The sequence below is a fragment of the Notolepis coatsorum genome, assembly GCF_963971535.1.
Source record: "Notolepis coatsorum genome assembly, chromosome: 8".
NCBI classification, from domain to species: Eukaryota; Metazoa; Chordata; class Actinopteri; order Aulopiformes; family Paralepididae; genus Notolepis; species Notolepis coatsorum.
In genome coordinates this window covers 24,588,921-24,661,009 of record NC_140172.1, presented here as the reverse complement: position 1 = coordinate 24,661,009, position 72,089 = coordinate 24,588,921, and positions in this window count along the sequence as shown.

The window sequence follows — 72,089 nt, the reverse complement described above, 5'->3', positions numbered from 1 at the left end:
CCTGTACATGTTAACTCCCACAGAGTACACACCTGTACATGTTACCTCCTACAGAGTACACACCTGTACATGTTAACTCCTACAGAGTACACACCTGTACATGTTAACTCCCACAGAGTACACACCTGTACATGTTAACTCCTACAGAGTACACACCTGTACATGTTACCTCCTACAGAGTACACACCTGTACATGTTAACTCCTACAGAGTACACACCTGTACATGTTAACTCCTACAGAGTACACACCTGTACATGTTACCTCCTACAGAGTACACCCCTGTACATGTTACCTCCTACAGAGTACACACCTGTACATGTTAACTCCTACAGAGTACACACCTGTACATGTTACCTGCTACAGAGTACACCCCTGTACATGTTACCTCCCACAGAGTACACACCTGTACATGTTAACTCCTACAGAGTACTCACCTGTACATGTTACCTCCCACAGAGTACACACCTGTACATGTTACCTCCTACAGAGTACTCACCTGTACATGTTACCTCCTACAGAGTACACACCTGTACATGTTACCTCCCACAGAGTACACACCTGTACATGTTACCTGCTACAGAGTACACACCTGTACATGTTACCTCCTACAGAGTACTCACCTGTACATGTTACCTCCCACAGAGTACACACCTGTACATGTTACCTCCCACAGAGTACACACCTGTACATGTTACCTCCTACAGAGTACTCACCTGTACATGTTACCTCCCACAGAGTACACACCTGTACATGTTACCTCCTACAGAGTACACACCTGTACATGTTAACTCCTACAGAGTACACACCTGTACATGTTACCTCCTACAGAGTACACACCTGTACATGTCTGTTTGAAGTGTAGTGGAGTAAAAGTGAAAATACTAAAGTAAAGTACAAGTACCTCGAAATCTTACTTAGATAGAGTACTTTAGTAGAAATACTTAAATTACTTTCCAAAACGAATAACACTTACTGTAAGTACATTGTGAGATATCATTAGAATAAGCACACAGACGACATCCTTACAATACAATCTCACTGGAAAATTGCATGCATTCCATTGGTGTTGTCTGCATAATTGTAAGAAATATTATGAATGTGGTGTGACTATGTGATCATAACAGTGGCAGGATTGGCCGCGAGGTAGAGGTTGGATCCTCAGGGCAGGAGGGTGAGCTGGTAGAACGGCTATGGTGACTGCAACCTCAGACAGTGTGCCCTTGAGCAAGACACTGAACCCCCAAACTGCTGCACAATGAGTTGCAAAGAAAATGTTCCAATTGTATTAATGGACAGTAATGTGATATTAATAGACAGTAATGTTGTGATATTATTGAACAGTAATATTGTGATATTAATGAACAGTAAGTTATATGAACTAACAGTAATGTTGTGATATCAATTAACCGTAATGTTGTAATATTAACAGGAATGTTATATGAATTAAAGGTAATGTTGTAATATTATCAGTAATGTATGATATCAGCTCTGCAATCACCCTAGAACTAACAGTGTTGTATTACAACGCGTCACTTATTCCAATTAGGATACTAATTAGAATATGCCTACATTCTAATTAGAGATCGTAGGGTTTCATCTTAATGGTTGACATTGACAATAAAGGTGCTACTGTTTAGCCCCGTTAGCCACCACAGGGCCAACTCCAGCTGTTCTGGTATCGCTTATGGTGACAGGAACACAAACCAGATTTGTACTTTTATTTTAAATCTATGCTTTAATACAACAGCTGCATATAAATATTAAAATATACACTAATTACAGGTATACAGTACACTCACAAAACGAAAATATTCGTCTTCTATTTGTACAGCACAGCATTTTTTTTCCTTTTCTTGTTGCTTTTCATGTGACTATTTTCTCTTCTTAAAAGGTTACTTATTGACAAAAGGAGTTGTACATAAAGACGTTATTAATGGCCAGGTCCAAAGCGGTTACTGTAGTATTGTGTTTAGCCTACTGGGTTTACTGAAAGAGGCAGACAGGGAAGGGGGGGAGAGAGGGAGAGAGAGAGGGAGAGAGAGAGAGAGAGAGAGAGAGAGAGACAGACAGAGAGATATATAGGGAGAGGGAGAGAGAGACAGACAGAGATAGAGAGACAGAGAGAGATATATATATATAGAGAGAGACAGAGATATATATAGAGAGGGAGAGAGACAGACAGAGATATATATATATATAGAGAGAGACAGAGCTATATATAGAGACAGAGAGATATATATAGAGACAGAGATAGATATATATATATAGAGAGACAGATATATATATATATATATATATATATATATATATATATATATATATATATATATATATAGAGAGAGAGAGAGAGACAGAGATATATATATAGAGAACGACAGATATATATATATATATATATATATATATATATATATATATAGAGAGAGAGACTAGAGAGACAGATATATATAGAGAGACAGATATATATATATATAATATATAGAGAGAGAGACTAGAGAGACAGATATATATATAATATATATAGAGACAGAGATAGATAGATATATATATATAGAGAGACAGATATATATATATATATAGAGAGAGAGAGAGACAGAGATATATATATAGAGAACGACAGATATATATATATATATATATATATATATATATATATATATAGAGAGAGAGACTAGAGAGACAGATATATATAGAGAGACAGATATATATATAATATATAGAGAGAGAGACTAGAGAGACAGATATATATATAATATGGAGAGAGAGAGAGACTAGAGAGACAAATATATATATAGAGAGACAGCGAGATATATAGAGAGAGACAGAGATATATATATAGAGAGAGAGAGACAGATATACTATATACGTTATAGATACAGATATATATATAGAGTGAGACAGATATACGGTATACGATATGCAAATATACAGTACTGTTACCCATAGATCCTAACAGAGATTATACATATGATGGGGAGGAGACTGTACATTAGGAGGAGGGGGTGGGAGAAAAAAGATACATACGGTGGGGAGAGAATATACGGTGGGGAGGAGACTGTTTACACAGATACACCCGTGTGATGTTGCTACGGAGTTAAGCTAATAAAGGCTACAGTCACAACCACAACAGGGGACTCACGTATTTGTACTGTGAAGTAACTGTTAACACGACAAATGTGTTGTTTCTGTTTTTCTTTTTGACATAGTTGCGGAACACGAAACAAGTTAACTCACCACTACAGCCCGCAGTAGCCTAGCCAGTCTCTTGAAACGCCGCTATCTTCAAACTTCCATTCCTCTCGAAACTTTCTTTTGTTGGGTGGTGCCGCTCATCCTTTTCGTCTGAGAACACCGCAGTGGGTTTTCTTTTTAGTGGCCGGCTTACTCCTTCCATTTAACCGACGCTATTAAGCTAACGTTAGCTAATTGGTATAGCAGCGTTACAGTGGAAGCAGGTGGTGGCTGTGACGTCGGTAAACAAGGAGAGTTGACGCGCGAGGCTGCAAAAAAGGCGACTCGTAAAACCAAAACACACCGCAGTTTTAAATTATTTTACATTACTATTTTGTTACCCTGCCATGTGGCGGACAGACCTCTCAGACCTCGCAAATGTCACTCGCCCAATAGCCTCCAGCTGCAACCGCGGAGCGAGCAGCGTATCCTGTCTCTCAAGTGGCTGAGTGATGACTGCTTGGCGCGGCCGCGATAGAAAAAAAATATTTCATGATATTTGGCGCCTCTGATTGGCTCAATTTTGTTTCAATGTATGCATCTACAAATCATATTATACCAGGTAGCCAATTCCGTCAGACTGCGAATCAAATTGACGGATCTCCCCAATCAAATTGACGGAAATCCGTCTGGAGACGGAACGCTTTAATGCCTGTGCTCTACATCCTGCTGCTGCCCATCCTGCTCTACATCCTGCTGCTGCCCATCCTGCTCTACATCCTGCTGCTGCCCATCCTGCTGCTGCCCATCCTGCTCTACATCCTGCTCTACATCCTGCTGCTGCCCATCCTGCTCTACATCCTGCTCTACATCCTGCTGCTGCCCATCCTGCTCTACATCCTGCTGCTGCCCATCCTGCTCTACATCCTGCTCTACATCCTGCTGCTGCCCATCCTGCTCTACATCCTGCTCTACATCCTGCTGCTGCCCATCCTGCTCCTGCTCTACATCCTGCTCTACATCCTGCTCTACATCCTGCTCTACATCCTTCTCTACATCCTGCTCTACATCCTGCTCTATATCCTGCTCTACATCCTGCTCTATATCCTGCTCTACATCCTGCTCTACATCCTGCTCTACATCCTGCTCCTGCTCTACATCCTTCTCTACATCCTGCTCTACATCCTGCTCTACATCCTGCTCTACATCCTGCTCCTGCCCATCCTGCTCTACATCCTGCTCTACATCCTGCTCTACATCCTGCTCCTGCCCATCCTGCTCTACATCCTGCTCCTGCTCTACATCCTGCTCTACATCCTGCTCTACATCCTGCTCCTGCCCATCCTGCTCTACATCCTGCTCTACATCCTGCTCTACATCCTGCTCCTGCTCTACATCCTGCTCTACATCCTGCTCCTGCCCATCCTGCTCTACATCCTGCTCCTGCTCTACATCTTGCTGCTGGCCATCCTGCTCTACGTCCTGCGCCTGAGACGCATCCAGCAGAGGCAGACTGAGGCCCTGGACCTGCTCTTGGTGGAGGAGGGGGAGGTGTAAGCCCTGTCTCCACCTCTCCGCGCCCCTGGACCTCCTCTGTGTGGAGGAAGGGGAGGTGTAGGCCCCGTCTCCGCGCCCCTGGACCTCCTCTGGGTGGAGGAAGGGGAGGTGTAGGCCCCCTCTCCGCGCCCCTGGACCTCCTCTGTGTGGAGGAAGGGGAGGTGTAGGCCCCGTCTCCGCGCCCCTGGACCTCCTCTGTGTGGAGGAAGGGGAGGTGTAGGCCCCCTCTCCGCGCCCCTGGACCTCCTCTGGGTGGAGGAAGGGGAGGTGTAGGCCCCGTCTCACCCCCTCACTGCCTCTTGGACCCTTCCACAAGTCTCTGATATATGCCACATGTACCCCAAATTAGTCTTCCATGCCTCTTTAAAACAAGCGATTTATGCATAACTTCTAATAACTCTGGTCTTACACACAACATATAAACACACTATTATAGTGACAGATTATTACAGTGAGCATCCTGTTGAATGAAACTCTGGGAACACCGTTGTTGACATGATAACAGGATCAGTATCCGACTCTCCGGGTATCCAGGTCCTGCTGACTTGGTCTTGTTCTCAGGAACCGTTTGAAAGACGTCCACCAGGAGGGAACACTATTTTCAGGAACACTCTGTTCTATTTTGAAATCTATTCGTTTTTTCAAAATGCCACAGTCGTATGGACCGTTTCACCTTCACAACATAAACGTTCATAAATTTCCTGTTGCAATGGAACTGACAGGAAATACACTCTGGTCCAAACTCTTCCCTAGCAACAGGATTCCAGTGAAACAGTCTATAAAAAGCCATGGGGGGGGGGGGTAGTGATCATGTCCTGGAGCCTACCTCTCCTGTCCTGGATTTACACCATCTGTCACCAGAACGACAGGCTCAGGTACAAGCTGTATGTGGTCCAGGAGAACCCTGGCCGTACACAGGTAGTAGAACATGAGATTGTGCTAAAGGACAATGCTGCGGTTAAACGTATGAGTTATCGCATTCCTGAACGCTTGCTAGAGTCCCTCAAGAAGGAGATTGACCTCATGCTGTCCCTTGGCATCATCGAGCAGTCCCGAAGTGAGTGGTGCAATCCCATTGTTCTTGTTCCAAAAAATGATGCATCGATCAGGTTCTGTATTGACTTTCGTTATTTAAATTCAGTGTCAAAGTTTGATTCCTACCCAACACCCCGTATCGATGACCTGATTGACCGTCTGGGTCAAGCCAAATATTTGACCACCATTGATCTATGTAAAGGATATTGGCAGGTTCCCCTTTCCCACAAGTCACGTGAGCTTACTGCTTTCCGGACACTGTGGGGCCTGTTCCACTTTACAGTGATGCCCTTTGGATTGCATGGTGCGCCGGCCACCTTCCAGCGGCTCATGGATGGGGTCATCAGTGGATTGTCAGAGTTTGCCTCAGCCTATCTGGATGACATTGTTGTTTATAGCAACACCTGGACAGATCACCTGGGACACCTGAAGAGAGTCTTTCAGTGTCTCAAGGAGGCTGGCCTCACCATCAACCCCTCCAAATGTGCATTCGCCAGAGTCGAGACGGAGTACCTGGGATATGTCATCGGGAACGGAGTCTGCCGGCCTCAGGTCCACAAGGTCCAAGCCATTCAGCAGTGTCCCCTGCCACAAACCAGGAAGCAGTTGAGGTTGTTTTTGGGCATGTCAGGTTGGTACCATAGATTTGTGCCCAACTACTCTGCCAGGGCTGCCCTCCTCACTGACATGCTCAGCCAGAACTGTCCCAACCCGTTGAGGTGGACAGAAGAGGCTGTTTTGGCCTTTAAAGACCTTCAGCAAGCTCTAAAGAGTGACCCTGTATTGTGTTGCCCAGATTTCACTAAGACTTTCTTTCTACAGACTGATGCCTCAGATCGGGGTGTAGGGGCCGTCCTTCTGCAGGGCCCACCTGATGACCGACACCCCGTGGTTTTCATCAGCAAGAAGCTGTTTCCCAGAGAGACAAGGTACTCTACCATCGAGAAGGAGTGTCTGGCAGTCAAATGGGCCATTTCCTCTCTGAAGTACTATCTTCTGGGACGCGAGTTCATTCTGGAGATGGACCACAAAGCGCTGACATGGATGGAGAGGATGAGAGATTCCAACGGCCGGATCACTGGCTGGTATCTCGACCTGCAGCCCTACAGATTCCGCGTCCTCCACATCCCGGGCAAGGACAATGTGACTGCTGACTACCTGTCCCGCTGTGCCAGCGAGCTTCCAGAGGAGGGGGAGTATGTGACGGATACGTCTGTGCACCGCACCTGCACATGTTAACTTGTTCCCTCACCGTATTGTTTGTTTATTTAGTTAATGTTTGTATACATTTACATTCATGATGCATATAACACAATTTATATTTCACATAATTATACACGACACATAGACTTGCGTACTGATATCATATACATTCTTTATTATCTGACTTACATGGTTTAAGTTTGAGTGCATGCATCTCGTTCATTTGTTTGTTTCTTCAACTCTGCAGCCAGCCGTCCTCACTCTGGGCAACCAGAGCAGCTGCGACTGGTCCACCCTAAATAGCCGGATGGGGGTGGTGGACCAAACCATGTCACAGGAGATGTCGGGGGGGGGGTTTATTGTATTGTGGTTTAGTTTCCTTATATGTATTTCCTTATTAGTTGTTCAGTTTGGTAGTTGTGTTGTGTGTTTATTAGAATTGTAGGATATTGTTTAGTAAAATATTAATGATCAATTAGCCCACTTAGATTAATGTATCTGGCCAGGGCCTATATATAGTTTTGAGTTCTCAGTTGTCTTTGTCTTCTGTTCAGGTCTGTTTTTACTCCTGCCTTTTATTATTTGGACCACTTATGTTATGTTTGTAAATTATGTATTTTGTATGGGTAAATAAGACCCTTATTGTTTTGGCTGTATTTTCATGGGTAAATAAAACCCTTATTTTTGCCTACACCACTGTGTCCTCCTCGTCTGGCTGCTTGGTCCCTTACAAATCTTTTTAATTTGTTTGTTTATTTAGAGGCAAAGAAAATGTGTGAATAATAACTCGTCACACATGGATCCAGAAATCAAGCTGCTTCAGCTCAATGGAAGTGAATGTGATGCCAGTTGTACTAAATGTGTGCCACACACATCTGTCAGTCTCTCTCTCTCTGTCTGTATTAATCATTTCTGACAGGCCTATATGTCAAACTGCCAGAGTGCTACTAAAGTACTTTCACTTTACGTTCAGTTGGACCACTAGCAAACCACTGTCCTGATTTGTATTATTATCATTATTTTAGTCCTGGCATTTGTCACTCTGTGAAGATTAACTGAATGTGTGTGGTACCTCTTTAACCCTTTCACTACCACACTACAGAAGGATAACCCTTTACTATCACACTACAGACGGTTAACCTTCTGTCGTGTGGTAGTAAAGGGTTAACCTTCTGTAGTGTGGTAGTGAAAGGGTTAACCTGCTGTCATGTGGCAGTGAAAGGGTTAACCTTCCGTATTGTCGCAGTGAAAGGGTTAACCGGTTGGTAGTGAAAGGGTTAATTTCTTATCGCTGGGCAGTTTCTGCTGCATCATTTGATGGATGGATGAGTGATTTAGCTTCTTCTTACAAAAAGGGACCAATCATTTGTGGCGTAGAGCTGGGGTTTGTGCAATGTTGCAATTCAATGACCAATAGGATACATGACTATGATTATACTGAGTAATAAGATGTATGTAGAGTTGTCTGTTGTACAGAGACTGTGGTAGTAAGTCATCCCTGACAATAAGATAAGATATTCCTTTATTGATCCCCTTGGGGAAATGCAGGCATCATAGCAGCATGGGAGGGGGAGGGGAAGTACAGGTAGTAAAAACAAGCAGTGTAAACAATATAGCAAGTCAATATAATTAACTATCTTCTAACTCACTGAAATATACAGTATCAGATAAGGTGCAGTATTGCTCAAGGACACTTCAACACGCTGCCCCATATTATTAGCATATCATACATTCTAATGAGAATGTTTCAAAGTGTGGATAAATTCACTTTTTAATTCAAGATGTAGATTTTATTTAAAATATTGTAAGTTCCATCATGAAAAGGTTTTACTATCCAACCTAATGACAAGTAAATGTGAATGGATGTTCTATCATCAAAGTAAACAACTTGTTTTGATTTTTAATTAATTGAATTTAAAGTGAATTGATTCCAACCCTATAATTGATTGATTAAAAAAATTATTTTAGCATTTTTACAGGTTTATAGGCCATACAAGACCGACAAAGGAGAGGGCGAATGGGAGAAGATGTGGGGAGGACATGCGACAAATATCGCCGGGAGCGGGAGGCAAACCCGGGACATGCGCGTAGGTGTGCAAGGCACTATGCCAGGGCTATTCAACTAAATTGTTCAGGGGGCCACATTGTCAGAAACCCAAGGGGCCAGGGGCCGGACTACCACGGCGCCTCCCCGTGCTATGAATATATGTACACTTGACACAACACGCAACCACATTTTCACAACTTTTATTTAACTACATTGCAAAAGTAGTATACTTTTCAAAAAAAGTGCTTCATTTACAGTATGTGCCACATCTGCAACATCTCCTGCAAAAAGTGCTTCATTTATGACTGTGCAACAACTGCAACATCTCCTCTTCAACATTTCAATATAAAAATTAAATAAAAAACAAACAAGTGCATGATGTGCATCTGAACATTCTAACATCAACACTTGAACAAAAAAACACATTTATAGTGCAGCTGAGCTTATGAAAAAGTGCTTCATGTCTGTGCAACAACAGCAAATCACAGCATCTTATTAGCACTTATTGTCCACTCTTAACTCTCAAACATCAGGGGGGTGGGGGGCAGACAGGCCTAGCCTACATACACACGATTGAGCGATTGCACTTCTTTGACTGGGCAATGGCAGAGAAAGAGGGTTCATAGGAAGTGAGGGCTACCCGCAAACAGTGATGCAAATGCTCATTTGTCAAGGAGGCACGGTTGCTTGTTTTAATGGCATTCATGTGAGAGACACTGGATTCACAGGTGTATGTTGAGCCAAACATTGTTAGCACAGATATTGCCAGCGTTTTTATTTTGGGGAATGTCTTGACATGAATACACTTTATCCAAAATGTTGTGGTGGATTCATTCTCAAGTGCCTGCTTCAGAGCAGATGATGCTTGCATGTCAATTATTTCAAGTTGCAGGAGACCTTCATCAATGTGAAGTGATACAAGGAACTCTTGTCCTTTTGTGGAAATAGCAGCTACATTGGCAAATGGGTTGCTCACAAAATGCATCAATTCTCTGGACATGTCAAATTCATCAAATCGACTTGCAAAGTTTTCCCTCAATTTTTCAATGAAATCTGTCATTAATTGAGTGACTTTTGGCTCAATTGTGCGTGTTAACGTTGACATGAAAAGAAAAAAGTAAAAAAATAAATAAAAAAAAAATATTAAAAAAAGTGTGTTTTTTTTTAATTATTATTATTATTATCATGTAATCTTTGGCGGGCCGGTCAGAATCATCCCGCGGGCCGGATCTGGCCCGCGGGCCGCCAGTTGAATAGCCCTGCACTATGCAGTGCGCCACGAGGGCGCCCTTGAAAACGTTATTAACAGATTGCAGAATGGGTACAATACAGTACGGCTCAATACAAACGATTGTTAAGGGGATGCAGACCAGAAAAAGACTTTCGTCTCGTTTACATCAGGGTCCCCCATTTTCAATTCATCAAGACATTTATGACACAGTACTGTTTCATAGAGACATTTATGACAAATATACAGTACTGTTTAAGACAGGGATTAAAGCAAAAAAAATTCTCCTGACTGAACTTTTTTTCAGGCCAAGTCATATTCTTATTTTAACCTCCACTGTATTTTGTTTTTTAATAGGGTTAGCGTTTTAAGGGAGCCTACTGTCCTGACTGACTATATAATAATTTAATAATATAATTTAGGACCTGCTCCGAGGTCACCATTTGGCACACATGCGAACCATGCATACAATGCGTATCTGCGATTAACCCATCCCGTCGTCCTTCCCCCCCAAGGGCAGCCGGGAGCAGACAGGCGCCACGTGAGCCGCGCCAGGGGACCAATCCAAGTGCTCCTGTCCGTCTTCGTCAAGGACGCCACAGCGTTAGCGATCTTGTTGTTGTGCATGTTTTTCCATTGGGTTTATCTTATCGGGGGGGGAAACCCTTGCGAGCACGGGGAGAACATGCAAACTCCACACAGAAAGGCCTGGGAGAAACCCCACCTGGGTAACTGGCATCATGGAAACCTGGTCCCCAAGCGGGATTCGAACCCTGGACCTTCTTGCTGTGAGGCGACAGTGTTAACCACTACACCACCGTGCTGTTGTGGTTGTTGTGCCAGGCAGGGAGACTGTGTGCTGGAGAGCGTGAATGCAAGTCTTGTGGCTAGCTTCTGATTGATGGCGAGCTAGCACCCTTTTCCCATTACTTTGAACCATGAACTAAACGGCTTGTTATCATACAATATTAGAATGTATGATATGCTAATAATATGGGGCAGCGTGTTGAAGTGTCCTTGAGCAATACTGCACCTTATCTGATACTGTATATTTCAGTGAGTTAGAAGATAGTTAATTATATTGACTTGCTATATTGTTTACACTGCTTGTTTTTACTACCTGTACTTCCCCTCCCCCTCCCATGCTTGACTTAAGCCAGATCTTTCGGTTCCCCGACGCGTGATTGTCTAAATCACTATGGCAACAGATCGAAACATTTTAACCTGCTCCAGAGCAGGTTTAGTTGAGTTAGCTGGATATAAGCTGGCCACTCCCTCGGAACAAAATGGCAGCTCCCTTCCTCAGAGATTGATTGATTGGAAACTTTATTAACAGATTGCAGAATGGGGTACAATACAGTACGGCTCAATACACACAATTGTTAAGGGGATGCAGACCCAGAGAAAGACTTTCGTCTTGTTTACATCAGGGTCCCCCATTTTCAATTCATAATGACATTTATGACATACACAACATACAGATATATATCATGACATTTATGACATACATGATGACATACAGATATACAGTACTGTTACATTTGTGACATACAAGATATGCAAATATACAGTACTGTTAAACAGAGATCCTAACAGAAAATATATGAGGGGGAGGAAACTGTACATTGGGAGGGGTGGGAGGGGGTGTTTGGACATTTACGGGGGCCAGTTTCAAATTGCAGCCTCCCGTAGGTGCTCTTTGATCCCATTATACCATTCTGACTAATGTTTTCGCGAGATGATTTCCAGAATGTATTGATTTCATAAAATGTGTGAAATAGGCCTATAATTAAAAACAATTAAAATACACTAAACTGGTAAAAGAAATGCCTTTGAAATGTAAAATAATAGACCTAAAATGCTGATAATAAATCATATTCAGCCTATGGATTTCCTACATACTGCACGACACCTGTTTGAGCTGCGGGATGAGGCGCGCTTGTTTCTGATGGAGAATGCGTCCCAGCTCTCTGCCCACCTCCGATGCAGACTATAGATACCAATTAAGGGGGAATACGCACAGCTATACCTACCTATTCGAAAAAACATTATCTGCACTGACTTATATAAAAAATAAGTACAGATCACGTCTGAATGAATGTGGAGGATGATCTCCGAGTCGCTGTCTCCAAAATTAAACCCAGACTGGACATATGCCCATCCATCTCATTAGGTGAGTTGAACATTATAGCCTTCTAAATGAAACACGCTATATGTATTCATTTTATGTTTGATTATTGTGTTATTTTGTGTAGTTATTGTGCATGTTAAAAGCCTCCAATGCATATGTGTGCGTGTGAACGTTTGCATGTTTCAACCACCTCTATAATAGTGGGGGTCGCGGCTCTCTGACACCGTTATTTCGGGGGGTCGCGGCCTGAAAACTTTAGGAACGATGTATTTATTATATTACATGATACCCTTTTTTTTATCCACTTTTTCTCCCATTTTCTATTTTTCTCCCATCCCAATTTTCATATCGTCCAATTCAACCCTACCCTCTCTTCGAACGTTGTTTCTTGCCTCCCACAAGCCGGATGCAATGTGGACTAAGTCATACATAGCACGAGTCCCCTCCGATACTGGAGGTAACAGCCGTCGCATCTTTTCACCTGCGCGGCTCGATCGTCGGGGGTCTGGGCTTTGATTCTACTGCGCAGGCGCACCAACCGACCTGTAGGAGTTGCTGTCCACAACGCCCTCCCCGTAATACGGCCAATGTGTATTACTGTGGACGACCAGCTAAACTGAAAGCAATGTGGAGAGCGGGGCTCGAACAGGAAGCATCCTGTTCGAGCCTAGTCTCCAGCATTCGTTGCGAGCGCCTTGCCCACTGCACCACGTAGCCGCCCTATATTACATGATACCTAAGCGCATACAGTACAGATATCCTCATAAGTATCTATTCATTCGTATCAATTAGATATACTCTTTGGGCTTGTTTTTGTATACTTATTCTGAAAGAGTTGAAATAATTATTTTCGCTAGCAAGATCTCATTTGATTATTCATTCCATTAAGCCTATTGCCAGCAGGCACATTTAAATAAATATAATCTGATTGATTGGGGTAATGAGACTTAAAATGTGCCTATAGATATGCATTTAACTTTTTTTTTTTTTTTTTTTTGTCGGCGAGGCTATTGAGCCGTACTGTATTGTACCCATTCTGCAATCTGTTAATAAAGTTTTAAATCAATCAATCAATGCCGTTAGAAAAATCAGGATTTCTGCGATCGACACCTGCTGTCTTTTCAGGTGAGGCGGCCGCGAGCAATTATCCTGAGTATCAAGTCTGGTTCGAATTAACGAGACTGAATCAGCGTTCGAGGAACAGGAAAAGCCCGGATTCAAACATCGGGTTAATTGAATCTGGTTAATGGGACTTTTGAGATCGACTTAGTTGAACCAGGTACGGGGAATAGGGCCCTGGTCTGTATGCCCTTAACAATTGTGTGTATTGCTACTGGATTTACCAGATCCAGAGTGAATGAATTAATGAAAACTTTATTTAATACACGAGACCCTCTTCTTAGGACCAAGTAAGGTTTCGTCGATAATCCAATGTACAGTTACCCCCCCCCCCCAACCACCTCCAATGTAGTTTCTTCGTCAAATGTATATACTCTCTTTTTTAGACTATTTTTGTATCACAAACGATACTGTATTTGTAAATGTGGTATGTCATAAATGTATAGATTGTCTATTGTATGTCATGTGTCATATATATTATGATGAATTGAAAATGGGGGACCCTGATGTAAACAAGACGAAAGTCTTTCTCTGGTCTGCATCCCCTTAACAATTGTGTGTATTGAGCTGTACTTCATTGTACCCATTCTGCAATCCGTTTGAACATTTTATTAACGGATTGCAGAATGGGTACAATACAGTACGGCTCAATACACACAATTGTAAAGGGGATGCAGACCAGAGAAAGACGTTTGTCTTGTTTGGTGGACGGTATGGTCTAAAATGTATATCACGGTATAATTTGAAGCATAGACGGTAACGGTATATATCACGGTATCAGTGTTTCAGTTAGAATAATTTTTTTTGTCTGATAGGCAGGCTATATAAAGAATGACATCCTCAAGGCATGTAGATTTATAATATTTTAACTTAAAACTAGGCTACTTTTGCGTATAGAGTCATTATATTCCAAATAAAATAAGTCCAGAGTCGAGACTCCGTGCTGCTCCCATTGCCAACAGCGGGGCTGGATTTTGCTAGAAGCATATGCAGCTGCAGAGCCACAGAGTAGGGGCGCTTTCAGGTCCGGTCAAGGCCCGCTCAACAGCGCCCCCCACCCAACGGCTGAATTGCCAATGGCTGAATTGGAGTATTGCACCGCGCTGTGGTTACATGACGTCATTGCTATTTTAGAGCTGCTCTACCGGTTACACGGTATAGTCAAAATCCATACCGTAGAGCAAATTCATACCGTTTATACCGTATACCATTTATACCGTCCACCCAGGGTCCCCCATTTTGAATTCATAGTGACATTTATGACATACACAACATTGACATCATGACATTTATGGCATAGGGACATACATGACATACTACAGGTATATAGTAATGTTACATTTGTGACATATACAATATGCAAATATACAGTAATGTTACCCATAGATCCTGACAGAGATTATACATATGATGGGGAGGAGAATGTACATTAGGAGGGGGTGGTAGAAAAAATATACATACGGTGGGGAGGAGACTGTCTACACAGATACACCTGTGATGTTGCTACGGAGTTAAGCTAATAAAGGATACTCACAACCACAACAGGGGACTCACGTATTTGTACTGTGAAGTAACACGACAGACAAATGTGTTGTTTCTGTTTTTCTTTTTGACATAGTTGCAGCACACGGAACAAGTTAACAACTCACCACTACAGCCCCCAGTAGCCTAGCCAGTGTCTTGAAACACTGCTATCTTCAAACGACCATTCCTCTCGAAACTTTCTTTTGTTGGGTGGCCCCGCTCATCCTTTTTGTCTGAGAACACCGCGGTGGTTTTTATTTTCAGTGGCCGGCTTACTCCTTCCATTTAACCGACGCTATTAAGCTAACCATTGTTTAAGAGAAAGAGATCATAAATAAATATATATATATATACATTCGAAGGGGAAGAAACTGTACATTGGAGGGGGTTGGGTGGGTAGGTTTGTGGTTTGGACATTTACCAGGGCCAGTTTCTCACTATAACGTTTTGATAGTTTCATTAATCGTACAGCCATTACTCTGTCAATATACACACTGACAAAATAGTTAATTACTTGTGCAACAGGTTGCTCTGCAATTCCCATAAACCCACAAGCAGCTAGATGGTAGAAAAACCACTAAAGATGATAAATTCATATAAAGGAACATCCATTCCTTTAATAGAATACCAATGAAGACAATACATGGAACATTACTCTAAAATAAACACTTCTTCTTGTGTAGTACTAGGAATGTTGACAATATGTGACATTGGATAAAAAGAATCATTAGTATCCACATTAAAATATAAAAATCCATACGAGAAGCAGTTTTCCCCTCCAGTGTACAAAGTGTTTGTTAACACATCCACCGCCGTTCACGCTGTACAGCGTTATTGCCCGCCATGCGTTGTCTGCCACACCACGCTGTACAGCGATATTGAGATCAAAATTTCATTTTTTCGCCATGGCATTCATAATTCATATATACACATTTGGCGCTGCAGCTGGACCCTACGGCTCAATACAACGACGGCTCAATACCGCCGGCTGGTGGATGGTCGGGCGAGTTACACTGGTAAACAGGATATGGCTGCTGTGCGTCGATTAAATTCATCCGGCCGTCAGATATTGTCGCAAGGTTCCCGACAGACACTATGTACATAATGGATTGCTTTATAAACTTACTAATCGATATGATTTCGCCGTTTATTGCGACATACAAACCGGAAATGGACCTAGGCGATCGACATCCTATACCTGGGATCTTTCACCCAGGCGAACGGTAAGAGGATGCTGACGTTATTTTCTGCCCAATTTATTCATTTCACTGCAAACCGATCTGATCAATATATCACCCATACTACATAAAGCATTTCTGACGATCATGGAATTATAAACGACCCCCCCCCCCCTTTCCTCCGCGCATGATGACGCATAACGTATAGGATCATATAGTTGCATTTTTTTTATATAGTGTGTATTGGGAATAAACGGCAATCTATAATCTATATATATGCGTTTATGCCTATAACTCACGTTCTATGAATTACTGCAGAAAACGATAAAAACAGTTATATTCTAGGGGTGTAACGGTACACAAAATCCACGGTTCGGTACGTACCTCGGTTTTGAAGTCACGGTTCGGTATTATTTTCGGTATAGTAAAAATTTGCTTTTCATTTATCTATTTATTTAAATTATTATTAAACAATATAAAACGAATTGGCCATAATTTACTGAGCAAACTAATGCTTACTGCTGTAACCTACTAATAACACTTTATTATTATATAGCAGATGCCTTGGAGGATAAGTCGTGGACAACTGTAGCGTGTGCTTGTTTATGCTTGAATGCAGGGCTTGCATCAGTGACGAAAGGGGCTTGTTTATAATACAGAGCTGGTATGACTTGCTGGCTGAAATACGGATGAGAGGGAACTAGGTAGCGGGGCTATATTACTTTTTTTTTTTTTTTTTGGTCTTTTTCCCCCTCCATTTTCCTCCGATTTTCTCCCATCCCAATGTGTCGTATGCCAATTCCCAGTCCCTTCCTGGTCGCTGCGCACTTACCCCCCACAGTCAGATCATCTGGGAGAGTGGAGGCTACCACGTGCTTCCTCCGACACACGTCCAGCCAATCACCGCTTCTTTTCACCTGGCAGCGCGGATTCTCATTGAGAGGGCGTAGCGTGTGGGAGGACCACACTATCCCCCTCACGTCCAATCCGCGCTTAGCAGGCGCCCCGACCGAACTGTAGGAGTCGCTGTTTACAACGACCCGGACCCACCCCGCCAGCTTCTCCCACCCTCTGATACAGCCAATTGTATCAGTGCAGACGGCCAGCCAAGCTGGTGACAACCCCGGAGCTGTGAGCTGGATTCGAACAGGCAAATCCAGCTCAGCTCCGGGGCTGGTGACGAACGCAATCTCCGCTCGGCCACCTAACCGCCCAGGGCTATATTACTTTTAACATTTTAACACTTTTAACTTAAACCCAGTGTTCTCGACAACGGAGTACGGTCACAGATCTGCTGCCAAAAAAACACCTATGGCGTTTGTTATTGCTTTGGCCCGGTTTGAATTAATAGCGAGATGCTGCTTGAATGCCACAGGGAGCTAGGTTTGCACTAGGATCTGTTTCTTCCGTGTACCAGTGATATTCACATTCGGGTGATGCCGTTTCAAATGCGTGAGAAAGTTCGTAATAAAGTTGAACAATGACATGGCTCTGGCTTGTCAGTTAGTATTGACTCGCCATACTAAGGCTAATATGCTATGCTGAATTACAGCTCTCGTTCAGTGTAGCTGCGCGCTGCGTGGGATGAACAAACAACATCGGGTTAGTTGTGCACGTTATATTAGGGCCGGGGGGATTTAAGTTTAGCAAAAAAAGGTTCCGTACCGTTGCAATCATTCGGTGCACAGCGCGTACTGTACCGGAGGACCACATTGAGGCGGTACAGTACGTATTTGCGTACCGTTACACCCCTATTATATTCTAGAAGGTATTTTTGTATGAATGTTTGAATGAAAAAGTATAACGTTCCTACATCCTGAACGATAGATAATCAATGTTGAATGGGCCATAGTAATGTCAATTTAGCAATACAATTTAAAAAGTTATTATAGCCCTGCAAAGAAGGTGAACATCTCCATAGTCTTAGAGTGGTGGCAGACTGGCTATATTGATGGATATAACCAATGGCAGGGAATGTGTTAACCATCTTGGCTTTTGGCTGGTCAGAAAGTTCCTATGATCCCGCATTTAAAACACCAGAACAATGGTGTTATATTTTATATTTATTAACTTGACCTTCTCTCCCCAGCAACCTCCTGCAAAGCCTCACCTTCCCTCCTCTTTCTACCTTTTTTACCCTACCCTCCAATCTCCCCCCAATCCCATTCAATCTTGTTTGCTGCAGCTCAAATGCATCCCCTTGCCCCAATTTGCCTTTTATGTCTCGGTCTGTGTTTGTTTTTGTTTTGCTGCCATTTTGGCCAGGGCCTTATTCCCCGTACCTGGTTCAACTAAGTCGATCAAAAGTCCCATTATCCAGATTCAATTAACCCGATGTTTGAATCCATGCTTTCCCTGTTCAAACCTGATTTTCTAACGGCATTGATTGATTGAAAACTTTATTAACAGACTGCAGAATGGGTACAATACAGTACGGCTCAATAGCCTCGCTGACAAGTTAAATGCATATCTATAGGCTAATTTTAAGTCCCTCATTACCCCAATCAGATTATATTTATTTAAATGTGCCTGGTGGCAACAGGCTTAATGGAATGAATAATCGAATGAGATCTTGCTAGCGAAAATAATTAGTTCAACTCTTTCAGAATAAGTAGATACAAATAAACCCAAAGAGTATCTAATTGATATGAAATAATAGATACTTATGAGGATATCTGTACTGTATGCGCTCGGCTTAGGTATCATGTACTTTATATATAAATACATGGTTCCCAAAATGTTCAAGGCGCGACCCCCGAAATAACATGTCAGAGAGGCTTGGAGGCTATAGTTTCACTATTAATCAGGTTTTAATCTGTTTCGGACATCATCCATACATGCATTGAATTCATTAACCTTTGGTTTATACCAGTGACACCTCATGTTCATCATCAGATAACAGTGATTGAACAGATAAATGCATTTTCTCAAATTAATTCATCAAAACATCAAAGGCTCATTACATTTCTCAAATCCGTCAAACAGCGCATCTCAGACATTTTAATCCCAGTTACAATATCACAATAACGTGTGAGTGACAGTGATACAATTCAACAATCCACAGATTCAGATTCCTCGTAATTAATATCCACAGTCCACGCATAAAGACGCTTCAATTTATGCTTGAATGAAACACAATCCGGGCTCTCCGTTAAGCAAATACATCAACAGCGAAGAATATGAAACTAATCAGAGCCAAACGCCCGATAGGTTTCATTCATTAAAAATATCCCAGCGGGATTCACATTTGCAATGCTCCGCATTATTAAAATAACCACATAGTGTGTGTCGCGACGCGCGAGCGCCGTATAACTATGACGTGCATTATTTAGGACAAAGTAAATTACGAGGAACAGGGCCCAGGTCTTGCTCGAAAAAGAGATCATTGATGTCAAGTGACTACCTGGTAAAATAAAGGTTAAATAAATGTGTGTTCACTCTTGCTGTATATCATGACTATTGTGGTCAAATGCTCTTGGTAGTAGTTTTTCATTTAAAAAGAACGGGCAAATATTACTACCACTATTATTGTTATGATTGTTGGACTGATAGCTGTAATGACATACTGAAGCGTTTCCCACACTGGTCACAATAGTAGACCTTCTTCCCTGTGTGTTGTGTACAGTGTTGCATTCCTCATATCAACACTGGTTGCACGCACGCTGATGTGGCCACATGCACACACGCTCCCGGTCGCGTGCGCGCGCTCCCGCGCATAAATGTTCCCTCGCATAAGGACAGACTAAAGACAGTGCCTAATTGCCTATACGAATGGAATGTAATCCCTTACAACCGGCGCTATTGATATGCAAAGTAGCCAGGTGGGTACTGCAAGTTGGCGCATCAGTCGAGTGCAGCGCATTCCTGTGTGCACATCCGTGCATGTGTGTGCACGCGCTTCTGCTCACACAACTTTGGTTGCACCGAGTGCAACCCCGTCCCATGAGCAACGCATCACTGGTTGTGTATTATCAGTTTGGATGGTTTTAAATTAGTTATTTAACTACATTAGTTAAATGGTACCTATTTTTCATGTGAAGTTTTCCCCACAGTGGTATAGTTTCTCTCCTGTGTGAATGACGATATAATTTCAGGAGCATCATTATGAGTGTAACTCTTCTAATACTGGTCACAGTAGGGTTTATCTCCTACGAATGTGCAGGTGAATTGACAGCTTTGACATTTCCCTGAATCTTCTCTCCCAAGTGAATTTTCTCATGTTTACTCAAATATGCTAATGTTCTGAATCTCTTATCACACAAACCACAATGATGTGGCTTCTCTCCTGTGTGAATTATCTGGTGTATTTTTAGATGAGACAGTCAACTAAAGCTCTTCTCTCCTGTGTGAATTCTCTGGTGTAATTTAAGATGAGACGGTAGACTAAAGTTCTTCTCACACTGGTCACAGGAGTAGGGCTTCTCTTTTGTGTGAATTATCTGGTGTGATTTAAGACTGGACAAATGACTCACTGGTCACATGAGTAGCTCTTCTCACACTGGTCACAAAAGTAGGGCTTCCATCCTGTGTGAATTATCTGGTGTCTTTTTAGATGAGACGGTAGACTAAAGCTCTTCTCACACTGGTCACAGGAGTAGGGCTTCTCTCCTGTTTGAATTATCTGGTGTCTTTTTAGATGAGACGGTAGACTAAAGCTTTTCTCACACTGGTCACAGGAGTAGGGCTTCTCTTTTGTGTGAATTATCTGGTGTGATTTAAGACTAGACAAATGACTAAAGCTCTTCTCACACTGGTCACAAAAGTAGGGCTTCTCTCCTGTGTGAATTCTCTGGTGCGTTTTCAGACTATGTTGCTGAGTAAAGCCCTGTCCACACTGGTCACAGGAGTAGGGCTTCTCTCCTGTGTGAATTCTCTGGTGTGATTTCAGATGACTCAGTTGCCTAAAGCTCTTCCCACACTGGTCACAGGAGTAGGGCTTCTCTCCTGTGTGAATTCTCTGGTGTGATTTAAGATTAGACAGATTACTAAAGCTCTTCTCACACTGGTCACAAAAGCAGGGCTTCCATCCTGTGTGAATTATCTGGTGTGATTTCAGACTCTCCAGTCGACTAAATCTCTTCTCACACTGGTCACAGGAGTAGGGCTTCTCTCCTGTGTGAATTCTCTGGTGTGATTTAAGATTAGACAGATTACTAAAGCTCTTCTCACACTGGTCACAAAAGCAGGGCTTCCATCCTGTGTGAATTATCTGGTGTGATTTCAGACTCTCCAGTCGACTAAATCTCTTCTCACACTGGTCACAGGAGTAGGGCTTCTCTCCTGTGTGAATTATCTGGTGTGTTTTCAGATGAGACAGTTGCCTAAAGCTCTTCTCACACTGGTCACAGGAGTAGGGCTTCTCTCCGGTGTGAATTCTCTGGTGTGATTTCAGACTAGACCGTAGACTAAAGCTCTTCTCACACTGGTCACATGAGTAGGGCTTCTCTCCTGTGTGAATTCTCTGGTGTATTGTCAGATTCTGTTGATGAGTAAAGCCCTGTCCACACTGGTCACAGGAGTAGGGCTTCTCTCCTGTGTGAATGCGTTGGTGTTTATTGAGATTCATCTTTGAACTGAAGCTTTTTCCACACTGGTCACAGCAGAGACCCTTTCTTTCATCCAAGCCTCTTGGTTTCTTCCCAGGCCTGACAGGACAGTATCTGGATGGAGATAGTGATGGAGAAGAGTGTCAGAGGAAGGAGAGATTTGGTGATTTTATTCAGGTTTAATTTCCATGTAAGAGGTTTATAATGGTATGTAGCTGGGTTTTATAGTTTAAGAACACAGTGTAGTCCAGAGTGGTCCACAGTTCTAATCTAGACTTAAACCACTTTGTTTCAAGCACCAGTTAGTCAACAGTTTCTGGAGCAGGAGTGGTTACAGTCCAATTATCTAGCAGTCACTGTCAATGTGTCAACTAAATGTCCCCATTGGAAGGGCGTAGGCGAACGACTGAGAATAGGAACCAAAGGAAACGATTCCAACTTTGCAAGAATGGTATTTATTCTGACTCCATGTCCAAACATTCCAGGGTTTCCCATTAATTACCTAGACTGTGGCGGAAATTTTTTTTTAAATATAAAGTTTGCCAATAGGGATGCATCAGTAGTATTGGCAGTGGTAGTAGTCGTAATAGTAATCCACTATATTTATTTTCTAAAAAATAAACCAGTTCAACACAGGTAACCACTTTTGCTTAATTTCTTTGATGGCTCAAATGTATGCTCTAGTCCAGTGGTTCCCAATCCTCTCCTCGAAGCACCCCAGCCATTCCATGTATTTGTTAAATTCCACCACCAGCACACCTGATTCAACTAATAAAGGGCTAGTTAAGTTGAATCAGGTGTGCTGGTGGTGGAATTTAACAAATACATTGAACGGCTGGGGTGCTTCGAGGAGAGGATTGGGAAGCACTAGTCTAGTAGATTTTGTGTTTTGAGCACAAAGTTCATCATAGATCTAGCCTCTTTATTTTGCTCTCAAAGTGCACCAGATTGATGCATTTAACTTTAAAATGTACACATGCCCCCCCCGGACCCCTCTAGAGGGTCGGAGGTTCACCCCCCCATATTCTCTGAAAATCCTGTGGGAAACACTTTCAGTCTTTTTAGACAACTGTATTGCCGTTAACGGCAGGTGGCCAATTAACCAGCAGTTAGCTGGTAGCTAGCAGTCAGTAGTTAGTAGCTAACTAACAGTTAGTCATTAGTTGTCAGTAGATAGAGTCGATACAGATTATTTACCTATAAAAAAGAAAGGGAAATACACGGCATACATTAGCAACTCGTTATACATGTAAAAGATAATTGCGGATATAAACGGTGCATACAATGCAACGTACCGCTGGCCAGTCAGTTCGCCCACAGGGCTTTTCACCTTACAGGCATATGGCCAAGAGTGTCATTTAAATAGCGCGTCATGCCGGCGCAGAAGCAGCTTACCTGTCCAGAGTCACAACGCACTTTCCAAAGTGTGTCCACTAGGCAGCACCAGACAATAACTAACGCTTGCAATAAATGTCACTTATGAGAGTAATAATAATAATAATGAACCCTTTGTAGGAAAACGTCGGATAATTCTCCAGTTACATCATGGCTATGGTTAAGGTCGGGTTAAATTTAATCCGGGACTAAAGCCCCTTTAGTCTCAGGTTATGACAGATTTAAGTATCACCTTATGGATCAAACCTTATATCACGCTATGGAAAATTTCATATATCTGTAACGATATATACAGGGAACAAAATTTACTTTTTGGCTTACCAGTGGTAGAAAATAAATAAATACCAGCCAGGCAGATTTTTTTACCAGCCAAAAATGATAAATAGCTTTTTAGCAGAGGTGTGGACTAGGGTTGTCACGATACCAACATTTTAGTTTCGATACTATACCAATATTAATTTCAATACTTTTCAATAATTTTCCTCAAAATCAGGGAAACACTCTCAGATGTCATTATTGTTCTTTATTTTAAAACACAACAATGAACAATGACAATAATAAATAAATTTAATTAAAAGCAATGGCATTCAAAATGCTGGAGAACTTTTTTTGCACTCAAAACAGTTGCTGTACAAGGTTTCTGAACCCAGCTTTCTCAACTGTATATATATTGGAACTTGGTCCACACAGATGAACTCTGAGGTCGCTTTCACATATAATTTTGGTGGACTCTGTGCGGTTCTGGTGGTGAAGTTGCAACATTGTTGCATTCTTCATTTGGTTCGTCTGCATTCACATAGCAATTTGTCAAGCGCACCAAAACTTTCTGAACAATGTCACGCGGTCGAAAAGGGCACTCGTCTATTGGACACAATGGAGAGTGGAAATCCCTCCCCTTCAGAAAGTGAAATGCGGAAATACACAAACTGCGTAGCCGTGAGCAGGCGTGATAGTAGCAGAGGCGTGGCTGATAGAGAGTGGAAATGTGTGTGTGTGTGGCTGCGAGCCTGTGTGTGTGCGCGTGCGCGTGTGTGTGTGGACTGCGAGCCATGTCTGACTCCAGATCAGCGGATCACCCAAGTCTGTCCACGAGACATGTTTACACAGTGTGCTTGTAATGCCGCCACGGTATTAATAATAAGCCGTGTTTTTTTTCTTCTTTCTTCTACCCAAGATGCACAGTTAGATATATAGATAGATAGATGCAGTGTGCTGCGCGCCGTGGTATTAATAATAATCATTCATAATAAGCTGCGGTGTTCCTTCTACCCAACTATGCACAGTTTATCAGGTGACTGACTACGTTTGGTCCGATGAAGGCGAACCGAGACCTGTGTTTTTTGGAGGACCGAGTTCGCATGTTTGGTCCGCGGACCGAGTTCGACTGCGCATTCACACAAACCCGAAAAACCGGACTATCGACTTCTGGTCCGATAGTCCGGACCAAACAGCCCCTGTGTGAAAGCGACCTGAGACTGCCCTGTTGATCCTTTTATCATCTTTGGACTAATTTGTGTACTTAATATGCTGCTAAAAAAAAGCAGAGGCTGGGTTGAGCCAAATGCAGCAGACTTCTGTAGTTAAACAAAATTCAAGGGGTAGAAAAAGTATGGTTGTATTATTATACATTTGTCATAGCAGAGGGCCTAATTAGTTTGAGATACCATATAACCTAGAAAACATTTTGATGAGTGAGACTGATTATAGCCCATCATAATCTAGAACTAGGTTATGTCATATTGTAGGCTGTTTAACAAATAAAATAGATTTCCGTTGTCTTTATACAGTATGTATGAACCATTAAATGGGCAATTGTCAAATGTCTCTGTATAAATCACGTTTGTGACTAAGCCATAGAGATGCTGTGTTTACTAGCTTTCAGCACGGCAGTTTAGGCTATGTATAGCCTATTTTAGGCTTTTCAATTTATTTTCTATTCTTGCGAATAGCATTGTGGACATTTTCTAATGCTCGTATAAGGAACTGTAGTCACGAGAGCTAGCATAGCTCGTCCAACGAATGTTGGCATCAATGACATGACTACAGTACTGATAGGAGCTACTGTAGCACGTAACATTATCACAACCATCGGCAATCGCAGTGAGGATCTTTATTGCTTAACGTTAGCTAGCTAGCTTTAACTAGAATTATAGTTCGCTAGCTATATAAGCTAGCTAGCTAACGTTAATCAATAAAGATCCTCACTGCGATTAGTTAGTTATCATAACCATCGGCAATCGCAGTGAGGATCTTTATTGATTAACGTTAGCTAGCTAGCACATTTTGCATAGAGTAAACTCGGCTAATGTTAGCTTATATAGCTAGCGAACTATAATTCTAGTTAAAGCTAGCTAGCTAACGGTAATCAATAAAGATCCTCACTGCGATTGCCGATGGTTATGATAACTAACGTTTAGGGATGTCCCGACGTTTTTTTGCTCCCGATCCAGATAATTTTTTTTTTAATTAAAAAAAAAATTATTCAACAAACATGACCATGTTCATGTCTTAAACTCATACTGAGGCCTTAGTTTTGGTTTTAAATTGCATATCATCATTCATTTATTTATTGTCACACAAAACAAACCAATAGTATCCAGCTGCAGAACGGCAGACCAGCCACACTCTCAGATCCAAACGCATTTCCTTTGATTTAATTATACATCAAATGATTTATGTCAAGGATTGCAATGCCTCGCTTGAATGAAGTTAACTTTTCACCTGGATAACGTCAACATTCAGGGTGAATGTAATGTGAGAAATTGGGATTAAAAAATAAAAAATAAACATTTTAATTTGGGTCTGAGAGTTTGGCTGGTCTGCCATTCTGCAGCTGGATACTATTGGTTTGTTTTGGCAAAATTCTTCTGCTCTGTGACAATAAATAATGAATGGTGATATGCAATTTAAAACCAAAACTAAAGCCTCAGTATGAGTTTAAGACGTGAACATGGTCATGTTTGTTGAATAAAATAAAAAAAAGTAAAGAAAAATAAAATAAAAAATTGCAGATTATTATTATTTTTTTTGTCGATCCCGATCTTCGGAAAATCACGTGATCGGCCCTACTAACGTTACGTGCTACAGTAGCTCCTATCAGTACTGTAGTCATGTCATTGATGCCAACATTCGTTAGACGAGCTATGCTAGCTCTCGTCTCAATTAGAGTTTGTTGTTCTTCATTCCAGAAGGTTGCTGCCTGTAAACTAGCGCAACGTCACCACTGACAGCAGCGCTGTGCTCCAATAGGAAGGCATTTGCATGCATAAATGAATAAATTATATATATTTTTTAAAGTACCGTTTCTTCCCAAACGCAGTATAGTATAATTTCGAACACTCTAGTACCGCGGTACTATACTAATACCGTGCAACCCTAGTGTGGACTGGAGTCACATGACTTGGACTCGAGTCAGACTCGAGTCACGAATTTGATGACTTTAGACTTGACAAAATCAAAAAAGACTTTGAACTTGACTTTGAGTTTAACACCAATGACTCGTGACTTCACTTGGACTTGAGCCTTTTGACTTGAGAAGACTTGATACCTTCCCACATGCCCAACGATTAAAAATTATGTTATTAAATGTGCCGTGAATTAATTCATTTCCAGCTAATAGACACTTCATCTCCCAGATCCACTTTGTTTGAAACAATCTGACAGCATCCAATCAAGTTGCGCAAGAGAAACACACGAAGAAGTAGTAACGTTACAATTTAGAACGACGGATCCAGTGGAAAATGATACCAAAGATTGCATCGTTTGCTTATAAAAACTACGTGGTGGGAGAGACGGAGAGAGAGACAGAGAGACAGAGACAGAGACAGAGAGAGAGAGAGAGAGAGAGAGGAGAGAGAGAGAGAGAGAGAGAGGAGAGAGAGAGAGAGAGAGAGAGAAAAAGTACTCGCACACGATTTAGGCTCTACCTAATTCTAATACCTAATAAACTACCATTTAGCATCTAATGAAATGCAGAGATGCCTGGTCATTTCAGTACAGACTTTATATACCCCAAAATTGATAAAGGGTTAAGGTAGACTAGTTAGTTGAACAGAGGTCTGCTATTATGGATCATGTGCCATAGACTGTATATACAGGGCAGGCAGACGTTAAATAAATGATTGGTCCAAGTGGGAAGACAATATGTTGGTTATTGTTATCCTACCTTTAAAATGGATATGGTGATCCTTATTATTTTTTTCCAATATACTCTTGAACTGGTTTTCTCAAGCAGCTCTTGCCCAAATCTATCTAGTAGTAAGACTAACCCCGATTCTGAATATTATTACATTTATAGAAATTAGATTATGTTTTTTAGATTATGTTTTTCAAGTTGATAATGATTTTTTTTGGTGAAGCGCGCATTATGACTTGTTTAAGACTCGAAACTCAAGGTTAGAACTTGGGACTCGACTTGGGACTCAACTTGGGACTCGTCAGTCTTGACTTGGGACTTGAGTACCAAGACTTGAGACTTGCAAAACAATGACTTGGTTCCACCTCTGCTTTTTAGTATATCGCCACGTGTTATTATTTATTACTATATAATACTAATGAGATTTTCAATTAATATCATAAACAACATAAGGAATATTAGCATAATTCTTTGTGGACTGAAGGAATGAGTCAGCGTTAATAGTTTAAAATGCAGATAATTCCTTCATTCATTATGCTTTACTGAGGCTGATGGAATTGGGAGATCTTTTTTATGTTACACAATGAACAAGTGCAAAACGAACAAATCACACTCTCTCCCTTATAAACATAACGCTGGTGCCCGCAATCGGGTATTTAAATCAAGCAAGTTGATTGAACTTTGAGAACGGAGCTGTGTAGGATGCAGCACGGCCGTGCCTGCTCTGCTCGCGGATAAGGGATGGACATTAAGTCTATCTCGGTTTTGTTTACCGTTTTTCTTTTGCCTAATGGCAAATGTTATGTATGTGCATGCCTTGTTCTTTTTATGTCTTTGTCTATCCATACATGTTGTGGCAGAGTTTACAAGGAGGAAGCTGTAAAGTTGCTTAAAGGCCAACTTGCAGGTTAAACCATACTCTTCAATTATGGGTAGTTTACATCATTGGTATCTAATTTCATTATTTATTTTTTTCCAAAGGGTTAAAAAGGTCCACGCACGAATAACATGTACGGAGCAAATCAAAAAGCTTATCAGACGCTAGCAGGGCCGTGAAGTCACTTCAGGCAACTTATGCCTTATGCCCGTCCGGGTCATAGTACTACTGGCTATATGGCTCTGGCTAACGTTACCCCGCTAACGTTAGCATTATGTCTACTGTCGTGAACATTTTAAATCAGGGCATGTAAAAGAGTTTTGGGAACTAGTCAAATGTGCAGGTCCCCTTCTCAGACCAGTGGGGCAAAGCACTGCACACGCATCATGCCGGCTAGCAAGCTACACGTTGCGGCATGTTGATACGATAGTAGCCCCTCGGATAGCACTCGGTGCATCAGTCATGAAACGGGCTACCACGATATCTATTAGCTAACTAACGTTAACGTTACAAGCTCAAACACCTTATAACTACTACTATTGTCATGTCCATAAGTTCCCTGGCAGAATACTTGTGAGGACAAAGGTATACAAAGAGGAGAGCACCATTTTAAATCTGGCATTTTAGGAGTTTCGAGAATGCTGGCTACCAAGCTAGCTAACTTAGCTACTAACGTTATATACACAATATGTACAACGACACAATGATTTACATTATTACAAATATTGTAACGTGGTTGTGGCTTTTACAAATAGTGGTTAGCTTTAGAGATGAATGGCTATGATCACGGAGCAATAGTGTTAGGTGAAACAGAGACTAGCTCCTCGGCTAGTAGTAGCAAGTAGGGGTGGACGGTATGGTCTAAAATTTATATCTCGGTATAATTTGAAGCATAGACGGTAACGGTATATATCACGGTATCAGTGTTTCTGTTAGAATATTTTTTTTTGCCTGATAGGCAGGCTATATAAAGAATGACATCCTCAAGGCATGTAGATTTATAATATTTTAACTTAAAACTAGGCTACTTTTGCGTATAAAGTCATTATATTCCAAATAAAATAAGTCCCGAGTCGAGACTCCTGCTCCCATTGCAAACAGCGGGGCTGGATTTTGCTAGAAGCATATGTAGCTGCAGAGGCGCAGAGCCAGGGGCTCTTTCAGGTCTGGTGGCAATTCAGCCGTTGGCTGGGGGGGCGCTGTTTGACGGGCCTGTGACCAGACCTGAAAGAGCCCCTGGCTCTGCGGCTCTGCACCTGCATGCTATTCGCAAATCCACTGCTGCAGCCGTCCTCCCCATAGATATCTATATGGTCCTCCCGGCTCCCGCTGCAGCCGTCGTTATCATAACACTACACACATATCGTAATGTTTACAGCAAACTGTAGTTGATCACCAGGTATGTTTTATTAACGTAGAATAATTCATATAAGAAAAACGATAGGGAAATATCTTACCTTTCTCCACTGGTTAAAAATGCCAGGAACTGAAATTGAAACTTGCTGTGCGCCGCGGTGATATGTGTTTATTATGAAATGACAATTGCGTGTTGACACGCCCACTGCGCGAAGCCTCCTAAATAACTTTTTCCAGTTTGCACATATCTATTATCTATGACTAATTCTATCTATTTTTAGGGGCAAATGCGATTGAAATAGTCGCGCTGTGGTTACATGACGGCATTGCTATTTTAGAGCTGCTCTACCAGTTACACGGTATAGTCAAAATCCATACCGTAGAGCAAATTAATACCGTTTATACCGTATACCGTTTATACCGTCCACCCCTAGTAGCAAGGCTCTCTGCTTCCTGCCACTACCTGCCTGTGACTCTCAGAGCCCCTCGCTGCCCTGCACCTGCAAAATATGCATGTGCGTGGAGGTTGTGGTTTGGTCGACAAAATGTTTGATAAAAACGCTAAAACTGGGTCTATTTCGATTTTCCCCCCTCTTCATGAAAGTCAGCGTTGGCCTAGTCACATTGTTTATTGATCAAAAATACAACCTGCAAGTTGGCCTTTAATAAAAAGAATGGGACCTAATAATGTTCAATGTTCAAACAAAACGAAAAGATATAAAATTATTACATATTTGAAATCCCTATTATGTGATTTGGCAATGCTTCAGGAGACCCATCTAAATTAAATAGAATCAGTTAAATTGAAACAAAGATGGGTAGGTCAAGTTCTCAGCACCAGGCAGTGGAGCCTCCTGATTTCAAAGAAAATATCATTTAAACTTTCAAAACAAATAGTTGATAAAGATGGTAGATATAATTTTGTCAGGTCTTTTACTAAATGAAAAATGTACTTTAGTAAATGTATATGCCCCTAATACGGGACAGAATACTTTTTTGTCAAAGCTGAATCTGGTGCTGGCAGAATTTGCAGATTATCCCGTTCTGATGGGTGGGGACCTAAATTTGGTTAGCAATGCCTCGATTGATAGGTCTGGGCGCCCCCTCCCACTAGAAGGAGCATTGTCAAGTGCACTTAAAGAAATGCAAAACTCACTTGCATTATCCGATATTTGGCGTGTTGTCAACCCTGACACACGTGAATATACTTTTTACTCCCACGCTCATAATTCATATTCCAGAATTGATTATTTTCTTTTCTCACAATCCTTGGTTGGTAATGTGATTTATTGCAAAATTCATAACATAATTGTATCAGACCATGCACCCCTGTCGGTCCTTTTTACTCCTGCTGTAATTAACAATAAAACCAAACAATGGAGATTTAATAACTCCTTATTGAAAGATCAAGTTTTTGTGTCTATGATTTAGGAGAAAACACAGGAGTACATTAGTATTAATCTTACATCAGTCCAGTCAGTGCAGACTGTATGGGAAGCTTATAAGGCAACCTGTAGGGGCTGGATTATAAACTGCTCAACAGCTAAGAAAAAGGAAAAAATGGCAAGGAAACGTGGTCCGATTACTGAATTTAAGTCCTTGGAATCTACACATATGTTGGACCCTGACAATTTAGAACAAAAAAATTCAGTGCTGGTTATAAAAACAGAATTACAAGCAATTCTACATGAGGAAAATGCATTTGCCCTCTTTCAGTTGCGTCGAAAATATTATGAATCTGGCGATAAGGCTGGTAAAATGCTTGCTCTCAGATTGAAGCAGCAAGAAAATCATCAGTCAATCTCTAGCATATATGATGAAAATGGCTCTTTGATTTGTGATCAACTTCAAATCAATCAAGCATTCACAAAATGTTATAGCACACTGTATACATCAGAATGTTGTACGAGTGAAGAGGAAATGGAAAACAGTTTCAGAGATATAAATCTCCCAACCCTCTCTGAAGAAGAAAGGGAATCATTGGATGCACCTATCCTGGAAAATGAAATTAAATCGGCTACCTCAACCGGTAAAATGCCGGGTGATGATGGCTATACAAGTGAATTTCTTAAGTGTTTCCAAGTTACTTTTACACCACTTCTAATATTGCCGTTTAATGATATAGTGGCTAATCAATCCATGCCGCTAACCATGTGGCAAGCTACTATTTCGTTGATTCCAAAACCTGGCAAGGATCACTTGCAAATGTGTAATTGCAGACCTTTGAGTATTTTAAACAATGATTATAAGTTGTTTGCGAAGGTCCTTGCAGGGCGATTGGAAAATGTTATAGCCTCATTGATTCATATTGATCAGGCCGGCTTTGTACAGGGTCGCCTAGCTTCAAATAACATGAGGAGGCTAATGCATGTTATGTCAAGGGCAGGGGCCTCCCAGCATCCAGCGATGGCAATATTGCTGGATGCTGAGAAAGCCTTTGATCGAGTGGAGTGGAAATATCTGATTTATGTACTTCATAAATACGGATTTGGACCGGTTCTTATGAACTGGATAAAGGCACTTTACCATGACCCGGTTACGTCAGTCAGAACAAATGGTATAATGTCTGATCCATTCCATCTCCATCGATCTACCCGCCAAGGATGTCCGGTTTCACCGCAAATTTTTATTCTTTCCCTCGAACCACTTGCCTGTGCTATACGTGCTCATAAGGAAATCAGTGGTATTCGTATTGGTAGTTGTGAGTATAAGGCCAGCCTGTTTGCTGATGACATTATTAACACTAACAAATCCTAGCCATTCCATCTCTCAAGTGCTAAAGCTTATAGATACATTTGGTAATCTTTCGGGCTATAAAGTGAATTATAGTAAAAGTGAAGCTATTCCACTTAACGATAGGTTATGTATATAACCTAGTTATATGAGTACTGGCTGAGCGTCCCGCTCTTAAGCCTATCGAGATACCTCATCTCATGTACCTATTGTACCTCCATCAACGAATAAAAAAACAAATACACCCACACCTGCCGGGTCCCGCCCCTATGGAGGCGCAGCCTACAAGACAGCGGGCCTGGTCACCAAACACTCTTCCTCACCAAAAAATCCCGTTCCCAGTAAAAGATCCCTCAAAAGGGAACTCAGGGCCGCTTAAGAGCGGGACGCTCAGCCAGTACTCATATAACTAGGTTATATACATAACCTATCGTTATATATCGTACTTGGCTTATCGCGTCCCGCTCTTAAGCCTATCGAGATATGGGTTAGAGCGGACGCGAGGCCCGACAAATGTACCCCCTGAGGACCCGTAAGCCCACATCAAGGGGTTTGGGGAGTCCCGTCACCCCATCCTTCCTAATGAAGGGGGGGGGCGCAGTCAACTCCACCGGAGTGCGAGCAAGGAGGAACTAGAACCCCTTGAACACAGCACAGGCGGAACCACGTGTGACCTAACACACTGTGGCCCATACCCACACACTCCTGCTACCCTACCAATGGTCGGGAAGCAGGAAAGGCCACAGACCCCAGAACCGCCTGGGAGACAGAACCCCCGGTCATGTCCATGAGGTAAAACCTTACAAAGGGGCCCGGGGAGGATCATGAAGCTGCAGCACAGATGTCCTCCACCGAGGCCCCACCCAGCAGAGCGGCAGAGGCAGCCACCGCACGAGTGGAGTGCGCCCCGACACCCCCAGGGGGATCCAGCCCGGCCAACGTGTAGCAGAGGGCAATGCCCTCATACAACCAATGGGACAGGCGTTGTTCGATAGTGCCTTACCGGCCTGAGAACCACCGTGAAAGCTGATCGGTGACCCCGAGGTCCTGAGTACGGCTGAGGTAATTCCCAAAGCACGGACCGGACATGACAGGTGAAGGCCCGCATCTAACTCACTAGCGTGAGGAGGCGGATGAAACGCCTGAACCACAATATCCCTGGAGCGGAAGAACTCCGGATATTTACAGGCACGAAGGCAGGATTAGGCCGCAGAGTGGCACCGCAATCGGAACGAAAGACAGGCACTCTAGTCGTACCGAGAGAGCACAAAGCACACCCACGCGTTCAGCGGAGGTGACGGCCAGCAAGAACGCAGTCTTGAACGACAGCTGTTCCAACGGCGCTTGCTCAAGAGGCTCAAACGGGGCCAAGGACAACCGACCGAGGACCAATTGAAGATCCCAACTCGGAGCCAAAGAGCGTTGCACCGGCTTAACGCGTCGAGCGCCAAGCAGGAAACGCTTCACAAGAGGGTGGCCGAACAAGACATCCCCCTCAAATCCCTCATGATAGGAGGATATAGCTGCTGCATATACCCTCACCGTCGAAGCCGACAGTCTATCAAGGAGAGACTGGAGGTAACTAAGGACAGCATCCAGGGGGCAGGAGACTGGGTCCCGGCCCCCCGCCTTACAACACACTTGGAACATACGCCATCTGCCCGCGTAAGCGCGACAGTGGAGGGAGCATGCGCATTCCGGATGGTATCAACCACAGAAGGGTCAAGAACCTGTGCTCCTCAACATACCCGTCCCAACAACTGACCTAACATATGTATGGGGAAGAATCCCAGGCGGCACGGCATCCGTCCCAGACCTGCCTGGCTATGTCCGGACGTAATCCCCACCCGTCAGGATGAGGACCGCCCCCGCGACAGTACACCTGTACACACATTCACCCTGCCGGGGATGTGGGGAGCCCTCAGGCCGCGCAGATGGAGGACGCCCATAGCCAGCCGCCCGCCGCCTGGTGCAGACAGGGGGAGCGTACTCCTCCCTGTCTGTCGATCCCGAGTGTGTCGACAACACGCTCTGAGAGGGATGCCCATAGCCCTCCAACCGTTGACTGGGAAGAGGAGTACTCTACTTCCAGTCTACAGCAAACCCCAGGCTGGTAGAGACCTGCCTGGTACGAGACCTGACGATCCACCTTGACCGCGAAGGACCAGAACGTCGTCAGGGCAGAATACACTCCGTAACCCCTGACGACGCAGAGGCCCCAGTGCGGCCTCCACGCACCTGGTGAAGATGCGGGGAGCCAGAAAAGAACCGAACGGCAGCCTCTGGTACTCATACGCTAACCCTGCAAAGGAAGCGTAGGTAAGCCACCAGAGAACACCGGGAGGAGAACGCCACGACGATGGCTTGCTTCGTCCACAGAGATTGGATCTCGTTGACCAGAGCTGTCACTGCTGGAGACCCTGACAATAGGGTCTGTACCAAACCTGAAAACGGGCGGGGTTGTGTAAACACAAGTCCCCGCCTCAGCGTTTTCTCCATCCACCTCGACATATGGTACTGCCGTAGTCATATGTGACGACACTCCCAATGCACCCGCCGCCATGTGGCGCAGGTCCGCCAGGAACTGTAGATAGTTGGCCCGGTCCCACCCGCTGTGCGTAGCCAACCCTGGACCCGTGCGAGCAGAGCGTTCCGTGTCGGGACATCTGACCCTGACACTACCCACGAGGCAATCGCACCCAAGGGGGGACCCCGACAGAAAGGGCCGGTTTGATACGGGGGGGGCTTTCTAGGTGAAAAAAGCCCCCCCACTGAACACCCCTCCAGAACATGCTGAGGAGTTGTTCTGCAGCCGGACATGCAAGGTGTGAGGACCCCATGGGTTCCTACACACCGTAGCCCTGCAGTGATATTACTACGACCCAAATCACGCGTGCCTGCGAGACCACTGCCAATCTTTCAGGAGTGGGAGGCACCAACATGATACAAGGTTTCGAGCCCCCCTGCTGACAACACTTATAGTTGACAGACGTAACACCAGGCTCAACCAACACAGCTTATGGTGTGGGAGCCGCTTGACAGCACAACATTCTCACGAACAGACCCAGGCTCAGCCATCAACTGGGTGTCAGCCCCTGTCCTCATGAGAAGCGAAAAGTGGGGCCGCCCGCGCTTCAACGAAGGCACGCGGCCCGCAGCCAAAGGAAACAATCAGAGCCCCCTTTTTCCGCTGGTGTTGGGGGAGGGAGTGATCCGAGAGCGGGCTGCTCGCGAGCCCATCCAACATGGCCGATCCCTCGGCCGCCAAGGCTGTCGGCCTTGTGGACACCTGTCGATTCAACGCCCAGGATACCTCTGGCGGGGGAAAACATGGCCGCCTGTCGAGGGCCTCGTCATCGCCGCTGACGAGGCCGTGCTCTCTCTTCTTCTGGCTGCGCGGTGTGAGGCGGTGTGGGGCGTAGGACAATACCGCCCGCGCTCCAGCAGAAAACCAAAATCCCCTGCGGAGAGGGGAACCCTGAGCGGTTATAGCTTGCGGCTAGGTCAAAGCTAATAACGTCAACAACCTCACGCGATGTGTCGACGTCGGCTGGCCCTCAAGGCCCCGCCACCAGACACAATTATTTTTGATAGAAAAAACAGCAATTCGAACACAGTTCTAATCGCCGCCAATTCCATACCGTGGCGGTACAGGCTTTAGCAGCCCACCAGCCACTCGCCAGGCCGACTCACCCATGGCGTCGGCCGGGCGGGGCACTGTTTCAATATGTCAAAAGCAAAGGACTGATGTTAACACGGAGCACCATTGGTGGTTGCAAACAGCAACCTCCACTGTGGTGTGCACCATGAAGGGGTTAAATGAATAAAAGAACCAAACCACAAAATACTGTAGAATGAGCAAGCCCATATACACAACGTTAAGGGGAGGCGGACCAGAGCGAACCAGTCCCGCATTCATTCAAAATATTCACAACAGCACACCAGCCCTAGCTTAGCCCATTTACCAAAAAAGGTAAACAAAGCCCCCCCCCCGCACTACTCCCCCAATAGACACCGATTGACCGTCAGCATGAAATGGTTGAGAGGAGAGAAAGCTGTAGCATAGACAGACCTTCTCATAGCAGAGCGACAGAACAAAACAGTAGCCCACTACACTACTATAGCATAGCATAGCGTTTCAACGCTACTATGGACAGTCAGCTGAGCCACAACACGGGCCGCCGTTAAGTCCCATCCTGCAGTAGTATAGCTCTACTGCTACCCGCCGAGCCTCAAGCATCGGCTCCCAGGTGGGGACACCGTTCAACAACCCCCGCCGGGATACAGGGGTAACGCTACCTGGCTAGGCTACCTAGCCACGGCCTACCCTGTTGTCAACCCATTTACCCGTAAAAAAGGTAAATAAGACTCAGCAAAACCCCCACATCAGCTACCGACTGACCTTCATTGATGAACCGGGCAAGAGGAGGGAAAAGCGACAACATCCCACGGCGGAGACATTAGAACAGCGTAGCAGTAGTGTTAGCATGTAGCATTAGCATGTAGCATTAGCATTAGTTGTTTAACAGCACGCTTCCAGGACCGTTTGGAACCCGTTCACTGCAGTGAACGTTCACCAAACCATCGCGCCCCTGGCGCCGACACACAACATGGTTGTGTAACAAAACAAACCAGCATTACTAACACTAATACCCATGCTTGATGACACAGGGCCTACCTGTGTACAAGCTGGCCCGATAGCCAAACCTTGCACGCTGAATCCTTGGTCTGCTGCCATCAGACGAGGAAACATCAACATAGGCCCGCCGTGTCGCTGAAACATGGCCCGAAGATTCCAGGGGTAAGCAAACCTCCGGTAACTTTCAACATTACGCAATTTCTCATAATCTTTTCATAACAACTAGTTAACATAAGGTGCACTGCATCCGTTATGATGGGAACGAAAATAGAGGAAGAGTGTTTGGTGACCAGGCCCGCTGTCTTGTAGGCTGCGCCTCCATAGGGGCGGGACCCGGCAGGTGTGGGTGTATTTGTTTTTTATTCATTGATGGAGGTACAATAGGTACATGAGATGAGGTATCTCGATAGGCTTAAGAGCGGGACGCGATAAGCTAAGTACGATATATAACAACCTAACTTTTCAATCACATCTGGGTTCTGCTCCTTTCAATTGGAAGCCAAAAAGAATTAAATATCTGGGAATTAAAATCCGATCTCCCATTGAAAAAATGGTTGAGGTAAATACACCAGACCTTTTAAAGAATATAAAGGAGGACATCAAAAGATGGACAGTCTTGCCTTTATCCCTATGGGGCAGATCTGATATTATAAAAATGAATTTGTTACCAAGGCTAGCTTTTTTGATGTCCTCTAATAGACAACAATGATTTAATAAGATACAAATTCTGTGATTTTCAGCCCAAACTGTGTTTTAAGTTCATTAAAAGGTATCATATTTCCACTTTCCATCACTTGCCCCACCTGTGTTATATTATGTTGTTGCCATAAAACATTTTTAAAGGGTTTTACCTCCTGCAGAGAGCAACAGGTTTTTCCATAATGGACATGATGGTAAGGAATATCCACTAAAGGTCAGGCGTTTATGTAAGATTTTCACTATTTCACATGAAAATTCTAAAAGCGGATTGTCCAGTCTGGGAGTGATTTTTGGGTTATACCACAACAGATAGATGAAAGAGATAGATCTGTGTTATGTTCTTTTATAATTTGTTCTTCAAGCCATTCCCAGCTGCAAATCTGTCTCACACTATTGTAAGCGCACTGCAAGGGGTATCTTGAGTTATATGCTATGTAATACTGGTGGATATCTGGTAGTCCTATTCCTCCACTATTTCTAAAGTTCCCTCCTAGTTGGTTCAAAGAAATAAACAAATTATTTTCTGGCTTCCTATGGAACAACAAAAAACCTAGAAACAGCCACAAAAAACGTATAAAACTGGATAGTTGATTTAACTTCATTCATAAGCCATTCTCCCTTTATGCGTGTGTGCACACACACAAGTGCCCGTCCCAATTATGGTCTTTGGAAAGACCAGATGAAGTCAGAAGAGTTTGATAGTATTTACTGAGGATGGCCAGATAATGTTGATATTTAAAGGGGACATGCATTGCTATTCCTTTCACTATTTGGGCAACTTTACACAATTCCTGTGAGTCTATGGAACACATCTGTAAAGTTTTTATTTATTTTTATTCATTGTTTTGTATTTCTAATCAAGTACTCTAAAGCAGCATTTTTCCACTTCAAGATTTCAAGCTGTTTTGGGCTGGGCTCTGCCCATAAGCGCTTTGAGTGACAGTCACCCACAGTCTGCACTGGCATCTAGAGAGATAGAGGAGGGGGATACTAATTAATTTAGCCGCGAGGGGGGGGGGGCATAATCCCATGGGACAATGCATTGGTAACTTGTTTCAAATGACAATATATACCCCTGTGAAATTATTGCACAGATCGGAATACGGGCGCACGCAACGATATTTTTAACAGTGATATGCGAGTAGAGAAGCTCCATCCCCGCGCGCATACACACACATTGCCCATTGATATAAACCCCCATTGCTAGGAAATAGGGATGTCCGATATTATCGGCCGATATCGGCATTAAAATGTGATATCGGAAAATAGCGGTATCGGTTTTCAATTTTTTTTTTTTTTTACATTTCTATAACCTTTATTTACCCAGGCAAGCAAGTAAGAACAAATTCTGATTTTATTTATTGTCAAAAGTATGCATAATGTTGGGGGGGGGGGGGACCCTGCATATATCGGTTGATATCGGTATCGGAAATTAAGAGTTGGACAATATCGGTATCGGTAAAAAAGCCAATATCAAGCATCCCTACTAGGAAACAATGCTAAACACTGGAAAAGGCCATTTATAAGACACAGACCTTTAAACTTAAAAAAGAATAATACATAATAAATGTATACGTGATCATGAAACATTAAAAAATTGTTGTAGGAACGGTTTGGGAGAGGGAGGGGTTTTAGTTTGTGTGGTGTGATAACAATCTTGAAATTGAGAAGTTTAGACTTTAGTTTAGTTTAACAGAAATAACATTTTGTTATAATGAAAGTACCTAAAAGCGGTCTGGTACCGGTATCGATTACCAGGTACCGGTTCAAATGTGAGTAACCTACATGCCATTACTGCTTTTTATCTATTGACTCATTATAGCTACTTTATTATTTTAAAATAAATAATATAACAAACGCCCGTTACTATGACATTATAATCATTATGATTACATACATACTGTAGCTAAATGCAGTTTTTCATTCAGGGAAGAAATTTTACTTTTTAGCTTTAGATAAAAAAAAAACAGCTAGATATATCTTTACCGGCCAAACATTTTAAATAGCTTTTTAGTTTATCTCCATGAGTTATTATACGTATTGTATTGTGTTCTATCTCTCCACTCCACGCTATTGGTAGTGCTTGTGCCAGCACAGGAGATACGATACACATTTTTATATAGGCTATAAACATTTAAATCAATAAAATCTTACTTTTGAATAAAATAGGCTCAGGAATCCGAATCGTTAAAGCTAATTAGCCTAATCCATGTAAAAAAAGAAAAAAAGCCAAAAGTACATGTATTATGGTGCAACCATACATACGGTAAGTAGGTCAACTCATTTCAAAAGCTTCAAAAAGCTTCATATTGCACCCTGCCCTAATTACATTACAACAGATTAAGACTTGAACAAGAAAGAAATAGGTGACAGCCCACTGTTAGGTGGCACCTCAAAGGAATAGACCTCTAGTGTTATTTAGGAGCGATGGATGTAGGAAGGAAGGAGAGCTTGTAGCGGTTGCTCTTATATCTACTTGCTCTGAACCGTCTCCCTGAGGGAAGAACTTCATATTCGGGATAAAGAATATGAGAAGGGTTGTGTAAGATTCTCTGTGCCTGGCTGACCACTACCTTCTCCAAGATAGATTGGAATTACCACAGGGTCATGTACTCTCACTTCTTTGGGATCATAGATCATCTCTTTGGTTTTGGTGGTATTGCGAATGAGATGATGTCTCTCACACCAGACCTGAAAGGAGTCAATCTCTTTAAAATAAGTAGAGGGGCAGTCGCCAGCCTTCAATAGGCTTAGAATAAGTGTGTCATCTGAACATTTCAGGACATGATTGTTAGGCTGACTGCTGCTACACTCATTGGTGTACAGTGTAAATAGGAGAGGGGAGCTCACCGCACCGGTGCTGCAGAATTTGACCTCAGAGAGTGTGTCATTCACCTTGACTTGTTGTGTCCTGTTGGTAAGAAGAGAATAGAACCATTTGATTATTGAGGGGTTTATCCCCATAACACATTCGGGGCCCGTCTAATCTCACATCTAAGGCCAGCTTTTCATTACAAGGTTTCACTGTGCGTGAGGTTGTTTGTGGAGCTAAATCTATATTTTATATTATTGCTATGTGTCCATTGTCAATTGACAGTATAAACCTTCCCTTCAATATGCCATAAAGAAATAATTTTTTCATCAATACGTTCCCATTTTATAGCGTCGTGAATATGAACGTTATATTGGATTGGACTCTAGGGTCATTCCTGCAAAGCTAGTTATAGGGCGCTAAGCTAATAACGTTAAATCGATTGCGTTTCGGCCGTACACAAGCTAGAGTTAAAAATCAAAATGCATATGATCGGTATCATGGTCCACCATGAATGCATGAAAGGGGGGGGGGGGGGCGGGGGAAGTTGTTTCCGATTATTGATTACCAATAACGGCATTCGTTATTGCAACATCATAAATTGCAATAATCCGATCAAGCTGAAATTGTCATCAAATCGCTCTTACCTGTGGCCGGTTGGATTCCAAAAAGAATTTCCCAGTTATTGATCGCCATCTGGTAGATCGATATGTTTATTGGCTGATGCTATATTCCTTTACTGCATACTGCATTCAGTAGTATGAGATTCTCAGGTGAGAGAGTACAGGTCAAAATCATGTTACCTGCTGACTGCACTGCCCACAGCAACCCAATATACAATTAAAATAATGTACTATAAATATCTACCTCTTATTAGATTATAAATACCATCTTTGGTTGTTATGTTAATGTTGCCTTTTGGTTGACAGCAAAAGAGGGGAAAAGGATAGAGAGAGAGAGAAGGGAAGAGAGCAGGATGGAGTCAGCAGAGAGAGAGGGAGAGAAGGGAAGAGAGCAGGATGGAGTCAGCAGAGAGAGAGGGAGAGAAGGGAAGAGAGCAGGATGGAGTCAGCAGAGAGAGAGGGAGAGAAGGGAAGAGAGCAGGATAGAGTCAGCAGACAGAGAGAGGGAGAGAAGGGAAGAGAGCAGGATGGAGTCAGCAGAGAGAGAGGGAGAGAAGGGAAGAGAGCAGGATGGAGTCAGCAGAGAGAGAGGGAGAGAAGGGAAGAGAGCAGGATGGAGTCAGCAGAGAGAGAGGGAGAGAAGGGAAGAGAGCAGGATGGAGTCAGCAGAGAGAGAGAGGGAGAGAAGGGAAAAGAGCAGGATGGAGTCAGCAGAGAGACAGAGAAGGGAAGAGAGCAGGATGGAGTCAGCAGAGAGAGAGAGAAGGGAAGAGAGCAGGATAGAGTCAGCAGAGAGAGAGAGAGAGAGAAGGGAAGAGAGCAGGATGGAGTCAGCAGAGAGAGAGAGAAGGGAAGAGAGCAGGATGGAGTCAGCAGAGAGAGAGAGAAGGGAAGAGAGCAGGATGGAGTCAGCAGAGAGAGAGGGAGAGAAGGGAAAAGAGCAGGATAGAGTCAGCAGAGAGAGAGAGAAGGGAAGAGAGTAGGATGGAGTCAGCAGAGAGAGAGGAGAGGGAGAGAAGGGAAGAGAGCAGGATGGAGTCAGCAGAGAGAGAGGGAGAGAAGGGAAGAGAGCAGGATGGAGTCAGCAGAGAGAGAGGGAGAGAAGGGAAGAGAGCAGGATGGAGTCAGCAGAGAGAGATTGAGAGAAGGGAAGAGAGCAGGATGGAGTCAGCAGAGAGAGAGAGAGAGAGAGAGAGAGAGAGAGAGAGAGAGAGAGAGAGAGAGAGAGAGAGAGAGAGAGAGAGAGAGAGAGAGAGAGAGAGAGAGAGAGAAGGGAAGGGAAGAGAGCAGGATAGAGTCAGCAGAGAGAGAGGGAGAGAAGGGAAGAGAGCAGGATGGAGTCAGCAGAGAGAGAGGGAGAGAAGGGAAGAGAGCAGGATGGAGTCAGCAGAGAGAGAGGGAGAGAAGGGAAGAGAGCAGGATGGAGTCAGCAGAGAGAGAGGGAGAGAAGGGAAGAGAGCAGGATGGAGTCAGCAGAGATAGAGGGAGAGAAGGGAAGAGAGCAGGATGGAGTCAGCAGAGAGAGAGGGAGAAGGGAAGAGAGCAGGATGGAGTCAGCAGAGAGAGAGGGAGAAGGGAAGAGAGCAGGATGGAGTCAGCAGAGAGAGAGGGAGAGAAGGGAAGAGAGCAGGATGGAGTCAGCAGAGAGAGAGGGAGAGAAGGGAAGAGAGCAGGATGGAGTCAGCAGAGAGAGATGGAGAGAAGGGAAGAGAGCAGGATGGAGTCAGCAGAGAGAGATTGAGAGAAGGAAGAGAGCAGGATGGAGTCAGCAGAGAGAGAGAGAGAGAGAGAGAGAGAGAGAGAGAGAGAGAGAGAGAGAGAGAGAGAGAGAGAGAGAGAGAGAGAGAGAGAGAGAGAGAGAGAGAGAGAGAGAGAGAGAGAGAGAGAGAGAGAGAGAGAGAGAGAGAGAGAGAGAGAGAGAGAGAGAGAGAGAGAGAGAGAGAGAGAGAGAGAGAGAGAGAGAGAGAGAGAGAGAGAGAGAGAGAGAGAGAGAGAGAGAGAGAAGAGAGAGAGAGAGAGAGAGAAGGGAAGGGAAGAGAGCAGGATAGAGTCAGCAGAGAGAGAGGGAGAGAAGGAAGAGAGCAGGATGGAGTCAGCAGAGAGAGGGAGAGAAGGGAAGAGAGCAGGATGGAGTCAGCAGAGAGAGGGAGAGAAGGGAAGAGAGCAGGATGGAGTCAGCAGAGAGAGAGGGAGAGAAGGGAAGAGAGCAGGATGGAGTCAGCAGAGATAGAGGGAGAGAAGGGAAGAGAGCAGGATGGAGTCAGCAGAGAGAAAGGGAGAAGGAAGAGAGCAGGATGGAGTCAGCAGAGAGAGAGGGAGAAGGGAAAGAGAGCAGGATGGAGTCAGCAGAGAGAGAGGGAGAGAAGGGAAGAGAGCAGGATGGAGTCAGCAGAGAGAGAGGGAGAGAAGGGAAGAGAGCAGGATGGAGTCAGCAGAGAGAGATGGAGAGAAGGGAAGAGAGCAGGATGGAGTCAGCAGAGAGAGAGGGAGAGAAGGGAAGAGAGCAGGATGGAGTCAGCAGAGAGAGAGGGAGAGAAGGGAAGAGAGCAGGATGGAGTCAGCAGAGAGAGAGGGAGAGAAGGGAAGAGAGCAGGATGGAGTCAGCAGAGAGAGATGGAGAGAAGGGAAGAGAGCAGGATGGAGTCAGCAGAGAGAGAGGGAGAGAAGGGAAGAGAGCAGGATGAAGTCAGCAGACAGAGAGAGGGAGAGAAGGGAAGAGAGCAGGATGGAGTCAGCAGATAGAGAGAGGGAGAGAAGGGAAGAGAGCAGGATGGAGTCAGCAGAGAGAGAGGGAGAACCAGGTGAGACAGGTGAGACAGTGGACATAGCTACCATGTCAAGACCACATGGTAGCGCTGTATAAATGCATATTATGCCGAGGTAGCCTATGTTTTGCCCACATTCATAGTATGCACCGGTCCGATATCGGCCCCGATATCATATCACTAAAATAGCTGGATCTGGCATTGGTAAAAAATAAGTAAATGCAGTACCATGGACAGTAACATTGTAAACAAATGAAAGTAAACAAGTCAAGTGGGGTTTTAAAATGAGAATCCAGCACCTGGCTGTGATGTCAATAAGAAGGAGGTGCTTCAGAGAGTCACTCACACGGAAAAGTGATTGATAGATTTGGCCTCAAGGTGAGGTGACACAGATTAATTCTCCCAAAGTAGGCTAGAAGGAATGATCTGCAGAGATGTTTTAGCCAAAAGGGGAGACTAGAACCACTATGGCTGAATAAATTTTTCTGCCGGACCAAAATTTTAATCCTATTTTTAGAAGTGAGTGCCAGTGTAAAGTGACAAAGTGAAGGGGGGGGGGGGGGTGCTCAGGCACTATATTGGACAGTCTTTTGGGGTGAGTTGAGCCTATGATAAAACAATGTATTATTATTTATCTTTATTTATTGATTACACATCCTTTATTTTGTACATTATTGAATAAATAAATGTATCATATCATATCAAATAAACTTTTTTTCAATTATAAATATTTTGCATAATGTTATGTTTATTTAGGATCCTCATTATGTTTATTTAGGATCCTCATAAGTTATTACATCAGTAAGAACTATTCTTCCTGGAGTCCACACAAAAGACAAAATAAGATGCAATACATTGTCCTTTGGCGTTACAAGTTATGGCGTTGTGGCTCAACATTAAAGTAAGTTCTCAAATTTGATTGTGTCTTACTAGTAATATAATTGAGAAGTTGGTGTATATGAGTAAATGCTTTTATTAACAGGTCTAAAATGGTCAGCAAAGAGTAGCTGAACAAATTGACAACTCTTACAGTAACACACACACACACACTGTTGTGTGTACTGTACATTGGCCAATAGGTTTGGGCTCTAGGGGCTGAGCCCCCCTAAAGGTCTGATCCTAGAACCGCCTGTTTAAAACATAAAATATGTTCACCCCACAGATATGTCCCCCTGTAAAGACTGTGGACATCTACAGACGATTGTCGTACTCGAGATGAAAGATATTTAATTTGGAAGAGAATGAGACGACAATACCATAGAACAAGAATAAACAAGAATACCCACTCTAGCAGGAGCACTCATTCAAGGGTACTACGACTATGCTTGCACCTCATGGTACCAAAGCACCTCAAAGGCACTAAAAACAAGATTACAAACATCACAAAACAAACTACTTGACCTTACTCCTAAAACACACCTCACCCTAGGGCTGGGCGATATGGCCAAAAACGTTATCGCGATAAAATTATAAAATTATTTTCATATAACTCGATATCGATAATTATCGTCGATATAATGTCTGTCAAGTTTAATTAACTTTTTATGTCCGGCGCCGATGGACGGGCTATTAATAGACTTGTTTTTCTGCTGTGAATGTCTCGAGTTGATGTCGTCATCAGTCCGCGCACGTTAGCAGTTAGCCAGAGCGAGCAGTACTGTGTATCCCATGACAATGTACTAAATAAATATCCCTAAAATACTCTGTTCCGCCACAATACATTGCAACGACGTCCACCGTATACCACACACTACTATAACCGTGGCATCAGAATTCACGCCACATACATACTCGGCACGTAAATATATAAAATAGCGCTGTGCAAGCTAAGTATCCTAGCCAGCTTCGTTTCCAAGCGATGTATTCCATGACAATGTACTAAATAAATATCCCTAAAATACTCTGTTCCACCACAATACATTGCAACGACGTCCACCGTATACCACACACTACTATAACCGTGGCATCAGAATTCACGCCACACACATACTCGGCACGTAAATATATAAAATAGCGCTGTGCAAGCTAAGTATCCTAGCAGCCTTGAGTCCTGAGCTGTGGTGCGTAAGCACGTCATCACGTAACGTTGGTTGTTGTTAGTGAGTGTGCTGAGCCGAGGCTGAACGGAGCCAAACTTGGAAAATCGATATATCGAAACTTTGCGACCACGTTTCATGTTTATTTCGAGGAAATAATTTATCGCGATATTTATCGTTATCGTTTTATCGCCCAGCCCTACCTCACCCCCCTGCCCATTTTGACAACCTAGGATGGCTTAGAGTAGACGACAGAGTACAGCAACTTGCAATGGGCCTGGTCTACAAGATACACTACACCACTAAGGTACGCATCTATATTTTCCACAACAAACTTGTGTTTCCGCGTTCGAGTTTTGCGCTCTGACTGGCCAGGTCATGTGACATGTGCGCCAATCGTGGGACGGCAAGTTCTGCGCCTATTTCCGGGTCGAACAGCCTGCAAACTACCTAACGCCTAGTTTATCACTGGTTAAGCTTAGGCGACTCTTTCGCAGTTGGTTAAGGTTAGATTTTGGAATCAGGGCAGGCGTTCTATCTAGGGATGCCCCGATCATGTTTTTTGCCACCGATACCGATCACCGATCGTCGTGAGCCATATCGGCCGATACCGATCCGATACCGATCGTTTTTGATTAAAAAAAATTATATATAAAATATATATATTATATAATTAGACTTGTACTTGTATTATCTGCGAGACATCGCCACCACGCAACAAGCTCCACTGTCTGTGTGTACTTGAGTAGCCTCCAGCTACGGCCAGGATTCTCCGGAGCTGCAGCTGGACCCTATACTAGAGTAGCCTCGAGCTACGGCCAGGATTCTCCTGCGCTGCAGCTGGACCCTATTGATATAACGTTACTGTGCTTTGGTCATATCACATTCAACATGCCCTCAGCTCAAATACGCGTCGAATCAGTGTTATAAGACATTGATATCAGGAGCTATCTGTAGCTACTGCTAGCCGGATATATAACGTTAATATTTAGTATATTTTAGTTCAATGGGACATTTCGTTTTGAACAGTGAACTAACTTGCGCTAACGTGAGCTAACAGGTATCATACACGTCTCTACTAGACTATTGCTGTATCATTTGTTGATATCAGGAGCTATCAGTAGCTAGCCGGCTAGATACCGTTCGGTTAGACAATGCCTCATCATGTATTAAACTAAAAGTGAATAGTTGACTGGGTCATTTTGTAACGGTAGCTAACGTTAGCTCAGGGAGACGCCGTCCCACTAGACTAGACCCGTGTTTACATGCGTGCGGGAGGGGCTGGAGGGATGAGCAGACGCCACACCACCCGGTGTCTGAGACAGAACTCAGCGAGTGAGATCGGTTTTGACGATCGGTGAAAATAAAGCATTATCACCGATCACCGATCGCATATTTATACTGATTATCGGCCGATAACGATCGGTGGCCGATCGATCGGGGCATCCCTAGTTCTATCGCCATGCTCTAAGACAAACTCTAACCTTAACCAACTTCGAAAGAGCGCCTAAGCTTAACCAGTGTAAAAACTTGCGGTCCCACGATTGGGCGTACATTGTCACATGACCTGGCCAATCAGAGACGCGGAAACACTAACTTTGTTGTGGAAAATATTCAGGCCTAAGGGTACCCATGTACATGTCGAGGTACTTCCCAAAGGTCAGTGAATACCACGACCACAACACCAGAGGGAGTTCGACAAATCATCTGCAACCCAGATTCGGCACAAACAAGGGACTAAACACTAGGGATGTCCCGGTTGCATTTTTTTGCTCCCGATCCGATCATGTGATTTTGAGTATCTGTCGATACCGATCTTTCCCGATCCGATCTTTCACATTAGTAACCAATTTGACACATTTTTGTCAGAAGCTGGCGAAGACAAGCCCCTCTGTTCCCTCAATAGCCCCAGTCGAGTGCGGCGGCTCAAATTACATTCACCATACGAGAAATATTCAAAGTTTCAATCTGTTTGCACTAGGGCTGACCTTCGAATTTTTTTTGGCAATCGAAGCTTCGGGGCCGAGCTTCGATTTTAATTCGAAGCTTCGAATAAAAAAAAAAAAAAACTTTTTTTATGATATTTTTTTTTTATCTTATGTTGTGGGACTTGTACAGCACTTTGGTAAACTTTGTTGTTTTTAAATGTGCTCTATAAATAAAGTGGATTGGATTAATGAATTAAGTAGCCCCTTTCGTGACTGTGACGCAGCCAACACGGCTGTGTGATTTAATTTAATTTGAACAACTTCAGATTTCATGGGAACTACCAATCCCCCAAATCAAGAATGTTTAAGATGAATGAAGTAAGATTTTGATTATTTGAAATATGGCCTGTGTAGACTAAACTATGCACAGAATTGTCAGTCTACAAGGTCCGGATTCTTCATGGTCCGGCAATGTAGACCTTGTAGACTCCACTACAGACCAATTATCAGTGAATGTTCATGCGTTTTTAAGAAGGGCTACTTCCACAAAAAACAAAGAACTCACCAAAACATCTCAGTAGCACCTTATCTAAATGTTCTATTTCATATATGGAGATTCATATTTATTTATGTATTGCATGCATTTCTACATTTTATTTCCTATTTTGTTTATTCATCCGAGTATCTTTCTTTCTTATGTGTGGAATTCTACAAGGCATTTATATTCACATTTAGTCATTTAGCTGACGCTTTTATCCAAAGCGACTTACAAGTTCTGTACGACAGGTCATCAGGAAGGATACAACTCTATCAGCTGAGTAACAATGTTCATCAAAGTGTTGCATGTTACAGTGTAGGTTAGTTTATTAGGACAAGTGCATGACAGTAAGGTTAGTTAGGGTTAGATTTTTTCAATTTTATTTTTTCAATTTTATTTCAGATAATGGTTGAAGAAGTGAGTCTTTAGTCGACGGCGAAAGATTGGACGGGATTCAGCTGTCCTAACTGGGGTGGGTAGTTCATTCCACCATTGTGGGGCAGAGAATAGGCGTGTAGGTGGTGTATATGTGTTTGAGGATGATATCAAACAGGCAATAGTGATGATATAATTTGGGCAGTGCTGAGCTGGGTTACTTTCCTCCAGTGTATTTGTCCCCCGGCCCCACCCAATGGCCCCATGCACACAGACACACACCAAAGTAAAAATTAAAAAAAAATTAAAAAAAATTGATTTTATTTTTATTTCTTTTTAACTTCGGTTTTTTTTTAATGTTCGAAGCTTGTGCCATCGAGCGAAGCTTCGAAGTATTTAAGACAGCCCAACTTTGCACATTAGTATACATTCACAGTGTACGACTTACGTAATGATTTGCTCCATTTTGGTCTGAAACGCAGACGAATAATCCTCACAAAGCGAATGTTGACGTTATCCAGGCGATCCAACGTTAACGTTAGGTTATGACTATAACCAAGTTCTGTTAACACTAGTGGACGCTCTGCGTCTGTTGCATATATCTCGCTTCAGCATATATACACTGAATAATTTCACAAATGTACCTTTAAATGCCAGCATTCATCTGCCATCAGATCAGGGAGGGCCGAGCCCCCCCGACCCACCCTAATGGAGGGCACCCCCCCTATTGATGGCTTCACGGGAGGGCGACGGACCCAACCGTGCGAAGAGGCACTCAAGCAACTCAACGCACAGGGTGAGCAGACCGTGGCTTGACCCCACGACTACACACACGCACAACCCGCATGCCACCCGGGAACGAACGGAGGAACAACCTCGTTACTGCCCCCAGAATCATGGGGTCAAGGGCAAACCCAACCCCGTGGCAAGGCCGTAGCAGCGGAGCACGAAGGAGGACCCAGACCCACCAAAGGGACTGGACCCCCTGGAACGGGGGCCCGGAGAAGTCCATGATGCCAGCATCAAGACCCCACCAGGCGGGCACGTAGTGCCCCGCCCCCCACATCGCCAGCGTATTCGGACAAAGGCCCCTGAGCCGAGCGGGCCCTGTCCCCCCAATAGTACACCGCCTGGCACACTGACCCTGCAACAGGCAGTCAGCATGGCCGTAAGCACACAAAAAAGGTTAACCAACGGAAGCAGACAGCGCACCGGGGAAAAACCAGGCAACAGGCTATCAACCCTAGCCTGGAGACTGCGGACGAGACAGGCGCCAGAGGGGACAGCTGAACACAGCCGCCCCGGCGGAAGGAGCGGAAGCTGGCGGTGTTGCATGACCAAGCCTCCATTTAAAAACCCCCACCCAGAGGGGTTGAGGCAGAGAAGGCTGACACGATTGGCAGACGTCATGAACGTGCAGGGGCACCCTCAAACGGTGAACCCGGGAGTTGACACTGCTCCAACACACCAGGGAATCAACCACCTTGGTGTTACCCAATACGGTGGTTGTTCCTATAACCCCTCAAGAAAAAACTCCAAAACACACCTGCGGGTATACACCGGCTATACCGCAGTACAAGTGTTTCAGTTTTCAAAAAAGGGTTAACCCAGGCCTACGGGTCGACGAAACATTACCTCGGACCAGGCCTGGCGATACGGGAAGCACAGGGTCACCAGAGGAGGTCAAAGACCACCCCAACAGGCCCCTCTTCGCCATGCGTGAGAGAGGAGCGAAAAAGAATGGAGAACCAGCCCCTAAGCACACCGTACTTGGTATTCCCAGGCGGTCTCCCAACCAAGTACTAACCAGGACCAACCTGTGTAGCGGCCGAGATCCGACAAGATCGAGCGTGTACAGGTTGGCATGGCCGTAAGCCATTACGACAGTGCTGAGTAAAAACGTACCCAACCAGGGTCTCCATAGCGCTTAACCCTGTGACACCCGGACCGACCTGGCATTTTTCCCCCTCAGGGTACCAGAACAGCAGATCTGCATCCCCGGCGGACAACGGGTTCAACTGATCCGGACCAGCGTGACCAGAACCAGTCCCGTGCCCTAACCACGCCGACATGCCTACTCCAGGAGAAAGGGCAGATATGCGTGTCGATCTTAACATGAAAAGAAGGCGCCACCCAGACGTTCGGGCGAACCGCGCCTGGTGGCCCACCCCAAGGGCGTGAGACCCCTCTACATATGTTCAGATCCATTCCGTCATCATCCCCCAGACATGAACGAGAATCCGTCGATAACCAACCCAGGTTGTGGGATGTGGTCGTCGGAAGAGGAAAAACCCCCATCTCAGTTGCTTTATAAAAACGCCGTTTTAACCACAAGCAACCAAGGCGTGCCAGTCAATCGCCTGTTTACAGCGAGCTAGCACTATACGTGCGTCGGGACACACCCCCATCAATGAACAGGCTATTTAGACCCGTCATTGAATCCCCAAGGCGCCCAGGGGAACGACAAGAGGGGTGTGACACTTCCTAACTCCAACACTTTTTGAATAGAAAAGACGGAAGCACCAACAGTATGTATCCCAGTCTACACAGCCGGGGGTAAAAATTGTTCACATTTTTACATCCCACCACCCTCCCATAGGAAGGAGATGGGGATCCCCAGAGAGACTTCCCACGCGAGCTGTACAGATTGAAAAGAATATATTGCACCTTGAGCCATGTAAAAAATTGGTTTTAGGGCTCTCCGGGGAAGAGGCACTGAACCCATACACACTCAATAATCGAATTGAATCGAATACATACACAATAGAATAGGACACCTTCTAGAGGGTCCACTCACTTTGACAATCTGAGGAGGAAGGCTCTGTACTCCGATGGAGGCTCCCTCACATGGAAGGAGGAGTCCGAACTCACAGAAGGCCCGAATAGGCGCTTGGTGAGGAGGAGCCCTGACCACCCCCCCCGAAACAGATCCATCACATGGACCTGAACAGCACACGGAAGTCCTACCAACAGAGACGCGCACAGTGACGTACTCTATGGCGGGGGAATTTCTGCGGTGCACACGCCCAATATTCCAGGCCGTGGGACCAGGAAACTCCCTCCCCCCCCCCGTAACGTGCCGAAACGCAACGTGACGGGAACCTTGAAGGACAGGGGGTGTACCCCTGACCGACAGAAACAAGGGGGAGAGGAAAGGTTACCAGTTCACCCCTTTACGACCCCACACCCATGATACGATGTAATGACAAAAAGAGAATATGACAGTCATAGTCAGCTCTATGAAACGTTTGACAGCTTCACACAGCGCATGAGCTAACCTGCTATCTGATTTTTACTAAGGAAAAAACACAGAATAGAGAGGGCTCTCTAAGAGCCCCGGTCCAACATACACATGTGCTTCTGTGGCCAGTCCAACCCAGTTGTAGGTCACATGACACACACAACCCATCATCACCTACAAAAAATGGCAAAAACACTCTACAGAGGAACGCCGTTTTTCATAATGAGAGAATACATAATTCTCGATTAGTATCGGCCACAGGCCTTGCTAAGCACACACGACAGCGACCAAACAATCTTTTCTTTTAGGAAAATAAAGTTTCTCCAGCAGTTTTAGCACAACCTCAGCAATCAAGCTAAGGGTTACATCGCATCCCTACCACACAAAAGACACAATGTAGTGCAACATGTCTGATAGGAGGATGAAAAAGTCCCCAGGGAACCGGGGGGAAACACAATCCTCTTATTTTACCCTTAATACGGCCAGTTAAAACAGGAAAACCTGTTAATATGTGAACACACTGTTCATTGTCATCACAGGCTGAGAAAAGAACATTCTTTTACTCACTTGTCACTAAGCATAGCTTCATAGGTTAGTTACCTTAGTTGTGAGTACACGGTACATATAAACACACATGATGTTTCTCACACAACAACCAGATCATTTTCACATCTGTAACAACCCGATTTGCACGGAGAAGCTAACTGCCAGTGACAAAGACAGTTCACACATAACTCATAACGTCGTATCCTAAATGCACTGCAGCAACACATGTTTGGGAAAACATCGTTATTCACAAAACATTTAGAAAGGTAAAAACCAGAAGACGTGTTATAAGGTCTGGTCAAACCTTGTCCTACCCGGAACGTAGATCAGCGAAGTGCAGTCTCAAGACACCGTAGGAACACAGCCGTCCTGTGTTGTTCGATCCGGGCAGCGTCGCCGCTCTACCCCAGGGCTGTACGCTAAGCTTTTTCACTAGGGGCAAAAAATATTTTTTAGGGGCAAATTTTTAAATAACAATTTTACCATTATTAAAAAAATATGTTCCTCCTGCCTCATTACTGTGGTCCTTTTATTTAACATTTAAGTGCGTTTGTTTTCAGGTTTGTATCTTTTATAATGAACCAACCGAGAAAGTGTGTAAATCACTAATAGAACAAAAACAACAAACTGTGTGTGTGTGTGTGTGCGCGCACTTGTGTAGTGCTCCTTGAATGAGATCACCACAACACACACACACCATTGCATTAATCAGGAGGACAAGAAACTCTGCATACATTTGTTTCACAATGAAAAGTGCTTTAGAAATCAAATTAATTATTATTGTAAATAACCCCATGAAAGGTTTATTATTTGTATGGGTAATTACCTGCTTCATATTTGTGATGTTACTGGTTTCAGTGTGTGCCTAAAGTGATCAATGTGTTGGGCCGTTTATAGAGATCTATGCCAATTAATGTTTATGTATATCCGAGACTTTTTTTAGTAAGAATTGAGAGGTATTTGTATATGTGACCTTTATTTTGAAAACCGTGTTGCGACGCAACCTTATTTACATTTGCGCTTTTGACAGTGAAATGTTCAGTCCAACTTAGCTCGAAGGAAAGACTAATCAAAAAGGTTTAATTGACCCGTATGAGGCTCTTACGGTAGGACTTTGATTGTTTATAGAAGTGTAATGTAAAGTTGCAAGCCACTTTCATTTCATATACGGGGACACCGTGACAATTATTAGTATTATCTTATTTGCATATTGTCTCATTATTAGATAGATAGATAGGTTGATATTTTATAAATTTAAGTAGACAGTATTTCACGTCCTAATAGTGGGCTACTACTACTCACCTAATGCATGGCTGAACCTGAACGTTAGAAGTGTCCGTGTCCCCGTCAATCAATCATCACATCATCACGTCAATCATCATCATCTTATCATCTCTCCACATCGGACGTGGTTGTCATAAGATGGACTGATATCCACTCCGTTGTTCTTGCAGAGCAAAATTTGTATCTTAAATGTATTGAAATGAGGTGCTTCTTTGGCGATGCAATAGTCCATATTGAAAGGAAGAGAGGCCACATTCAGTTTCGTTTTGCTAGGAATTATGGGATTTGGTGTTGGATGTATAGACTACGCAGATAGGGACATGGTCTTTAATCGCACGATAGACTACAAGTACCAAGTATATAGCGTGACCTAGATTCACTCCACACGCAAATCTTTTTTTTCACTCAGGCTATTGGTGATCGCAGTAAGTTCATTCATTGCCGACAGATTCTTTCATAGCACCACGACATTGTGTCGCACTGACAGCTCGCGTGAGTGGCGTCATCACACGCCTTGGATAATTTAGGAGTGAAATGCGAATGCAAGGCTTGAAAGCACTACTCGCAAGCCCGCCCCCAGATAATATTTACCAATCGCAACGGCCAATTAAAGGGGCAATTCGCGATCATATCATCGCAGTGTACAGGTCTGTACCCGTCGCAACGGTCCCTTTGTTGACGCAATCCTTGCCGTCCTGGCTCAGGGCAGGGTCGACGAACATCCCCTGTCAAAGATGACGTCGTAGTCAAGAGTGTAAAACATGTTATAACCAAAGCACGTTCAACAGAGTAGCATTAAGCTAACGGCCGCTCCAACCGTCGGTCGCTATTACCCCTGCTCGCGAGATGCCGAGCGAACGGCGCACGCGACCAGAGGGGAGCTCACGGCGGCGCGCGAGTAGCCGAAGCTACCTCGCGCTGGCCTTGTCCGATAGCAGCAAGCTAACGTTTCCTAGTGATCACAAGCTAGCGCCGCAGCTAACAGCTGACTGGCTAACAGTAGGCCTAACCTCTGTAGGCCACGCAGTGATCCCAGCAGGCTAACGCCGCAGCTTACAGCTGACTGGCTAACCGTAAGCTAAGCAGCTATCACATGAACTTGTACACAATGATATAACACTCACCCAGACAGGCCGTCGTTCTGAAACCCTCCTCACTTTTTAAGAGAAAAGAGAAACAAGATGTCAACACAGCTTTACAACGGTGATTTTACCAACACCCGACGGAATCAGCACAATACCAAACTGGCCTGTGTAGCTGACTTGAACATGGATCTTCCGCTATCGAACATCCATTCACATATCTCCTCGTGAAGGAATACTCTCATTTGGATATGAAAGAAGGGGCTACACAATGACAGGGAGATACCCACTCGTCCAGAAAACACAGGGATCACCAGTGTTAATGGTCGCGGCCCACTAGTTAAAACTACAATGGTCTTCAGACCAAGGTCTTCTGTCGCCTAGGTGGCTGAACAAAGGACCCTAGCCTGGGGCCGGTTTTCATAAACATTGTCAAGTAGCCCCCATAGCACTAACATTCAAGTGAAGCCTGCCAGCGACAGTACTCACCCAACCTGAAACCCACCGCTCCTCACAACAGCGGCGCGTCTTACAGTTCAGCTGTGGCCTGAAAGGTTTCACCCCAACAAACACAGCAAGGAACTGCAGTTGAGAAGCATGCAGCGGCGTGCTCCCAATACGAAAACCGGTGGAGGGTTTTTAGAATGATCACCATCTTCCAGACACTCCAGTGACGAAGACAACATTGCCGTATTTTCTCGAAAATAGTGAGAGAGAAAATAAAGATATGATGTCAACGTATCTCCTTGTTCTTCCTCTCCTTGTAAACAATATTTTTCTCCACGTCAAGTGGGCATATGAGCAACACGTTGCTTGTGATGAAATTTGAGAAGGAGATGAGTGTGTGGCACCACCCCTGCTTATATAGGTAAGCGGATGGGGGTGTGGCCAGATGAATGCTGGCATTTAAAGGTACATTTGTGAAATTATTCAGTGTATATATGCTGAAGCGAGATATATGCAACAGACGCAGAGCGGGAGCTAGTGTGATACAGAACTTCATTCAAGAGAGGCATTCAATACAGCTGTTTGCAAAGCACCAGCCGTCCCCCATTCCTTTGCTCGCTCTAGTCACATAACGTTGAACGCACGCGGAACGTCCGCCTTGCAAACATTGCAACTGGCTATTGGATTGGCTTCGGTTTCAATTTTAAAATGCTTCCAAACTTCTGACATTTTGTCTAGCTGCTCAGGTGTTATGAGTTATCAGGTGGACCTGCCGGTGTTTTGGGAGCGACGCGTTGTGAGGTCTCCTATTTTCAGCACACGTCACTGTCATGCAACGATGTAAATCAAAGGAAATGCATTTGTTTTGGCAAATTCTTCTACTCTGTGTGACAATAAATAAATGAATGATACGTAATTTAAAACCAAAACTAAGGCCTCAGTATGAGTTTAAGACGTGAACGTGGTCATGTTTGTTGAATAAAATTATAATTTTTAACTCCCGATTTTCTAATTTTTTTTCATACTTTTTCTTCTGAAAATCACATGATCAGCACCGATCCCGATCACGTGATCGGAACATCCCTACTAAACACGTTTTGCAATTATGCGACATCAATGTGGAACACCCTACCCACAGCCGTAAAAAAGAAAATTGAATCCCTAGTCCCTATGCACCTTCAAAACCGCTCTCAAAGAGCACCTACGGGAGGCTGCTATTCTAAACTGGCCACCGTAAATGTCCGAACACCCAACCAACCCCTCCTAATGTACATTTCCCTCCCCCTCGTATGTATATAATTTACTGTTAGGATCTCTGTTTAACAGTATTGTATATTTGCATATCTTTTGTCACAAATGTAAGAGTACTGTATATCTGTATTTTTATTTTTTGTATCTCTCTTTCTCCGATTTTTCTGTTTTTCTCCCCGTCCCAATTTAGTCATTGTGCCAATTCCCCCCCCTCCCCTACCTGGTTGTTGTGCGCATGTTCTCCTACTGGTCGGTACAAGGGAACCCTGAAGTATCTGCACGCTTCCTCCGACACGTGCGGCGACAGCCAGTGGCTCTCTTCTCACCTGGCAGCGAGGACTCTCATTGGTGAAGTGTAACGTGTGGGAGGTCACGCTGCCTTCCTCAAGTCCTGCCTCCGCTGAGCAAGCGCCCAGACCTGACCTGTAGGCGTCGCTGTCCACAACGCCAGTTTCCCACCCACGGCTTCCCTCCCCCTAACCCTAACCCAGCCAAACGAGTTAGTATAGCGATCAGACCAAGCCAAGGCAATGCCGACTCCGGGAGTCGAGACCGCAGTCTCTTGCATTGGTGACGAGCGCAATCTCCGCTACGCCACCTGACCGCCTATATCTGTATTTATTTAACCTTTATTTGACCAGGTAGTCACTTGAGATCAAATATCTCTTTTTCTAGCAAGACCTGGCCAAAATGGCAGCAAAACTAAAACAAACATACAAATACACAAAACACAGACAGACATAAAAGGCAAAGTGGGGCAAGGGGATACATTTGAGCTGCAGCAAACAAGATTGAATGGGATTGGAGAGATTGTAGGGTAGGGTAAAAAGGTAGAAATAGGATGGAAGGTGAGGCTTTGCAGGAGGTTGCTGGGGAGAGAAGGTCAGGTTAAAAATATAAAATATAACACCACATTATGCAGTGAAGCATCGACATTCTCCCATTTCATTCTTTAAAATGCCCTTAATTTGAACTTTAACATCAGATATGGTAGTGAGGGCCTGCCGTTTCAACGTTTTTTGAAGTCCATTCCAGGCAGAGGGAGCAGAGAACATGAAGGCCCTTTTCCCAAACTCTGTGCGGGTTCTGGGTACTGAGGCATATAAATAGTCCTTGGATCGTAAGCTGTAAAATGGCTTTGATGTGATGGTGAGGTATGAACCGAGGTAAAAGGGGATCTGACCAATAATTGCTTTATAAATTAAGGTGTACGTGTACCAATGAAGCAGTCTACGGGCAGTCAAGGTAATATAGCTTAATACACCATGGTAAGCACTGCAGTGTCCAACATGTGTAGTGAGGTGGAGCAGGCATTCATGTATAAAACATCACCATAATCTAATACTGGTAAAAAAAAAGTGGCAGCAACTAGTTTCTTCTTTGTATTAAAATAAATGTAATACATACTGTATATCTGTATGTCATGATTAGATTAGATGATTAGATTTTTATATCTGTATGTTGTGTATGTCATAAATGTCCTTATGCATTGAAAATGGGGGACCCTGATGTAAACAAGACGAACGTCTTTCTCTGGTCTGCCTGCCCTTAACAATTGTGCATATTGAGTTGTACTGTACCCATTCTGCAATCTGTTAATTAAAGTTTTCAATCAATTCAATCAATCAAATGCTGCCACTATTGTTCTGTTGTCCTTCAGTTGTTGTTCAGTTCAGTTGTTGCTCTGTAAGTATGTCCTGCCTTTTTAAGAATGTTCCTTTGTGTTTTATTTTTATTTATTTTATCCCCCATCCCCTTTCCCCTATGGGGATTTTTACCACCAAATAGGCCGTTATTGAAACTAAGAACTTCTTAATTAACCTGCCTATTCAAATAAAGGTTTGATGAATAGACACCAGAGGTGCGACACTAGAGGCAGTTTAGTCGACTCAAACAAGCTAAGCTAACCCCAGCTAAGATAACACAAGCCCCAGATACAGCGGTACCAGCTAAGAAGATACTAGCTCCAGAGGTACCAACTAAGATAACACAAGCCCCAGATACAGCGGTACCAACTAATAAGATACTAGCTCCAGCTACAGAAGGAAAACTACCGAAATATCCAGATAACAGTAACGAAAATAGCTATTGGAATTAACGTGGAGCAAGACCGAAAACAAATAGCATCTCCAACAAAAATGGAGGACCCTTATGTAAACAAGACGCAAGTCTTTCTCTGGTCTGCATCCTCTTAGCAGTTGTTTGTTTTGAGCTGTACTGTATTGTACCGATTCTGCCATCTGTTAATACAGTTTGCAATCGTAATGGGAAATATTAAACACAATCAATCAATAAAGTCGAAACGAGAGAGAGCTAATGGCTGGCTATGCTAACTAGGCCAACATCAACCACCAGGACGATAAGCAGCAGCTGTGGACGCTGCTAACAACACAGTAAGAGGAGAACTCCCCTCAAACACTCTCTACATGCAGCTAGAAAACACATTTCAGTCTCTACCTGACGAGCCTCCATCACCAGGAGGACGGGGCTCAGATGTCGGTCCCACTAGAGTGACTAGAGACATGAGCAGCACAGAGGAGCAGCAGCAGCAGCAGCCAATAGGGTCCAGCTGCATCCGCGGAGAATCCGCTCACTGGCAGAGTAGGGGGTATCTGCAGAGCCCAGGCGTGGACGGGTTTGAGGCGGGGCTTCGTGGCGTAGACAAGTATTAGTGGCCTGGACAAGTATTTGCACTACTGCGCATGTGGATGATGTGGTGTTATGTTAATGTGTGTGCGCTATACGCGAAGGTACAGGCCACCGTACTGGGGGTCAGGCAGAGTTGGAGAGGAACCTAGGATACACACCCGTGTAACGTAGCGAGGCTAAGCTAATAAACATACTTACAACCAAAGCAGAGGACTCACGTATTTGTTACCGTGCAAAGTAACACGACAGATGAGGGGGGGGGCTCTCTCGCTATGTGTTGGAGTGCGCAATGTGTGTGCGCATGCGTGTGGACTGGAGCACGTGAGAGTATAAAGCATAGATATATATAGAACACTAGATAGCTTAAGGCGGAGTCACCAGCGTCACTGAACCGCCGCCATCTTGCCCAGGTCAGCCTTGAGTGAGAGTGAGTGAGCTGCACAGACAAAAATACTCATAACTCGCTGAAATATTGACGGATTTACAAACGGGTTGGTTTGCTATAAACATCAAAGATGTAGTTATGATACTGCATACTTATAAAAAAAAAATTTAAAGATGTTTTTTTTTTTTTACAAACCGCTTGAATCATAGCCACGTTAATAATGCTTGTAATAAACCAAACCGTTTGTAAATCCGTCAATATTTCAGCGAGTTATGAGTATTTTTGTCTGTGCAGCTCACTCACTCTCACTCAAGGCTGACCTGGGCAAGATGGCGGCGGTTCAGTGACGTCGCTCTCCATTGGCCGGCAGCGCGGGTAAGCTATCTAGTGTTCTCAAGTCAAGTCAAGTCAAGAGTTTTAATTGTCACGGCATACAAGTATACAATGAAATGCGGGTGGTCTTGCCCGCAACGATGTGCAATACAGTGGTACAACATATAATAGAATCCAATAAAAAAACAACATTGTGCAATAAACAGGTAACAGGTAACATGGTGTGACATCTCGGTATCTGTACATAGTTATTTACAGAGCATATAGGACATGCTAGGTAGCTTTGGTAGTGCAATACACTGTTCCTGTTATTCTAATTTAAAGTGGCCTTTCCTTTTGGCCATAAGTGTGCGTGTGTGCGGCATGAGTGTGTGCCCGCTCTATATATTTCTATGGTATAAAGAGTACATTTTTTCCTAACTCTTTCTCACATCACAACAAGAAGAAGAAGAAGAAGAAGAAGAAGAAGAAGAAGAAGAAGAAGAAGAAGAAGAAGAAGAAGAAGAAGAAGAAGAAGAAGAAGAAGAAGAAGAAGAAGAAGAACTCTTTCTCACAGTGTGGTGTGCGCGCACTGCGCCGACAGAACAAGTTATTTCTTGTTCTTTCATCTTCAACCAAAGATGTCTTTCAGTAAAAATGTAAGTACCTATTTCGCTATTTTGGACATTAGGTGCGCACGTTGCTTATCAAGGCCACCACAGACCAGCTGTGCAATCGAATTTAATTAGCTAACTGGCTCTCTCTTTTTCTCTCTCTGCTCTCTCTTTCTCTCTCTCTGCTATCTTTACTAAATATAAACGTGCAAGTGGTGTAGTAGGACTCATATCTTTACTAAATATAAACTTGCAAGTGCATGGTGTATAGGACTGCCATCTTTACTAAATATAAACTTGCAAGTACATGGTGTAGTAGGACTGCTATCTTTACTAAATATAAACCTGCAAGTGGTGTATAGGACTGCTATCTTTACTAAATATAAACCTGCAAGTGGTGTATAAACCTGCAAGTGGTGTATAGGACTGCTATCTTTACTAAATATGTAAAAATGTAAGTACCTATTTCGCTATTTTGGACATTAGGTGCGCACGTTGCTTATCAAGGCCACCACAGATCAGCTGTGCAATCGAATTTAATTAGCTAACTGGCTCTCTCTTTCTCTCTCTTTCTCTCTCTCTGCTCTCTCTTTCTCTCTATCTTTACTAAATATAAACCCGCCGGTCCAACAAAGTAATCAACACTGAATTTGAGAGTCCGTCCTCAAAAACAAGCAGAGGGGCAGGAAAGACAGGCTCGGAAGACAGGCTCAGAAACGAGCTCTACAAGCAGAAGGTTGATATTCTTTTTAAGTGTAAACTATATAGTATTAGCTTAATGAAGATTTATTTCTGTGCATTGATTAACATTTTACAACTTAAAACACTGGCTATTTCTTATACATTTTTCATGTCTTAGGTTTCTGTGATACGGAAGCTGTGTAAAGAATGTAAATTGGATTCCTCTGGGTCACGCACTGACCTCCTTCTGAGACTATCTACCGAAATGAAGTCGAGGCACACTTATGATAAAATCTTTGAGAAGATTTGGGCTGCCTTGGGTACGATACATTACAGTGCTGCTTTAGTGTTGCCTCTGGTTATTTAAAATGTGTATCCAGAAAAGATATGCGAAGGGCATAATTTAACTTTGTCTAAGACTAACTGATGTGATCATATAAGTGTTTGATTTTCTTTTATTTCAGGCGGATGGGCTGTAGTAATGTGTCCCTGTGGCATTGTCTACAGCATCAAATGCAATTTGAGAGCGGAGAGCCCTCGCGACTATGCTGATCTCCTCCTATCATGGAAGCATGTGCCAAATATCAGCATCTACGATTTTGCACGTGGGCTGGCAGTACATTGTAATTTAAGGGACCCAATCAGGATGCTTTTCAGCCCGTTTGAAGGTCGGTTGGCAGACCCCACCCCGGAAAATATCAATTTGGCCAAAGGAGGAAAACTCCATGTGTCCCTGCCATGGCTCGATGAAAGAAAACCGGTCCCAGACACCAATGGCCATCCTATCACGGGCTCTGCAGAACATTATGTTCTGTACGACAAATTTCATGGGGATAACACCAAGGATGACCGTGATGCTCTGCGCAAACTCGGTCTAGTCCCTCAAACGGCAGGACATGTAAACAGTCAAGTTGCAGAACAACTGTTTGCACAAATGAGAAAGAACAATTACTTTTTAACGCAGCAACTACCATCGACCCATCTGTTCCTGATGAGAAACATCATAGAACACTCAAGGTGTGCTCCCTGAAGCGGGTTCAGGTCTGCCCCCAGCAATGACAAGTAAGTGGAATTGCATGCATGGGTCCTTAGAAAGTCTTAAAATGTCTTAAATTCAAGTTTAGCCGCCTTGACTGAAACCATGCATGATTTGTCCAATAATCATATTAAACTGCCACCCACCACCTTAAATAGTGAACTCTTAATTGCTCCAAGTCAAGAGTGCTAACTATTACACCATAGAATCTGGCTTCTGCAGCAGAAGCAGGCCTATAAAAACCTATGCCTACCTACAGTAATTCTTACCTCTACACTATTAGTTTTATTAAACATTGTTACTATTTCTCTTATATTTTTGTGTATGTCCATCCCTGTAGAACTTGAGATTCCAGTGGACAATGAGTACTCATCAGACCAACCCTGGGCGAAGTCCCGAAACCCTATCCAACAACAACTGGTAGGCAAATTTCTACAAATAATTACTTTCTATGTAAAACTACTCATCTGTATCACAACAATGGTTATTATCTTCAGCTCAGTTATGTCCTGGACCGAAAGAGGCCTTCGGAAGAAATAATTGTGAAGGAAGGACAAACTTGTTTGACACGGGATGAGTTTTGGAGCCTTGGGTTGAACAGCTATATGGATTTAACTGAGTAGTCACATGGTCTAACAGATTAACATTTATTACCGAAGAGAGAGTTTCAGTCATGTTCACTATAATGTCTTAATTGTGATTTCTTGCAGATTGGAAATGCATGCCTGAAGCTCATTGGTGAACTGGCTCTGAAACGTGTATGACCTCTTTTTTAATTACACATTTAAAAGTAACTTTTGGTACTGAAGGCAGACTATTAATAATCATGTTTGTTTTTTCCTCATCAGGACATGGACATTTATATAGAAGACATGTATGTTGTTCCTACCTGGAAGGACCGAAGTATCAACCCGTTAGGTTCATTTCCGGTAAGTGTAATTAATTGATGAAATAAATATAATTATTCAGTTAGTAAATTGAATAAGCATAATGGCACATCCCTACTCTAATGGCAAACTCATGTTTCATAAATATTAGGCTGACATGAAGATGAAACATGCAATAGTCTTTCCAGCCTGGACCGAAAACCACTTTGTGCTATGTGTAAGTGAAATTAGTAATGCGTGTCTTATAAACTTAATCTGTTTATAAGGAATTATAAACTAAAGGGCTTTGATAGCTATTAACTAAACATTCTATCGGAGCAGATTCTGCCGTTTGGGTGAGAGGGGCACATGTCCGCCGTCCTGGGAGAATAGCAGAATCCACGTTGGGTGAGAGGAGCACATGTCTGCCGTTCTGGGAGAATAGCACAATCCACATTCCCACAGAAACCTGACTGACATGCTGTGCTTATTTTTACATACCCATTATAAGTCTTGAAGCCACGCATACAGGAGATTCTATTATTGGACTCCAAATACATAGATCATACCTCTGGCTTTGGCGATGAAGACTACAGAACTGTTTTTAGGTACACGGATGAGAGCTACTGTTTGTTGTGTTCATATGGCATTTAGATGTGATGGTTCACCGATGAGAGATACTGCTCCTGGCTGCCCTTGGGGGGAGGGAGTGCAGAGACTCAAACGCATCAGCGACCCAACTAACTGCGTGTCTGTCTGCATGCCGAATAAAGACTTCTCAAAGTCCAGTTATTATACTGATATCGAATAATTAATTCTGCCCCCTCCCTCCCTCAGGCGTGTTGCACAGGGCATAGATCCTAGACCCTGGACTGAGACGACGGCCTATGATTTGCAGGTGAAAAGCTAATACAGTCATTACTATTATTTCCATGATTTCTGCCATCATTGTTATGTTGTAAGATAACATATGTATAAAGCCCCCATTTTCTTTTCTTCATGGGCATTAATAACTTATTTCATTTCTAGCACATTCCAAGACAAACAAATGGAATTGACTGTGGGATTTTTATGCTTATGGTATGATTGGTATACATTGGTTTTACCCTTGAATATATATATATATTAAGTCTTCTATTGAAGACGCAGAACATTACATATAACTGCTGCTGGATGCACCACGTTTTAGTGGAGTTAGGAAATTAAAAGCGCTCTTCCCCCTCCCCTTTTTTCAGTACACCCTTTGCATTGTCGCCAACACCCGATTCCAGTTCACAGAGGTCTGCATTTCCAACCAAAGTAAAGGGCCTATGTAACACATATTGCACAACTTGCAAGCAGAGATACTTGTGATTGCAATTACTTAAAAATACCACTTCATATCATTCTCATGACATCATGCCATTGTCTACCAATATAGCTCAATTGTACAACTCATCGGCCATTAATGATAATCCCATGTTATTTTTTTTAGTTTTTATTATCTGAAACATTTTGTCTTGTTTTGAATTTATTGTCACAGTATGTGTTGTCCTGGTCATATCGCTATTATACCTAACTATGTATAGTGGTACAGTGTAGAATTACCAGAATATTGCATTGTCAAACTTTTTTACATTTTCTATATGTTATGCTTTTTCATATTAGTGAGTGGGAGGCATTCGATGACAAAATCGACCGTGAAAGGAAGAAGCAGCGCTGAACTCGGCTGCAAGGGTCCTCACGCACACCAAACCCTGGCAGCACATCACCCCCACCCTGCAAAAACTCCACTGGCTCCCCATCAACTACCGAATCCCCTACAAGAGCCTCCTCCTCCGCAATCATTAGAGTTTTTTTTTTTTTATTATCTTTTCCCCCCTCCTTTTTCCGATTTTTCTCCCATCCCACTGTTAGTCGTTATGCCAATTCCCAACCCCCTTCCTGGTTGTTGCGCCCCCCCCCCCCCTACTGTTGGTCCGAGAGGCCGGAGACTGTCACATGCTTTCCTCCGACGCATGTGCAGCCAGCCGGCAGCCAGCCTGGCAGCGCAGATTCTCACTGGGAGAGTGTAACGTGTGGAAGGTCGCACTACTTCTCTCATTGTACTGTACTTGTCTAATAGATGAACCCTTCAAGAGCAACGGGTACAGGGTTTTAAGACTGCGATTGTGACATGAGTACATGACACAAAATGATTGGTCATATTGTTGTGACATGTAGCCAGCAAACAATGTATGGACATACATTCCCAACCAACTGTTTAAGTTTGTCATGACTATAGCCAGGTTTACTTCAAATACTAAGTAAGTCAGCATCATGATCGCCCAATTTAACAAAAAAACAGAGGACCTCTCCTCTGTTGAGGCAGATGGAGGAGGGCAGGATAATTAATTGCTTTCTCTGCATTGCTCAGCGGCGGTGATTATGGCCTAGATGATTCTCTTCTCTGTATCGGTACTAAATACCTGTATGTCCCTATGTCGATATGACCCTGATGTAAACAAGACAAATGTCTTTCTCTGGTCTGCATCCTCTTAACAATTGTGTGTATTGAGCCGTACTGTATTGTACCCATTCTGCAATCTTGTTAAAATAAAGTTTTCATTCACACTCAAAATCTGTGTTCATTTTTTATTTTGCATACTAATGTTCTGTGTCTTGAGTCGTACTTGTATTGAAAAACTGATTTTATATGTCTGAGGAGAAGACTGGTACTCATCATCTTCGTCTCCACAAAAAGAAAAATGACGTGAAGTATGTTGTGTGCCAGGTTCAAACAGTGCTGTATATGTACAGTTTATTCCTACTCCTATCCAAGCTCCGGGTCATCAAAGAGAAGTCTCCTATTCTCAGTCCTTGCCCCACAATGGTGGAATGAACTACCCACCCCAGTTAGGACAGCCGAAACCAGTCCAATCTTTCGCCGTCGACTAAAGACTCACTTCTTCAACCATTATCTGAATAAAAAAATTAAAATAAAAAAAATCTAAATGTATTCCCCCTCAAATGTATATACTCTATTATTACTAGATCTGGTATGTCAACACTTTATGAACATTGTTACTCAGCTGATAGAGTTGTGCCCTTCCTTATGGCTTGTCGTACAGAACTTGTAAGTCGCTTTGGATAAAAGCGTCAGCTAAATGACTAAATGTAAATGTATTCCCCCTCAAATGTATATACTCTATTATTACTAGATCTGGTATGTCATAAATGTCTAGATGTAACATTACTGTCTATGTACTGATAAGGCATATTCTTTTATTGACCTTGAAATATGAGGAGAGGGTGTTAGCAATAAAATATTTATTACAGAGTGAATATTCAATATTACAGAGTATTTACACAAACAGCTGAGAGTGGACAGTTCTACTTAGCTTGGTGAGGGCAGAGCAGAAGTCTGTCCCCGGTCCCCATCACATTGTCATTTTTATAGTCAGCTGGTTGGTGTTCTGAGCGAATGAGGTGGTGTTCTTCCAAATTAGCATGAAGAAAGGTTCAGGGCTTTAAACAATGTCTATATAAGGTAAATAGTTGAAATGACAAGGGTCTAGAATTACATCTGTCTCCTGGTAGTTTCAGACAGCTGGGGTCATGGTGACACATAGGCCTGTTTTAATACCATATCATAATAACACATTTTAATGGTACACACATTTGTAGATATCTTATGGTTCTTACAATAGATAAATGGATTGATTCATAGGTATTATACATTATTCTAGATCCTGACAATGCTCCCTGTCAGTGGTCAGCCAAAACCGTCACCTCATCAGTTCTTGGGCTTGTGGGGCTGTGTGGCTTTTTAGCAACAGCTGTAGTGACCCTTCCGGTAACAAATAGATTTTGACACCTCAGTTTGGCCACAGACATGCTAAAATAAATACAGGCTGAGACCTGATAATAGGAAGACATGAATAAATGTATCTAGGGACATAAATTGATTGATTTTATCCCACAATACCTATGTAAACGAGACGAAAGTTTTTTTTTATAAGTATTTTTATTGCACATTACTTTAGTTACATTCCATATTGATGCACACATGCAATCTTATTTTTTTCTTGTTCAAAAACAATTGTCCAGCGGCATATAACAAAAAATATTCAAAGTAAGAATAAACATTATTTTTTTCTTTTGGCGGGTCCATACATACATATAAACAGGATAGTTAAATAAGCTAGATTTTTGCTGAAAAAAAAAAAACAGAGCATTAGAAAAAGGCCAAAAGCCAAGACACCACAGAGATTATACCTTCAGACATTGCTGTAATATGAGTAACATTTTGAACTTATATATCCTCTTCATCCTCCCTCAGACCCTTTAAGTAGTCCAACACCGGTCCCCATGTCGTATCAAACACCTTTCTCCGTCCTGTATTTTTAAATCTAAGCCTCTCTAAGTAGAGGGTCTCACCCAGCTCTCTCATCCACATTTCAAATGAAGGTGCTGCATCCGACTTCCAAAGTCTCAAAATGAGCTTTTTAGCCAACACAGCACCTAGATATATCGGCCTTTTTTCATTTTCAGAGTACTTAGTGACATTGTCACTATATCCCAAAATGGCCACTAAGGGGCAGGGTTCCCACTGTTTATTAAAAACTTTTGAATAAAAGTCAAATATATCAGACCAGAACGTGTGTAAGTTGGGACAAGACCAGAGTTGATGTGTAAGGGGACCATCTTGATTTTTACATTTGTTACACAGTGCTGATACGCTAGGATACATCTTATTCACTTTCACCTTTGAGTAGTGCAACCTGTGTATCACTTTAAATTGAATCAAGTTGATTCTAACATTTACAGAGCACCAGTGAATATTTGTAAGACATGTTTCCCAGAATTCCTCATTGAGGGGTATCCCCAGTTCTGATTCCCACTCAGTCCTATATCTTTCTGTGCTAACTATTACCTGATTGATGCTGAGGAATGTCTGACCATGTATCTACATGAGTCCTTACGAAGTTCCGTATCTGTAGATAGCGGAAAAAATGTGTTGACGGTAAATCGTGTTTGACCTTCAGTTGCTCGAATGATAGGAACTGGCCCTCTTGGTACAAGTCCTTCAAGCTCCCTATACCCTTCACCTTCCACTGTGCAAACCCTTGGTCCATAGTGGATGGCTTAAAGGCATGGTTATTACCGATTGGAGTGTCTGTATACATATTTGGAGCTTTCAAGTATGCTTTAATCTGTTTCCATACCTTCAAGGAGCTATGTACTATAAAATTCCCTTCATATAATGATTTGTTTATCTTGACAGGGCTATTCAAAAGGGCTAGGAGAGAGGTTCCCTGACAGGCTGCTCGCTCCATTGAGAGCCATGCAGGAGTGACCTCCTCCATGCCCTCCGTAAGGTTAGCACTTCTCCAGAAAGCCATATTGTTTAAATGTGCAGACCAGTAGTAACATTTGAAGTCTGGAAGACCAAAGCCACCCTCATTTTTTGTTTTACATAAGTGTTTTTTGCTAATACGTGCAGCTTTATTCTGCCAAATAAAGGGGATTATAATCGAGTCTAACTTTTTGAAATACCGCTGTGGTATGAATACTGGAATTGACTGAAAGATGTATGTAAATCTCGGAAGAACCACCATTTTAATAGCGTTTACTCTCCCAACCAGTGACAGTGGGAGGGTCTTCCAAAAATCTATATTCTGTTTCAACTGTTTTATTTTTACTTTCCAATTCTCTTCCAGTAAGAGTTCAGGTTTTTTAGTAATGGTCACTCCTAGGTAAGTAAATCTATCTTTGGTAATCTTAAAGGGGATAGAGTTCAATGAGGAGCTATCCTTATTTAATTGTATTGGCATTAATTCACTTTTATCCCAATTAATTTGAAAACCTGAAAGAGAGCCAAAATAATTAAACACTTCCATAATTGGAGGAAGGGACTCCTGTGGGTTAGATACGTATAACAAAATGTCATCTGCATACATTGATAAATGATGCTTTTGCCCTTTAACACTTTGGTTGCCTTGGGTTAAATTCATGATATACCATAGGTTGCCGGCTCTATTTGTCTATGGAGAAAGTCCCCTTCTTTGCAGGGCTATAACTTTTTAAATTCTATTGCTACATTGCCATTATTAGGGCCCATTCAAAGTCCTATATGTATTGTTCATTGTGTAGCAACGTTAAACTTTTTCATTCACATATTCATAGTAAAGTATGGTCTAATGTATAAGTATGTTTTCATCTCTTTCTGCAGCTTTCTCCAGAACGTGATATATAGCCCCAAATGCATTATATTGATGATGAAATACAGTTTGATGGCAATCAGCGCGATATAAAAAATTCCAACTAGACGTACTTCTAGAAGTTACTACACGTCATCTGATGTTGACCGGATGGGCGAGGGGGCGTTTATAATTCCGTGGGCAGCGTTATACCAATCATCTAATGTGGGTCAAATGTTGATAATAGCAGTTAGTATCGAAGACGGTAACGTTACACGCTGAAACTCACCCCAGTCTCTGCGCGCCGTTGGGCAATCATCGTAGAGTAGAAATCTTATCATTATGGGATATATTTTTACCCGGTCCATCTCCAGCTTGTATAATGGTATATACGTCCAAATCATGTTGTTTATCGAGTTATTGCCAATCGATCACTGTGTAGCGTGACGAGCCAGAGTCCCATGACCTATAGCGAGCGCCCGGAAGTACTACGGACGTCTAGCACAACCTCTATGGCACATCCTGTTTGGCGATTGCGCCGATCGGCCACCAGATGGCGCTCCTGAACCGCCAGAGAGCTCAGTGGGTCCTGCTGGTGGATCTCAGGCCAGCGGAGGGGACATATGAATCAGATCGCAGATTTTTGAAATATTGATATAAGGACGCTGTACAGCGTCCTCCGGCAACTTGAGCATGGCCCGCAATGACGTCAAAAGACGTTTCATGGCAGTCAAAGTGTTAATGGAGACAGGTGAAATTCTAGGATGTTGTCGAATTTTTGTAGCTAGTGTTTCTATGACTAAATCAAAAAGATAAGGAGAGCATGGATCTCCTTGCCTTGTCCCACGGTATAGTGGAAACTGAGAGGAAATATCCTGGTTAGTAACTACACTTGCTGTGGGATGAGCATACAAAATCCGTATCCAGTCAATAAATACCTTCCCGAAACCAAATGCCTCTAGGGTCTCATACATATATGGCCACTCGACCTGATCGAAGGCCTTCTGAGCATCCACTGAAATCACCACTGTCTCTGTATTGTGTTTCGTATAAAGTATATTGAATAACCGTCTTAAATTGTAATAAATATGTCTATTAGGAATAAAGCCTGTTTGATCCGGGTGCACTATCTTCTGAATGTGAGCTTTTAGCCGCTTGGCCAGAATCTTGCTAAGCAGCTTTGTTTCAATTGGAATCAGTGACACAGGTCTGTAGGATGATGGTTCTAACTCATCTCTGTCCTTTTTTTAAATTAATGAAATATTTGCATTATACAGCGTTTGAGGTAGTCTACCATCCGATGCAGCATGTTTAAACATACGAAGCAGCAGCGGAGATAGTTCCTTAGAGTAGTGCTTGTAGAATTCTGCAGTAAAGCCATCAGGGCCAGGTGCTTTATTGTTCGGTAATTCTGTAATTGCCTCTACTATTTCTCCTATGGAGATGTCCCTTTCCAATGCAGCTTCTGCCTCACCATCAAGCTGAGGTAGGTTTAATTCAGAGAGAAATGCCTTAATAGCATCAATGTCATGGTTGCCATTTGATGTATACAATTTTGAATAGAACTCCGTAAAACGTGCATTTATCTCTTTAGGGTCTGTAAGAACAGTGCCTGTGTCTGATTTTATTTTTAGTATTGCACGGGAAGCGTGCGCCTGTCTTAATTGACGTGCCAGCAGTTTTTGAGGTTTGTCACCTATTTCAAATTGTATCTGTTTTATCATATTCAATTGCTTATTGACCTGTGCAGATAAAATAGTATTGTACTCATCTCTTTGAGAGACTATAGAATTCAGGATGTCGGGATCCGCAGAGACCCTGTACAGGTGTTCTAGTTGAGACACAGAATCATCCAACTCCACTAGTCTTTTTGACATTTGTTTTCTCCTACCTGCCACGTATGATATGATGCTACCTCTAAGCACTGCCTTGATAGCTTCCCACAGTGTTGAGTCATCCACATCCCCTGTATCATTTGTGTCTATAATGTCAGGTAGCCTAGCTGACATGTATTTTAAGAAACTCTTCTCTTTTAAGATTGTGTTGTCAAATCTCCAGGTGCGTTCCTTTCTATGTCTAGTGAACCTAACATCCAGTGACATGGGAGCATGATCACTTATCAGGATAGTATGGTATTGTGTGGACACAACATTGGATATCAGTTTAGATTCTAACAGCATGAAATCAATCCTAGAATAGGATTTATGCACTGGAGAGAAAAAAGAGTAGTCTCTATTGGTAGGATTGCGTAGCCTCCATATGTCAACCAGGTTTAGATTGTGCATGGCATTTTTTAACACCTCACTGGCTTTGCTGTTCACGGATACCTTTGATGACTTTTTATCCAACACAGGGTCAATTACACAATTGAAGTCGCCACCCAATATAACGAGACGAAAGTTAAGTTGAAAATGGGGGATCTATGTAAACAAGACGAAAGTGAAGTTGAAAATGGGGGACCCTGATGTAAACGAGACGAAAGTTAAGTTGTGTATGTGTGTCGTAAACGAGAGAGGGAGCGAGCGAGAGAACCCCCCCCCCCCCATCCGCATGCGCAGTAGTGCAAATACTTGTCCAGGCCACTAATACTTGTCTATGCCACGAAGCCCCGCCTCAAACCCGTCCACGCCTGGGCTCTGCGGCTCTGCAGATACCCCCTATTGCACTGGCAACTTCCGCCAGCCACAGGACGCGCGCTGATTGGCGGAAAGTACGGAAGTATCTCGAAGTACGTCTGCGCTGACATTGGGCCTAGCCCCATCCCCCTTGAGCAAGCACGGTTGAGACGTGCGGTTGTAGAGTGATTGATTGAAAACGTTATTAACAGATTGCAGAATAGGTACAATACGGTTGGAGAGAGGGTCGCGGCCTGGAATTGATTGA